Source organism: Gymnodraco acuticeps, unplaced genomic scaffold, assembly GCF_902827175.1.
Source record: "Gymnodraco acuticeps unplaced genomic scaffold, fGymAcu1.1, whole genome shotgun sequence".
Lineage (NCBI taxonomy): Eukaryota > Metazoa > Chordata > Actinopteri > Perciformes > Bathydraconidae > Gymnodraco > Gymnodraco acuticeps.
This window is the reverse complement of record NW_022991286.1, coordinates 856,749-928,837: the sequence shown is the minus strand read 5'-3', so window position 1 is coordinate 928,837 and position 72,089 is coordinate 856,749. Positions and strand designations below refer to the sequence as shown.

General features: G+C 42.0%; 2 protein-coding genes across 2 annotated transcripts; one reads left to right on the top strand and one right to left on the bottom strand.

Moving 5' to 3' along the window:
* Positions 1-2,439: 2,439 nt before the first annotated feature.
* Positions 2,440-7,792, bottom strand: LOC117562145 (zinc finger MYM-type protein 1-like). Its single transcript, XM_034239969.1, has 3 exons — positions 6,719-7,792; positions 6,206-6,524; positions 2,440-2,552 (listed from the first exon to the last, which is right to left on the bottom strand). Exons 1-3 carry the CDS (start codon positions 7,781-7,783, stop codon positions 2,440-2,442), a joined length of 1,497 nt encoding a protein of 498 aa, XP_034095860.1. The 5' UTR covers positions 7,784-7,792.
* Positions 7,793-35,813: 28,021 nt separating this feature from the next.
* LOC117562152 (alpha-2-macroglobulin-like) lies at positions 35,814-71,543 on the top strand. Its single transcript, XM_034239972.1, has 36 exons — positions 35,814-35,959; positions 36,246-36,426; positions 36,827-36,983; positions 37,798-37,850; positions 38,082-38,102; positions 38,700-38,865; positions 38,945-39,029; positions 39,127-39,277; positions 41,562-41,679; positions 41,783-41,892; positions 41,985-42,152; positions 42,263-42,490; positions 50,708-50,771; positions 50,875-51,020; positions 52,633-52,782; positions 54,134-54,280; positions 54,380-54,473; positions 54,586-54,742; positions 55,184-55,409; positions 61,745-61,871; positions 62,056-62,177; positions 62,268-62,319; positions 62,792-62,875; positions 62,958-63,134; positions 63,457-63,532; positions 67,467-67,623; positions 68,108-68,182; positions 68,601-68,763; positions 68,858-69,045; positions 69,459-69,671; positions 70,069-70,187; positions 70,325-70,415; positions 70,508-70,576; positions 70,664-70,769; positions 70,927-70,968; positions 71,130-71,543. Exons 1-36 carry the CDS (start codon positions 35,874-35,876, stop codon positions 71,132-71,134), a joined length of 4,374 nt encoding a protein of 1,457 aa, XP_034095863.1. The 5' UTR covers positions 35,814-35,873; the 3' UTR covers positions 71,135-71,543.
* Positions 71,544-72,089: the final 546 nt, after the last annotated feature.

The following is a 72,089-nucleotide window of genomic DNA, read 5'->3' as shown; positions in this document are numbered from 1 at the left end:
TAACCACTCCGCCAACGCCACAGTCACCCCCGTCGTGCGGGCCGGATGAGAATGTCTGGCGGGCCGGATGTGGCCCGCGGGCCGCCAGTTGGTGGTCACTGGTCTACAGTGTGTGCCTATTGAGCTGTTTAGAGCCATGTGGGACAAAACCCGATCCTGCCCCTCCCTCTCACTGTCTAAGTGAACGGTGACTGTAAAAACTACACTGCGCATGCTCAGAGTATTTTCCTATTTAATGTGTGTGGCAAAAAAGAATGACCATAGGGGCATAGAGCTGCCATCCCCACCATACGTCATCTCACATCATTCAGAGCTGATTGGCTGTAAGTACGTGTGCCGCGAAAAGTGTGGTGTGTGAAGAGGAGGAGAGAGACACGTCCTAAAACCAGGAAGTAAGCTGTGCATGGCTTCCCTCCACAAAAAAGCAATGAGATTTCTCCATAGGATTTTAGAAAATAGCTCCAAATAAGATCTGTGGGAAACGTACCTGTTAGATAAATGCACGTTTTGTTCAGCCGGATAATATCCTACTTTTATCATTTTCGAATCATAAATCTATTGATTAGATTTATGACAGACTTTTGAAACTACAAGAAGATAGGGAGGACTTTTACAAAAAAGTTATAGAGATTTTTGTCCAGAAGGATAGGCAAATTAACTTAATCTTCAAGTCAAGGTAAGACCACCATTTTATTGAAAATGGGATCTTACTAAGAGAGAACAATTCAATTTGTAAATGATAAAATTAAATGTTTTGGGTATCCTTCTGTTGAACTGTCTGTTAAAATTAATTGAAGCATCAGAAAAAAAAGGTTTTGAAAATAATATTATATTTTGATTTAGGTCAAACCTGAAGAGTCAGTGCCCGTGCCTCGCCGGCCATGAACCTCTCTGCAGAAGCTTATATATAGACATCTAAGTTTTTTGTGCCCCACCACTTTTGCACATAAATAAACGCCACTGTATATGTGTGCCTGTGATTATTTTACCGTCCTGTACAGATGAGACTTTGTAATCAGATGTAGCCTATGTATATGTGTGTCTGTGGTTTTATACTGAATGTAAAGTAACTGGAAATACCTGTGTGTGTGTGTGTGTGTGTGTGTGTGTGTGTGTGTGTGTGTGTGTGTGTGTGTGTGTGTGTGTGTGTGTGTGTGTGTGTGTGTGTGTGTGTGTCCAACCTCTCAAACTTTCTTTTTATGTGTGCATTGTTATTTGTGCTTGAGCAACATTTTACTTGAACTTTATTTCAATGAAATTAGTTGTAATTATTGTCCTACATTTTAATTTGTTTTACAGAGATGTTTCACAGCTGCCTGGGCCTAGTGGCCCACAGGCGGCGTTTATCCAGCAGCCAGAACATCCATCTGTGCCTGCCCCCAGGTCAAGATCTACCGTGGCTCAAGGGCCTTCACCAGAGCCATCACCACCAAGGACCAGCAGACCAGCATCACTACAGCTGCCTCCACCTCCATCTGCGGCTGCCACCAGGTCAAGATACACCTCAGCACAAAGGCTCCACCACAGCCATCACCTTCAACCCAGCCAGCAAGGAGGTCTCGTGGAGGTCTCGTATAGCACTTGTACCCCCCCACCTACACAGTAGCCCATGCACCATCACCCCCCATCTTCACAGCAGCCAGACCCACTGTCTTGGAAGACAGACAAAGACCTTGACACTGTCTTGACATTTATAATGAATAGTTGGTTGAAAGTTCTGATGTTCAATATTGTAAATAGTGAGATTTTCCAGTTTCTTATATTTATATAAATAGTTGGTTGAAAAAAACATATTTATAATAAATAGTTGGTTGAAAAAAAAAGTTTGAATGCTCAATTTGTATTTGTACACATCACATGAACCTTAGTATGTAATATGAAGTAATTATTCAGTCCTAATGTATCTCAGTCCCTGCTGTGGTGAAAGTAGAGTGATAAACACCTGTTTTACTCAAAATTCGAATTTAATTTTTTTAATTTTAGACATGAATAACATTTAAATACAGTGTAATTCAAATATTTCCCTGCTTTTGTGATCCTAAGACTTTGGTAACCAAATCTAAAACACCAAAACAATTTGATCACATGAGTAAATTTGTGTTTTCACAAGAGTTATCAAGATTTTCCGAAAATCGGATTTGTCAAATTTTAAGCTTTTGCTACTTATCTCATCAAACAGTGCTCTAAGGTGTGTAATTCGCATATATAGCAATACCAAAGATTGTCCTGAACATTTTGATATGTAACACATGGGGTGCCATGTTAGAAGAAATACATTTTAAAAGGTGATTTAAGAAAACATTTGAAAATCGAGAAAATACCCTTAGACTCCAGAGGGTTAAGGGAGATAGCGGCTGCTCAAGGTTGGTCATCTGCATCAGAGGGCAAAAGGTAAACATGTATACAGAATTATTCCCTGACAGCCCCTACTCATGTTGTCTAGCTGTCTGTACTGAGGACCCTCCATAAAGACAGAACCACCACAGGCCAAAGTAAGGTTGGAGATCGATGCATCAGTAAGCCTGTGGTGTCAGGACAGTCCTTGATGAATGCTGAAGGGAAACAGAGAGAAAGACATTTAACTCAGAAGCAATCCTTTTGCTGTTATGTGTTACGTTGACTTTATTCGAACATTTAACGTAACAAGGTTTGTGCACTGAAACATCGTATTTGGTGTTATCGACTGGGCTGTCATAAACCTAATTTGAAGAAATATGTCTGATTTATTTCAAGATTATAACATTTGTAATTTCAGACCACTCAAGGAATTTTGAAAACAGTTTTTTTTTTATGGCTTTTGGCTGAAATGAAGATTTCCTAATTATCTTCATAGTAAACTTTAAAGCAGGGGTGTCCACATGTTTCCTCACTGAGGTCCTCATACAGAAACAAATACGAAGGGCTGGGTATATTGCCTCATACTTTAAGTTATAAGTTAGCTAAATCAATTAAATGTAGGTAAATTATGCTTGATACATGAATATATTTTAATAAAATCTAAAATCTGGTTTCACTTATTTATTATTTTAACTACAATATAAGACAAGCACAAGTTTAAGGTGAGGTCCATATATTCCATTATACTTTTAGAATTTGTTGTGGGCCAACAAAAAATGGACAACGGGCTGCAATTTGCCCCCAGGCCGTAGTTTGGACACCCATGCTCTAAAGCCTGCATTGTGTGAGAGTTTTACGGTAGTTTCAGACACGCCCACCGGCAAGCTTCAACGCACGCCGCCGTGTGGACGCTGTGTTACGGCCCGTCCACACAGCGGCGTGCGTTTTCGCTTGCCGGCGGGCATGTCTGAAGCTAGACCAACAACCAATCACCTGAATCTCCCGCCCCGGACACACAAGCAGCGGTTTGATTGGCTAGAGCTTGCACTGGCATATGATTCGCTTGGCTGACGCTTCCGCCGAAGCTTCAAAAGTTGAACATTGCACAACTTTTGCAGCGAGCAAAGCTATGCTTCGCTCCCACAATGCAGTTCGGCGAAGCGTGACGTCACCCCATTCAAAGTGAATGGGCTGAAGCGTTGAAGCTTTAACGCACGCCGCTGTGTGGACGGGCCGTTACAGCTGTCAAAAGACGAGAGCAGTGCTACGTCCCTGCATGGCAAAATAAAGGCCCCACCCAATTTCCAGGGATAACAAATAATACCTCCATCGTAAATAAAGTTTCATCATGTCTGAAAGCTGCCGTGCAGAGTATTGCATGTTAAACAACAAACATTATCTTTAACTTAGAAAAAAGGACAGTAAAAGGAGAGATTTGTGTTTTCAGGCCATACAAAGAGAGGACTTACACTGTAAACCAGGGGTGGGGAACCTTTTTCCTCTCAAGGGCCATTTCAATGTTTTCAACATCCTCCGAGGGCTGTACAAATTATTGACCTCTGCTTAAAAATACTAAAATCACAGCCCATTCATTTAGCCTTTCTTTCATGCTGTGCAAAGAAAACGCAACCTCTTAATCCAGATATCTCACCATGACTCGCGCATGCATGTGCACGGTGTGGCATGACCACCAAAACAGAAAGATATGGACACAAGATGTGTGCAAATTAGTTTCCTATCCATGTGAACTTGATTTAAGTGTGGGGGGGGGGGACCTAACCTCCTCTGGGGGGGTCCGGGGGCATGCTCCCCCGGGAAGATTTGTTTTTAAATATTGAAGTTAAAAGCATCAATCTGGTGCACATTGAGAGCAACATTAGATCTATGGATACATCTCTCAACACCCATATGAAACACGACGCTGAAGTTGGCTTCCGATTCAGAGCATCCGATTCGGCAGTTAAGGGGAAAGTTAAGGGACATTTAATTTACAGCGCTGAGCGAACAATCCTCCGTCTTTGAACCTCTTAAATCGCTGCATAGCCGATTTATTTGGACTGGATTATCCCAGAGAGTCTAAAGATTCTTTATAACCCAGTTTGAGATTTGTGAAACCTTTATTCTATTTGTGAAAATACAAACAAGGGAGATTTCAGTGCTTTTTTCGCATCCTGACCACATTAGACCAGGTCCTGATCTGAAACCACTAGACCTAGACTCATCAAATCTGGACTGGATTATCCCAGAGGGTCTAAAGCAGGGGTTCTCAAAGTGCGGCCCGCGGGCCAATGGCGGCCCTCGGAAATGTTTCTGGCGGCCCGCGATAGTTAATGTGACACGCTGAAATGCATGCGTTATATTTGAATCCTCCATGGTTGTATCTAGTAAGAATTAGAATGAGTAGCTTTCCAGCGGTATCTCCTGTGAGACTGTAACCAGGGCACAGCAGCCAATATGGCCGCTCAAAGCAGCTTGACTTTACACTGTGTGGGATTGGTGGATTTGTGTGTCCGTCAAGGAAATCTCGGCCGGCAGCCATCATGGTCTGAAATGACCAATGGACATCGAGAAATCACTAAGGACCTACCCACCAAGTAAACAAAACATAAACCACGTGTCTCCCATCAGTTTACATCTGTGAGGAGAGAGAGAGACAGATAAAATGGCTAAAAAAAACTTTACAATTGCCGACTTCGCCAGAGATTTTTTTCGCTAGCAGCAGTGAAGATAGAGCCTCAGAACCTGAATTATTCGACTCTTCTGAAGAAGAAGAAGAAGAAGAAGAAGAAGAAGAAGAAGAAGAAGAAGAAGAAGAAGAAGAAGAAGAAGAAGAAGAAGAAGAAGAAGAATACAAAGACAACAACAAGGATCCATTTGGACATGGGTAAGTGTAAATATTACAGTAATAGTGTACTGGCAATGTGTGGGGAATACCGCGAAAATGAACAATAGGTTTATTGATATATATTTTTATCGATAGTCATGAACTTTTTATTGGAACAAAATAGACTCTCCATTACAGTGGCGAGCCGTGACTTTTCTACCTAGGCCCTCTGACCCCACCCCCCTCTTCCCTCGAAAAAAAAAAAAGAAAACGTTTTTACGTCACAGCCTATAGTATACTTCAGCGGAATATCAAAACAGCGGCCCGGGGTGCAAAACGCATCAATGACAGCGACCCTCTACCACACAAAACAACACCATTTATATAAACACCTATCATGACAGGACACCCACAGCCAAGTAACAATTACAAATGAATTAAGTCGGCACGGCGGCCCACATTGAAAATCACTTTGACTTACCTTTGATGATCAAATCACCTAAACACAATGTCCATCCTCCTGTCTTTTTGGATGAAGAACTTGATGGCGTCGTCATGCAGCTGATCCTTTGCTTTTAAAGCAATTCCTTCTCGATCGAAATTAAGACCAAGTCTGACAGTCGGACTTGCCCAGTCGTGGACCTCGAGTAGCTTTTTATGCGCTTCAGCGCAGAGAAGGACCTCTCCACAGAGGCAGTGGACACAGGTATTGTCAGGATGATGCATGAGAGGGTGTACACCTGTTTCATGCTTTCACTCAGTCCTTTTTTGAGGAGAAACTGATGAATGTCGGCTGGGCTTTTCCCCAAAATGTCAGACATGCCGTCAATCACGGCGAGTTCCGTGTGCAGTCGAGGCTGGTCGAAATATCCGCCATAGCTCTCCATCAAACTGTTCAAGGCAGCAGTTGGGAAATAGTTACAGTAATGCCCGAACTGTTGCGGGTCCAGAAGGGCCAGGAATTCCAGCTTTTTGTGGTCACTGAAGCGGTTGGAAATCTGGGTTAGCAGGCTGTCAATTACGCTGCAGTGGAGCTCCCTGTACCGTGCACGAACGTCTCCTTGAGCTCCACGGCCGCGCGGAGGACCAACCAAAGCCTGGGTTCATCGTAGACGCTGTCAAAGTTCCCCTTCTCCTGTTCAATTTGTCGCTGTAGCTGATCCACTCTGGCCAGGCAGAACTGCATATCAAAACCTTTGTTCTGAAGTATTTCAAAAACAACATCCGAGTAGGAGAAGATAGCGTGGAAGGTTTTCAACCAAAAGCTGAAATCGAAGCTGGTAAGGAGGGTGATGTATCCATCAGAGCAATGAACAGTTTCGTCATCAAACTCTGTGTGATGGTCTACGATGTGCTCGAACACCTACGAGAGTAATGCTTAGTTTAGAAAAAACAACTTATAGACCTCCAGTAAACACTAAGATTAGCTTTTCATTTAATGTAATACTAGCATAGTTCTTTACCTTCATGTTTTTATGAGTGGGTAGTTTCCAACACTAAATCATTTCTTTATTATTGTTAATATTTCCATTACGTTCATTGTTATTATTATCTTACCTCTCTCAATTCCCTGGTCTTCTCTGCCACTGTGCACACCAAGCGAGAATGAAAGCACCAGCGAGTAGGAGCTGCCCGTGGAAGCCTATGCTGGCAAATATCATCCAGTAGCTTGGTGCGCTTTGCTGAGCGGCTGAAAAAGGTGGCCAAGCCAGAGAGGTGGGAGAAGAAGACCTTACACTCTCTTATCTTGGAAGCTCCCTTTGACAAGACGAGATTTAAGATGTGAGCATAGCAGTGAATGAAAAGGGCCTGTGGAATTGTTTCCTTAACTTTCGCTTGCACCCCATTCAATCCAGAGGCCATAACAGCTGCTCCATCGTAGCACTGCGCGACCACTTTGTCAATACAGCCACTCTCCCTCAGGAACTCCAGCAGCCGTGTAGCTATGGCCTCTGCTCGTTTGTCCTCTGTCACATCTTCGTACTTGAAGAAACGCTCTTTTATCCCATCGTCAGTGACATATCGAAGCACATATGACATCTGCGCCACGTTGCTAATGTCTGTCGTTTCATCCAACATGACCGCAACAAAAGGTGCCTTCCTCAGCTCCTCTTTCATGCTATCCGTCATTACACTAGCGACAGCGCTGATCAGGTCATTCTGAATCCTTGAAGATGTGCCGGTAAATACTGTTGATGTGGCGAGGTGTGTGTGCAGGTCGCTGTCATATTCTGCCACTAAATCCAGCAACTCTATGTAATTCCCCTTGTTTGATGAAGTTACACTCTCATCGTGACCTCGGAACGGCAACTCCTGCTTGCCCAAGTACACCACACAATTTATCAGGCGTTTCAAAATTCCTCGGTTCCTCTTCACCTTTTCATTATGAAGGATGACACCCCGGCGTTGTTGCTCATCCAGCTGGAGCTCTATCCTGGTGTCCCCAAATGTTTTAAGCCGAATAGTAGCTCTGAGGTGACCTGAAGCATTCTGATGGCGATGTGCTGATTTGGATAAACTTCCTAAATCAGAATATCCATCTCTGGCCCATGACCCACTGTCCGCTCCAAAAAGCAAGCAATCCCAGCAGTACAGCTTTTGTTCCCTGGTTGATCCGGTCATCCAGTTGTATCTGGCGTAATTCCCGATATTAAAATGCCTCTCGAACCGTTTGGTTTTTTGAACCAAATTAAGCTGTGGTGTTGGTCGCCCTTTGGTAATTAACTCCAATTTATCCGTGTAACTCATTCTTGAAAAAGACTCGGTTAGTAGTTTCGCAACGATGTCATCACTATCACTAACGTGAGCCATCGTGAATGAACGTATGCTAATTCCGCCTAGCTTGACCCGTTGATATATCACATGCATAAACTTGGCAGCGCAGCGGGCGGAACTTGTCATAAAGTCCGCGATAATAAAGCCCTCCCATTTAGAGGGAAGATATGATTGGTCAATTGTACTGTCACTTGACATTACTCTCTCGTTGTTTTACTATAGCGGGCCCTCTGTGAATCGCATAGAGGGCCAGACGAGCTTTTTTCATGTAACCCTTCACATTCAAACAGAAACTGAACAGGCAGATTCGAAGGATTTATTTCTTTGGAAATTTATTTTAAATACAATTAAATCAAGTTTTTTTCGGTAAAAATATAACACAAATAATATTTAAAAAATATATATTTAAAAAAAATAATATTTTTTAAAAATGTTTTTAAATATTATTTTTTAGAATATCTTAGGCCCTCACAGAGGGCCTAGAGGGCCCTGACGGCTCGCCACTGCTCCATTAGCAAACGTTTACTCTGTGTTAACGTTATTTTGGTGTGTAAAAGTGAGATTACATGTGTAGAGGATTAAATTAATCATTTATTCGTCCCACAACGGAGACATTTACAGTGACATGTTTTTGCCATCGATTATTTTATCATACTGTTCTGTACAGATGAGACTTTGTCATAGATTTATTTATATGTGTGCCTGTTATTATGTTACCGTCCTGTAAAGATGAGACTTTGTAATCAGATGTGTGTGTGTGTGTGTGTGTGTGTGTGTGTGTGTGTGTGTTGTGTGTGTGTGTGTGTGGTGTGTGTGTGTGTGTGTGTGTGTGTGTGTGTGTGTGTGTGTGTGGTGTGTGTGTGTGTGTGTGTGTGTGTGTGTGTGTGTGTGTGTGTGTGTGTGTGTGTGTGTGTGTGTGTGTGTGTGTGTGTGTGTGTGTGTGGTGTGTTGTGTGTGTGTGTGTGTGTGTGTGTGTGTGTGTGTGTGTGTGTCAGAGATGTTCACAAGTCTTTTTTTTGCAGTCCAAGTCAAGTCTCAAGTCTTTGGTCACGAGTCCAAGTCAAGTCTCAAGTCTTTGTGGGGTGAGACTTGATCAAGTCTCAAGTCTTTGGTCACGAGTCCAAGTCAAGTCTCAAGTCTCTAAAAAATAAAGTCTCATGTCTCTTCTGGTTGTAATAAGCCTTCTATTGTCTGCTGCTATCCAGTCTGTTAAGAATACTGCACAGCTATATCTAAGAAATTCAAAGCATTTACTGTATTATTATCACTCCTATATCTATTAGCATACAGTATCAGTACTGATTAGTTGTTTGTTATATGATCACTTTAAACAGGCTATTGCAATGCAATATGAGGAAAAACATCACAGTTTAGCTAAATGCAAACAACTTATAAGCAAAACACTTCAGAATCAGAAATCAGTATCACAAATACTTTATTAATCCCCCGCAGGGAAACTGTGTTAAAAGTACTTAAAAGTAAACATTTGTTCTTTGCCATTTGCAACTAAAAAACTATTGCTGCAATATTATCTGAAATATACTGAACTGGTGATATTAAAACATGACTTGTTCCAAAAGAGATATCTACCATTAACACCATTTACCTGCCAAATGCTGGTAAATCATGCAAGTGGCTGGTACTGTATGTTGCACGCACCAGCCACAAATAACAATGGCAATCTATTGAGTGGCTGGTAACATTTCAACATTCACTAGGCTAGCCATTTGGCCAGTGGACAAAAATGTTAAAATTTGACCTCTGCAACCGTATTGTTTAATTACACTGGGTCTCTAATTACATCTTTTAAGTCTACTATAAATAAACATATTCCTCTATCCTCTCACTCAAACCCAGTGTAATGGTAACCTGATAAACCTGTAACATTAACGTTACGTGGTCAACAATAAACCTGTAACCTGCCTATAAACCGACAGATGTATTTATGCATGTAACTATGTATTTTTCTACGTTTAACGTTAGCCAGTAGATGGTGGCAGCGGAACGTAATGATTAACGTTACCGACCTTTTTAATGTCATGTCAAGAGTTGGATGTCAACGCCACTCAACGCAAACAAGTGTGACAAGCAAACATTCACTCATCTTTTCAAATATTCAGTTACAAAGCTAGTAGCAAGCTAAGTTAACATTACATAGCTGATGCTGAGCTAAACATGTTTGCTAACCGTCCATATGCGTTAATGTGACTGACCTCTCCGGGTGAGTTTTCAAGTGCCTGATGAAATTTGACGTTGTTGCACCAGCATCCTTGATTTTAATATTGCAGACTTTGCAGTGTGCGCTCCTTTTGTTGGTGCCGCCGGCGTTTTGTTCGAAGTTTTTATAGTTGAACCTAATTACAAGCGGTACAGCTGCAGGTGTGCCGCCGGTCGCCATGGTGTTACCATGATGTTAATGTTAATGTTAAAGGTGGGGTAGGTAAGTTTGAGAAACCGGCTCGAGATACACTTTTTGTTATATTCCATGGAATGCTCTTAACATCCCGATAGCCGGCCCGGCTAAAATAACTGGATGGCCTACCTGCCTGTCAGCCTTCCATCGGGGCACAAACTTATCTCGTGCCCTCATTGGTCATGTGCTCGTTCGTGTGTGTTGGAGTAGGGGCTCTGTGAGGAAGTGGCAGATTTTCTCCGGTTGTGTATTTTCAAATTCTAGCGATCTCGAGCCGGTTTCTCAAAATTACCTACCCCACCTTTTAATACGCCAAAAATAGAAAACACAATGATTGTTCACGAGTCCCAACACACGAGTCCAAGTCGAGTCCGAAGTCTTTTGAGCAGGAGTCCAAGTCAAGTCTGAAGTCTCTGTGTGTGCGACTTAAGTGCGACTCGAGTCCGAGTCACAAACTCGAGTCCCCATCTCTGGTGTGTGTGTGTGTGTGTGTGTGTGTGTGTGTGTGTGTGTGTGTGTGTGTGTGTGTGTGTGTGTGTGTGAGATCGAGAGAGACTCCTTCTGCAACCTCCCAAACTTTATTTGTATGTGTGCATTGTTATTTGTGCTTGAGCAACATTTTACTTGAACTTTATTTCAATGAAATTAGTTGTAATTATTGTCCTACACAGGCGGCGTTTAACCAGCAGCCACAACATCCATCTGTGCCGGCCCCCAGGTCAAGATCTACTGTGGCTCAAGGGCCTTCACCAGAGCCATCACCACCAAGGACCAGCAGACCAGCATCACTACAGCTGCCTCCACCTCCATCTGCGGCTGCCACCAGGTCAAGATACACCTCAGCACAAAGGCTCCACCACAGCCATCACCTTCAACCCAGCCAGCAAGGAGGTCTCGTATAGCACTTGTACACCCCACCTACACAGCAGCCCATGCACCATCACCCCCATCTTCACAGCAGCCAGACCCACTGTCTTGGAAGACAGACAAAGACCTTGACACTGTCTTGACATTTATAATGAATAGTTGGTTGAAAGTTCTGATGTTCAATATTGTAAATAGTGAGATTTTCCAGTTTCTTATATTTATATAAATAGTTGGTTGAAAAAAACATATTTATAGTAAATTGTTGGTTGAAAAAAAAAGGTTGAATGCTCAATTTGTATTTGTACACATCACATGAACCTTGGTATGTAATATGAAGTCATTATTCAGTCCTGATGTATCTCAGTCCCTGCTGTGGTGAAAGTAGAGTGAAAAACAACTATTTTACTCAAAATTTGAATTTAATATTTTTCATTTTAGACATGAATAACACATTTATATACAGTGTAATTCAAATATTTCACTGCTTTAGTGATCCTAGGACTTTGGTAACCAAATCTAAAACACCAAAACAATTCGATCACATGAATACATTTGTGTTTTCACAAGAGTTTTGAAGATTTTCCAAAAATCGGATTTCACATTTTAAGCTTTTGAGCTATCAAACAGTGCTCTAAGGTGAGCAATATGCATATATAGCAAGACCAGAGATTGTCTTGAACATTTTGATATTTAACACATGGGGTGCCATGTTAGAAGAAATACATTTAATTGGTTAGTACAATAAAGAAACGATTTGTTTTCGAATTATTTTGTGTTCCGTTTTTTCTTGGGCGGCCCTCAATCCAATATTGGGTACCTAAATTGGCCCTCACTCATCAAAACTTTGAGAACCCCTGGTCTAAAGATTCTTTATAATCCAGTTTCAGATTTGTGAAACCTTTATTCTATTTGTGAAAATACAAAAAGTGAGATTTCAGTGCTTTTTTCACATGTAGACCACATTAGACCAGGTCCTGATCTAAAACCACTAGACCTAGACTCATCAAATCTGGACTGGATTATCCCACGGAGGCTAAAGATTCTTTATAACACAGTTTGAGATTTGTGAAAACTTAATTATATTTGTGAAAATACAAAAAGTGAGATTTCAGTGCTTTTTTCACATGTAGACCACATTAGACCAGGTCCTGATCTAAAACCACTAGACCTAGGGTTAGACCACTAGACCTAACCCTAGACTAGACTAGGAGGAGCATACACTTATTTTTATTTATTTATTCATTTGTTTAACAGGGACAGTGCACATTAATTAACATTCCTGTAAATGTGCCAGAGTTAGCCAAGAGGCTATTTTTCATCTGTTGTCCCTGGACAGATTTTATAAGTGAACCTAAAACAAATGTCATTTAAACAAGTAAATACAATCAAATTAAAACATGCAACATACATTACTGGAATACTTAAATAAATAAAAAGACAGAACAATAAAACAAAACAAAAGAACATGTTGTGACGACCCCTCCCCCCTTCTGCCTGTCTGTGCTCCCTGCCTTGCTGTCCTCTGGCAGGTACTGGGAGTGTCGTCCTGTTTGTGCCCGCCCATCTAGAGGCGGAGCCTCAAGAAGGCATAAACGCTTGCCCAGCTGGGAGGTTCACTGTCTGATTCTGATTCTGGCCTGCTGCAGCAACCTCAGCCTTCCACCTGTGTTTGTATTTTCACAAATAGAAAAAAGATTTCACAAATCTGAAACTGTGTTATAAAGAATCTTTAGACTCTCTGGGATAATCCAGTCCAGATTTGATGAGTGTAGGTCTAGTGGTTTCAGATCAGGACCTGGTCTAATGTGGTCAGGATGCGAAAAAAGCACTGAAATCTCCCTTGTTTGTATTTTCACAAATATAATAAAGGTTTCACAAATCTCAAACTGTGTTATAAAGAATCTTTAGACCCTCTGGGATAATCCAGTCTAAATTTGATGAGTCTAGGTCTAGTGGTTTTAGATCAGGACCTGGTCTAATGTGGTCTACATGTAAAAAAAGCACTGAAATCTCCCTTGTTTGTATTTTCACAAATAGAATTAAGGTTTCACAAATCTAAAACTGGGTTATAAAAAATCTTTAGACCCTCTGGGATAATCCAGTCCAGATTTGATGAGTGTAGGTCTAGTGTTTTCAGATCAGGACCTGGTCTAATGTGGTCAGGATGCGAAAAAAGCACTGAAATCTCCCTTGTTTGTATTTTCACAAATAGAATAAAGGTTTCACAAATCTCAAACTGTGTTATAAAGAATCTTTAGACCCTCTGGGATAATCCAGTCTAAATTTGATGAGTCTAGGTCTAGTGGTTTTAGATCAGGACCTGGTCTAATGTGGTCTACATGTAAAAAAAGCACTGAAATCTCCCTTGTTTGTATTTTCACAAATAGAATTAAGGTTTCACAAATCTAAAACTGTGTTATAAATAATCTTTAGACCCTCTGGGATAATCCAGTCCAGATTTGATGAGTCTAGGTCTAGTGGTTTTAGATCAGGACCTGGTCTAATGTGGTCAGGATGCGAAAAAAGCACTGAAATCTCCCTTGTTTGTATTTTCACAAATAGAATTAAGGTTTCACAAATCTAAAACTGGATTATAAAGAATCTTTAGACCCTCTGGGATAATCCAGTCCAGATTTGATGAGTGTAGGTCTAGTGGTTTCAGATCAGGACCTGGTCTAATGTGGTCAGGATGCGAAAAAAGCACTGAAATCTCTCTTGTTTGTATTTTCACAAATAGAATAAAGGTTTCACAAATCTCAAACTGTGTTATAAAGAATCTTTAGACCCTCTGGGATAATCCAGTCTAAATTTGATGAGTCTAGGTCTAGTGGTTTTAGATCAGGACGTGGTCTAATGTGGTCTACATGTAAAAAAAGCACTGAAATCTCCCTTGTTTGTATTTTCACAAATAGAATTAAGGTTTCACAAATCTAAAACTGTGTTATAAAGAATCTTTAGACCCTCTGGGATAATCCAGTCCAGATTTGATGAGTCTAGGTCTAGTGGTTTTAGATCAGGACCTGGTCTAATGTGGTCAGGATGCGAAAAAAGCACTGAAATCTCCCTTGTTTGTATTTTCACAAATAGAATTAAGGTTTCACAAATCTCAAACTGGGTTATAAAGAATCTTTAGACCCTCTGGGATAATCCAGTCCAGATTTGATGAGTCTAGGTCTCGTGGTTTTAGATCAGGACCTGGTATAATGTGGTTTACATGTAAAATAAAGCACTGAAATCTCCCTTGTTTGTATTTTCACAAATATAATAAAGGTTTCACAAATCTCAAACTGGGTTATAAAGAATCTTTAGACGCTCTGGGATAATCCAGTCCAAATAAATCGGCTATGCAGCGATTTAAGAGGTTCAAAGACGGAGGATTGTTCGCTCAGCGCTGTAAATTAAATGTCCCTTAACTTTCCCCTTAACTGCCGAATTGGATGCTCTGAATCGGAAGCCAACTTCAGCGTCGTATATGAAACAGAACTGTAAGCAGATTTTCTTTTTCTTTATGGATATTTTACAAATCACTCCCCTTTTAAACTGTATTCTTGTTTATTAATAAAAACCTTTTTTTACTGTCATATAGTATTTTTTTATACCCGTTTACTTTATTCTCTTATTTTTTTATAACTATAATGATTATATAAAGATGTGCCTTTAGCTCACTGGTTGTAGAAAAAGCTTCTTATATTCGTTAGCATAGCTAGCTAACCAGATGCTAATAACAACAAAGTTATTGGCTGTATGATCAGTATGACAGATGAATAGATCGCCACTGGGCTTTCAACTAAAGACACAGCCATGCAGAAACTGCAGCATGTGTACGGCTCCTTATGGGTACTGCAATTTGTGAAGTCCCGGAGCGGCGTTCTGATGCTCTCCGTCAGCTCTAAACCCCTGTCGGACAAGACATATACCATGTGATGACACGTTAGGCTCGTGTTGTGTTCAAGGACCCTGACCTTGGCCAGGAAAAACAGGTACTCACTTGTTTCATTATTTTGCGGTCTAGATTTATTTTATTTTTTGCGTGTGTTACCGTTACCTCGAGGGCCGTATCAAATTGTCTCGCGGGCCGTATACGGCCCGGGGGCCGGAGGTTCTCCACCCCTGCTGTAAACAATGAGACCCGGTCATCAATACTGTACGTTTGTGGGAAACTCTTCATCACAGCTAAATGATGATGCTAATGCAGTTATATAGTGAATGCAGTTTTATATGTATCAGATATCCCAATTGTCTACCAATCATGTTCCGTCCATCACCTTGTGCGTAGATTTTGAATTAATTCAAAATGTAAACAGCAAGTATACAAGTGACATTGTTATTAGCCTGTTCACCTAGCAGAAATATTTCAACCAAGAGAAATTATTTAAATTGAAAGTGTTACTAACCTCTTCCTTTACCTATACTGTAGTCTATGGTAATATTCTTCACATACATTGTGCCTTTTCGCATCAGGTTGCAGCTGTAGCTTGTGGTTTTATTGATGTACAGCACACGATGATCTGGGAGAACAGGCTTGCAGTCGGTTGATGTGTTAGCCTTCAGGAACTCAACCGATGCCGTAAATGTACAGGTAAACTTTGGAGAGTGTTCACAATATGCATAAGAGCAGTCCAACCTTAAATAGATCAAAATGTTGTGGCATACTTTAATTGTTGTCAAAACATACAACAAATGCATAGAAAATAATGGCAATGAATGCAATAACTCTGTGTTATTAATGAGTAGACTGGAACCTGAGGCTTTTGTTGTTCTTGTAGCTGCAGGCGGTAATAGTGCCGAAATCTCCTTCCTTTTTGTTCAAAGTTGAACCTGCAATCATAGACAGAATGTTTGTATAACACGTACAATATAAATGATTTAAGATGCTCCTTAGACTTGTATACCCAATTTCAGTACTTCAGCACTACATTGTGAGAGTCTAAAGAAGGTTGAAGTGAAAGTTAATAGACATTTATGAGTTGAAGAACTAGTTGAACTAACTGTTCAGCAAATCCAATACACCAGCAGCTAACATGGTTATAAATGGTACATTTTGTTACATTATTATAGTGATTTTATTGTAATCCAAACTATGCAATGTTTTGCACAATTTTCTCTAAAATCTCACGTTTCTGTATTACTTGGATTTTGATTCTTGTTAAAGTCAGGAATTATTGTGGATTAGCAGCTTGGTCACTTAAGAAGTGCAGCATTTTAGGAGATCGTTTGCTTTCTTTCTAAGAATTGATAAAAAGGTTGATACCACTCTCGTGTCTGTGCCTTAAGTATTGAACTACAACCAGGTGGTAATTAGCCTAGCTTAGCATAAAGACTGAAAAGGGGCAAACAGCTAACCCAGTACTACTCAGTCGTAAATACACCGACAGATACCTACAAAAATTGCAAATAACAGTAATAGTTACAACATATAGATCATATTTTACCACACATTTGACTGTATCAATTTCACTCTCACATGTAGTAAACAATCAAAATGCTAATTATTAAGCTTTACATTTAATCAAATTGTAATTCTGAAGTTTTGACTGAGCCATGCGTCTAATCCTAATGCACTCCTACTATATGAACTTGTCAAACTCACAATGGGGTTTTTTTTATAAAGAAGGTATTTATTCCAACTATTCTTCATTTTTGGCGAACCTGGCACCTACTTTTTTTTTAAATGCAATTAGTCTGCCTACAGTTCGCCCAGAGATTTGGGTATGTAAAGCTCATCTCGGCCAATGTTAATGTTGCCTTGAACCGCTGGCCATTAGCACGTCAGGGAAGCAGGAGGCTGGCAAACTCACTAACTTTCTTAATCCCCACATTCAGATTTGTTTTTCTTTTTAAAACTTGTAATCTCAAGCCGAACCAACGCTGACTCAAGTGACATAAACTGAGGCGATTTATCGGACTTTACACAGTTGCCTCAAGAGCCAAAAAAGGCTTTACACAAACGTACAACATTTGTAATCGCACACCCCAATATCGGTGAACATACTTTCATATGTGAAATTGCTGGAGTTCCCCTTTAAGCTCCCAATGTTGCTCAGTACTTAATGCACAAACATGAAGGTGGTGTCATTATTTAGATCAGGGGTGGGGAACCTTTTTCCCCTCAAGGGCCATTTACATGTTTCCAACTTCCTCCGAGGGCCGTACAAATGATTGAACTCTGCTTAAAAATACTAAAATCACAGCCCATTAATTTGGCCTTTCTTTCATGCTGTGCAAAGAAAAAGCAACCTCTTAATCCAGATATCTTACCATGACTCACGCATGCATGCACGTGCACGGTTGTGGCATGACCACCCGAACAGAAAGATATTGGACACAACATGTGTGCAAATGTAGTTTCCTATCCATGTGAACATGATTTAAGTGTGGGGGGGTCTGAAAAGATTTTTTTTTAAAAGCATCAATCTGGTGCACTTTGAGAGCAACATTAGGAGATCTATGGATACATCTCTCAACATCCATATGAAACAGAACTGTAAGAAGATTTTATTTGTATTTATGGATATTTTACAAATCACTCCCCTTTCAAAACTGTATTCTTGTTTATTAATAACAACTTTTTTTTACTGTCATATAATATTTTATACCTGTTTACTTTATTCTCTTATTTTTTTATAACTATAATGATCATGTAAAGATGTGCCTTTACCTCACTGGTTGTAGAAAAAGCTTCTCATATGTGTTAGCATAGCTAGCTAACCAGATGCTAATAACAACAAAGTTATTGACTGTATGATCAGTATGACAGATCACCACTGGGCTTACAACTAAAGACACAGCAACGCAACAACTGCGGCATGTATTGTGTACGGCTCCTTATGGGTACTGCAATTTTTTGGAAGACCCGGAGCGACGTTCCGGTGCTCTACCGGGATAACTGCACCCCAGAGGAGACATATACCACGTGATGACACGTTACGCTCGTGTTGAGTTCAAGGACCCTGACCTTGGCCAGGAAAAACAGGCACTCGCTTGTTTAATTTGTTTGCGGTCTAGATTTCTTTAATTTTTTTCTTTTTTGCGTGCGTTTATAAATTACCTCGAGGGCCGTACCAAATGGTCTCGCGGGCCGAATACGGCCCGGGGGCCGGAGGTTCCCCACCCCTGATTTAGATTATAGCATTAATGATCTAAAATGTAGAATTAATACTGTAAATGATGTAACATCACACAGCAGAACCTTTATTATATCATAACTGGAATACATTATGTTATGGCAAATTACCATTTTGATCAAATGCTCTTTGATGGATGACAAACAAACAACATCAACAGGAAAAAACACAAGCACAACAGAAACAACTCAACAGCGTAACAGTGATGTAATCCAATATCTCGAATCCGATTAGGGCTGGTTCTGCTGATTGATAAACTTGTTACACATGCAGCAGTGACCATTAAAATGTTATTAGTGTCTTCCTGATTCTCAAAGCTAGGAAATCAACCGCTTACAGCTGCTCACATCCACCAGTATAATCTTACATCATGCATTAGGATACGTCTAAATAGATCCTTTAAATACTTAATTGTGATATTAGTTTAAAATAAAATAATTTTTTTAAGTGAGCTTACCTATAAAGAGGAAGAGCAGAAACACATAGGTGTGCATTTTTCCTGATCCAACTATGACACTTGACACAAACAAAACATTGTACAGTCATTGAGGAGAGAAGAGAGAAATCCATAAATTAATAGACTACACGTTACACTTTAAAATTGTAATTGAAGTGATAATTCGATTACAATAATGCATGTATTTTCATTCCGACAAGAGTAACACATAGCCTTGCCTATGTGCTATATATCCACTTAAATACTTCCTTGAATATAAATAAAGTGTAAATTACACAATTACACACAAGCAATGTTTATTTGTATCATCCCTTTTGACCTTGCCTACCCCAAGTAGTACAAAATACCTTTTTACATCTTGTTAATACCATTAAATAAGATCAAGCATTAGACTTGAATTTCGCTTTTATTGGAGCAGTAACCCATTCCCAACCCTAATATCATGCTGTAATGTGTAAATAAACTTCAACTTAACACAATCATAAGACAACAGTTGCTGTTCCATAAAGTCTCAAATGATTCTACAATATTTAAAAAATCTCTTACCGTTGAGTTGTGTTTTGGTCTTTTCTCCTCTGTGACTTGCAACAGTGCACGGCAGAAATGATAGAATCAACATGATGAACTGGGCAGGGCATGATTGGGAAGCTGCTGGGGTGGAGTCGAGAGGGAAGGTTGGATGGAAGACAGTCTTAACCCTTAGATGCACGAGTGACTGGACCCTACACTCTTCCATAAGTGGGTCGAAAAGGATCCGTATTAGAATAATATGTTTTTTTATGCCATTTTGGTTAAGAAAAATCACTTGTATAATAGTTAGTATTGTATTTTGGTTCACACTAGAAATATTTTATATTTAATTTTTCACTATTTATAATTGTAGACATTTTTTTTACATTTTGAAAAAAAAACATAATTCCATAGAACATGCATACGGGTAATTTTTGACCCACTTATGGAAGCTTGGGGTAGTAATACAAAAACTAACATTTCTTAAAATTTTAAATTTGAATGGCATGATATCCAAAACATGTTTGAGGAATAGCTGGAACATGAAATGATAAAAAAATGTAATTACAAAGATACTCTAAGAAAACCACCTCACCGGGTCCAAAAAGACCCACTTATGCATCTAAGGGTTAAAGTGGTGCCGTACTGTGCAGTACATATTGTTGCTGGCTGAGTTCTATGGGTGATTGCTGATTACAAATGTATATGTTACTTATTTTTGCACTTTGTTACTTCGCACACTTTGAGCACTTCAGTTACATCTAAATGTCGGCAGAGTATGGTCCAATGAAACCTTCTGATAATTTGTATTAACATACAATATTTTTGTGATAAATAAACTTATACTGGGAAACATTTAGACATTGTCATCAACTTATTATCAAAACTATATTTTTGAAGGCAGAAGCAAGTTATTAAACGAAGAACTACTGTAGCATGGGCCTCTTTTTTTTTTTAAACAATCAGTCAGTTTGTATCTCCCATGTGACTATCTTTTCTGCTACTGCTTTAACAACTGGTTTATTTATTTTTCTACTGATTCAACAGTGACATGTGCAAGTTGTATGTATTTGCTCTTCAGAATGACATGTTTAGGATCTGCTTTTTTAAACAATAGCAATATACTCCTAAGCTGTACTTGTCTCACCACATTATTTGAAAACTCTATGAATTCACAATATCCGGATAACAACCTTCGCTCTGTCCGTTGCTCATGCAACTGTTTTTTCAACATTGTAAGTGGAAATGAGTGTGTTCCAGTCATTAGTGCATTAGGACTAATGGATATGAGTTATATTATGGTTTCATTTCCAGGATCTCCGTCCCCAAAGAGAAATAATAAAACAGCCTCGCCTTGAAAAGTGGATAGAGATTCTAGACTGTGAGAAAAAGCTTATCTGTAATGCTGTAGTGCTGCCCTTGTGTTCCCTTATACAAAAAGACCCTCAAAACTTCAGGTTATATATTCAAGGGATAGTGTCATGCCCTGGCTCAAGGACGGACAACAAAAGGAGACCACACATGATTCATTTCCAATTAAAGTAAATTGTGAAGTCAGTTAATCAGTAATGTGTGAAGTTAGTAGGTGTGTGAACATTCATCAGTATATAAAACAAAGACAAACAAACCAAGATCCAGTAGAGCCAAGCAACCCAAGAGGAGAGAGAGAGACTGACTGCTCATCCACCCATACTTGTAGCTGAGCAGTTACTGTAACCAAAATCAGTTGTCAGCCATCGTTCCTGATTGGGGGGAGTGGCTAACCAGGGACTTGAGTCTGAGGCCTAGAGGGCTGTCACACCTCCTTAAGAATGAGGTATCACCTCAGACCCTGAAAAAAAAACAACATTAGACACAACATTTTTCTTCAAATACATAAATCCAAATAGCACTTTTAAGAGCACATAAAGACTGCATTATAAGCCTATCAAAAGTGATACTAGGCAAAGAAGGACTCTATGAAAAAGGTACATGAGGTAACAACCGAAATATGCACTAAACCCACAATCGTTACAGCCTAACCCTATCCCCCGGAAATGCAACTACTGCTGCTTAGTGGACAGAAAAGGAAATGCCTGTATGGCCAAAACTTTAATAAGAATGGGACAAAGCTCCCCTTGCCTGCCCCACATTACCCAAGGATGTTACTGTAGCTGTCTTCCCACCATAATACCGCCCACATTTAATTTCCCAACCAAATTCATAATTTGTCCACTTTCTCCCTTTTGTTGAAACATCCACCATAACCTGTTCTCTCTTTGGTATACTTCAGTGTGTTACAAATGTTGCACTCTGACATCCTAGGCCAATTAACATTGCCACATCTTTTGCATTTCCAATAATTTACACTGAAGAGACTTACGAGAAACACGTATAAGGACAATTTCAGTCCCCGCCTCTAACTGGAAAACTCTTCCCTGCAACGTTTATGTTACTGTTGACTGGCATTGCATAATCTGGCCAAACACGACCACCTGCCAGGTCATTTCCTAAAAATGATGCCATCGCAAAAGTATTCAAAGCTCCTGAGTCCCTCAAAATCCTGACTTGAACTTTCTTCTGACTCCCAACTAGTTACAAAACCATCAAACATAAACGGAGCAGAAGCCGACTCCACCTCTGAAATGTCAACTGTCTTAACCTGCATTTGCAATGGAGCCAAGACTTCTGTTTCACCAACTTATATAGTAAGTAGCCTAGTAATAGAATAGGTGTAGCCAAACCAACTGACTTCACATGAAAGTTGTTGCTTTTTCCCTTTAGCAAAGGACATTCTTTTTTTCCAATGACCCTGTTGATTGCAATAATGACACACATTTGCTTAGGATGCTGTGCAAACCTTTGGGACAAAGAACCTGCTTTCTGGGATTCATTCCTATCATAACGCTCACCAAAGATGCGCTTGTGCGTCAACACCAACGTAGGGATCCTACAATTTCAGAGGCGTTTTTGTAGAAATACTACGTCCCAAGTTGTGGACCAACGTAGTTATTACACGTTTAGATGTGAGACTGGGTTGTCAACACATATTTGCCAGCCAGTGTGACTTTGTGTTCATTAATATATGTTGCAATGTTATTGGGGAAAGACTGTTTCAACTGCTCCAGAATGACTGAATCACATAACTGATCCAATGTTTTTACCCCAGAAGAAGAGTACCAGCGCTTGAAAACTCGATAGCATGTATGTATGTAAGGGAGGAAACTTATACAAAATGTACACCACCCCAAATTGATAATGTTGTTGATAGTGCTACAGATGCGCTGCGAATAAAATTAGACTCTGTTGCTCCTTTGAAAAAGAAAATAAAACAACATAGACTAGCTCCATGGCATAATGCCGAAACCAGCAAAATAAAGCAAAAGTCGAGACAACTTGAAAGGATATGGCGTTCCACTAAACTTGAAGAATCTCGTTTAATTTGGCATATTACTCTCAATGAATATAAGAAAGCGCTGCGTAAAGCAAGAGCAGCCTACTACTCTTCATTAATAGATGAGAATAAGAATAATGCAGGATCTATTTTCAGCACTTATAGCCAGGCTGACATAGAGCCACAGCTCGATTGAGCCTTCTATTCCCATAGCACTCAGTAGTAATGCTTTGATGTGATTTTTTAACGATAAAATTGTTACTCTTAGAAACAAAATTAATGACCTCTTGCTCTTGCCTTTGACCAGTATAGAGTTATCAACAGCTCCCGGAAACGTAAGTTTTAATATTATACTAGATAGTAAATTAGAATGCTTTTCAGCCATAAACCTTGAACAATTAAATTCAATGATTCCCTCTTCTAAACCATCAACGTGTATGTTAGACCCAATTCCAACTAAGCTGTTGAAGGAAGTTTTTCCATTAATTAGCACTTCTTTATTAAATATTATGAATATGTCTTTATTATCAGGCTATGTTCCACAATCATTTAAAGTAGCAGTGATAAAACCTCTTCTTAAAAAGCACAACCTCGATCCAGAGGTTCTAGCCAACTATAGACCTATTTCTAATCTTCCGTTCCTCTCAAATATTCTCGAGAAAGCGGTCGCAAAACAGTTGTGTGATTACTTAAAAAACAATGATTTATTTGAAGATTTTCAGTCTGGCTTTAGAACACATCATAGCACAGAGACAGCTCTGGTTAAAGTCACAAATGACCTTCTAATAGCCTCGGACAAAGGACTTGTCTCTATTCTTGTTTTGCTCGATCTCAGTGCTGCATTTGATACTATTGATCATGATATCCTATTGCAAAGACTAGAGCACTTAGTTGGCATAAAGGGAACTGCTTTAGGCTGGTTTAGGTCCTATCTGATACGGTAGAGTGAAGCAAGCAGGACCCAAATGCAGATAATACTGATAATACCTTTATTTCAAGGATAAGAATTAAACTCGGACAAACGGAACACTCCCCGGTGAACTCAGTCACAAACAAAAGACGAACCAACACTGAACACAGGAAGAGACAAGACTAAATACAGGGAGGGGTAATCACAAGACGAGAAACAGCCGGCCAGGGGAGGAGAAACACAAGGGCCACAGGTGAACACAATCAGACAACTAGACACACCAGGGAAACTAACGACAGGAGGAAAAACACAGGAGAGGCTTCTCAATACTCAAATTTCCCCTCCTCGAGACTTACGGCCCGTCTACACTACAGGCGTCGAAAAAGCTTGAAGCTGGGCGTGTCTGAGGCTTGGCGATCACATGAATCTCCCGCCCCCGACATACAAAGCAATAGCAATGTTAAAACGAAGTAAACTGGATATAAAATCCCCAAACAGGCGAAAACCTACCAGTTTCACCTACTGTCTCTGCCACCTCCCTCCATGCCTCGCTCCTCCGGTTTGTATCCCGGTAGATGAACAGAGACTGATCATACAGCACCGGGTGATTCACTACCGCTATAATGAATTTTCCCTCCATTTTTTTGAATATGAGGAAATGACCTGCGTAGTCTCTCCCAGCATACACGCGGTTTGATTGGCTAGCTTGTACTGGCAGATTTGCATAAACGGGATTTCATTGGCTGACGCCAGCTTCGAGCAAGCATCGAGCTTCAAAAGTTGAACATTGTTCAACTTTTGACGCCGATAGACGCTCGCGATGCTTGCAACGCCTTGCCATGCTACCCACAATGCAGTTCGGCGAAGTTTGAAAATATCCTACGTCACCCCATTCAAATGAATGGGCGAAGCGTTGAAAGCATTTTTTGACGCCTGTAGTGTAGACGGGCCGTTAGTCCTGCACACAGGAGATGCGAGCGGAGGACCGAGGAGGGGAACCGAGGAGAGAGGAGGGGAAGCAGCAGACGTTTAAATAAATGAGAACTCCTCTCCTCTGAGCGGTCATATTAAAGCGACGTCCGTTCATTATTACGTGGCAACAGCTGCATCAGCTGTCGAGTGTTTTGTCACAGCGCTGTATTTTATAATATCTGTTAGATCAGCTGAACATTGTTCCCCCACATATTTACTTTGAATTCATTGAGAGTGCGGTATAATGAGACAATAACAGGCTACAGATGCGGACACACACACACAAATATATTTATATAAATATATACAATTTAAAGTATGAGAGCACTCTCATGATAACACAATCAGAGAGTGGATATATCCCCCCCCCCTCTCTATGGTCGCTGAAATGGGGAATTGAAATTACGGGCCAAAAGTTGTATTTACAAGTATTAAAAGTAAGCAGAGGACACCAAACCAACTGAGACCCGTCTGTCCGCCGCATCTACGCACTGTACAACACACACCTACACACTGTACCACACACACACCTATAGCTCCTAAAGCATAATCAGGCTACAGCCGTTGTGTATTTTATTATGTGAAGCACTAAATGGTCTTAGAAAAATATCGACTCTTTGTTTGTAGATATCTACTAAACTACAGCAAATAAAGAGAGTAGGCCTGTTATACTGAGTTATATATATGATACACACTGCTCTGCTTTCTGCACGGACCTCACAGCTGTTCTCTCTGGAAACATCGCATCATGATGAGAGCAGTTAATAAAATAATATCCAGGGGATGCATGCAGAGCTGTCATTGGCTGAGATAAGTCTGGCTGTGCATCACGCCTCCACCGTTCCCGGAAATGCATCCGCGGAGGAGCCGTGGAGGAACCATCAGTGTATCCTCGGTTAGAGCTCCTCCAGAGAGCCTCCTCGATGCTCGATGCTCGGTCCTCGGTGTGCATTTAGAGAAATTAGATGTCCTTCAAAATGGCGCGCTGAAATTCATTTCCGGGTCACTACCGGAGGACCGAGGAGTCGAGGAGGGGACATTTGAGTATTGAGAAGCCTCTAGGGAAACGGACCAGACAATAAACCAGGAGAAAAACATGACAGGGAGAATAGCAAAACACCCAAACCTAGACATAAAAACGTGACATAACATGAATATCGTTACACTATCTATCTGAACGCACTCAGTTTGTATGTGTCAACGATGAATCTTCCATGCAAACCAAAGTGAGCCATGGAGTGCCACAGGGCTCAGTGCTTGGACCTATTTTGTTCACATTATATATGCTTCCCTTAGGCAATATTATAAGGAATCATTCTGTACATTTTCATTGTTATGCGGATGATACTCAACTATATTTATCAATCAAGCCTGATGAAATTAATCATCTAAATACAATTCAAGACTGCCTCAAGGACTTAAAAACGTGGATGACTTTACATTTTTTGATGTTAAACACGGCCAAAACTGAAGTTATTGTACTCGGCCCAAATAATCTACGAAACAAATTATCTAAAGATATACTAACTATGGATTGCATTCATTTGGCCTCCAGTGAGACTGTAAGGAATCTTGGGGTTATATTTGATCAGGATTGATCCTTTAACGCCCACATAAAATCAATTTCAAGGACCGCCTACTTCCATCTACGTAACATAGCAAAAATCAGGCATATCTTGCCTCAAAACGATGCAGAGAAACTAGTCCATGCATTTGTTACATCAAGGTTGGATTATTGTAACTCTTTATTATCAGGTTGTACCAAGAAGTCAGTTAAATCGCTTCAGCTGATTCAAAATGGTGCAGCACGTGTACTAACCAGAGTTAGGAAAAGGGACCACATTACTCGTGTTCTGGTTGCCTTACACTGGCTCCCTATAGAACACAGGATATCATTTAAAATTCGTCTTCTCGCCTACAAAGCCCTTAATGGGCAGGCGCCATCTTACCTTAAAGAACTCATTATACCCTACTGTCCAACTAGGGCATTGCGTTCCAAGAATGCAGGGTTGTTGGTTGTTCCTAGAGTCTCTAAAAGTACATTGGGTACCAGAGCCTTTTCTTATCAAGCTCCACATTTGTGGAATCAGCTTCCAGTTTGTGTTCGGGTGGCAGACACCCTATCCGTTTTTAACCTGTTAAGCCCCAAGGACCCCCTCGGCGGGTCCTTTTTTTTTTTCTGTGTCTCAGGCAGTGTTGTAGTCAAGTCACCAATTCACGAATCCAAGTCACTCTCGAGTCACCACTCTTCAAGTCCGAGTCACCAAGGGAGAGTCGTAGTCGAGTCCGAGTCCAAGTCCAAGTCACCCAAGGAGTGTCCGTGTCGAGTCCGAGTCGAGTCCGAGTCATCATTAACTGTGTTCGAGTCCAAGTCCGAGTCACCCAAGGAGTGTCCGAGTCGAGTCCGAGTCATCATTACCTATGTTCAAGTCCGAGTCCAAGTCTGAGTCACCTAAGAAGAGTCCGAGTCACAAGTCTTCATGTATTAATCTTCGTGGATGTGTTGAAATGTAGCTGCTCCTCTACATTGCTTTTATCCTGTCATGTTATACTAATCTGTCTATTGAACTGCTGTGAAGCGAGTTTGGCTACAATTCTTGTAATAGGTACGATACAAATATAAAGCGTATTACTAATATTAATATTATTATTATTATTATTATTATTATTATTATTATTGTAAATGACCTTTAATATGTCTAACTATATTTAAAATGAGTTACCTTTTAGAAAAGTGATTATATTTGTATGCCAATATTTTTCTATGGTAAAGTTTTCGTTTTGCACTTTTATTTTGATAGTAATAAGATCGGGACTCTTATTTGGAAGGAACATTTGCCGGTTAAATCGGTTTACCAATAAATAAAGCACATGGCTACTTAGCATGCAAAATTACGTCATTCTGCATGTTAAGTAGCCATGTGCTTTCCTGTTATGGCTGAATCTTTATTTATTTATTAGATCACTTACTCTGATGATAGTGTTCAAGACAGCCTATATGTCTGAACTCGATCCTTAGAGTAATGTGTTACGGGGCCTTCTCTTCAATATTGTTTCCACATAACGAGCATTTTGCTTTGCTCTTTTCCAATGTGGAAGCAGAATGTGTGAAAGCATACAGCACTATGTGGGGTGTGTCTCTAGACATCTCTAGACTGGAATAGCAGGACCCAGTACGTGAACTCGCCTCACAGGTGCACATGCCAGGATAGAGGACATCAGACTCCAGAGAAAACTTGCTCGAGTCCAAGTTCGGCGCTTAATGTACAAGTCGAGTCCGAGTCATCATGGGGGGAAAAATTCACGAGTCCGAGTCCAAGTCAGCGTACGCGAGAATTCACGAGTCCGAGTCTGAGTCCAAGTCATCGTGCACGAGAATTCACGAATCCAAGTCCGAGTCGTGTCAATCAGTGCGCGAGTCCGAGTCGAGTCACGAGTCCCGAAAATCGGCACTCGAGTCCGAGTCCAGGACTCCATCTCTGGTCTCAGGGCATCTTAATATTTAAGAACCTATTAATGTGTTATACCAGATTAACCGGAAGAATCTCAGCTAACTGACGATACAAACTATTTTTACCAAAACAAAACACAAGCATCTAAATGACCCCTGAGCGAAAAATGCTAATGCACTTTGGCACAGAACTCAGAATAAAGATACCCTTATTACTTATCGTAGCTGCACATACAAGATATCCGATTAAAGCTGAGGTTCCACAGAATATATAGGTATAGTATCATCACTGAGCGATCCGAACTCGCGACAGGGGAAGCAAACACAGACATCACAACACGTACCTTTACGGAGCTTTTACGGGAGATCGTCTCACCGTAGCTGTCAATCTGATCAAAAGACGTGTTCAATGGCATTAAAACGAGAAAAAACGCGGCTGAATCGGTTAATCCATAAGTTGATAATGTGACTGTAGCTTTGAAAAAATTATTTATAATCAATAATTACATTTGTAAGTAAAAATCAGAGTTAGCTGCTAATGGTAGCCACCAGAGTTATCGCAGCTTCCGGTTTTGGCTATGTGTCACTCTCATACACAGACATTACCAAATAAGGAGTATGTGGGAGTTCCCCTTGATTCCATTGGCTCTGACGGTTAGAAAGAGATGTCAATCATCAAAATCGACCAAGGGGAGCCAGAGATATGGACAATCCACCCAAATGACCCCAGAAGTGGTTTTGTTTTGCTAAATCTCTCTAAAAAGGTCAAATGTCACATGTTTTGCATCAATCTTGGTACAGGGTACTTATTATATGTTGTAGTTTGGATTCCTAAAGCTTTTAGTCTAGCATCCCATCATTCAAGGGTGGTTTTCACTATACTGTAAGTAATTTTTTTTTGGTCGGACACAATCATTTAATTTGTTTTACTGTGTTCAATCTGAGTTTACTTTAAAATAAAAACATCTATATTGATTCTGACACTTCTACATCCAACTCACAGATGTAACCTTGCTTTGAGAATACAGATTATAAATGTAACCCTTTTAGAAGGGAAGATATGGTCATTTGTTCTGGGAATGTCATTTGCGAGCCTGAGACCTGAAAAACAGGCTCGGGGCTTAACAGGTTGCGCTTAAGACCTTCCTTTTTAATAAAGCTTATAGTTAGGGCTGATTAGATTCAGCCCCTAGTTTTGCTGCTATAGGCTTAGTTTGTCGGGGGACACCTTCCTTCTTCCTTCTCTCTGTCTGTACCTGTGTACTCTCATGTTCCGAATAACCCAGCTTCCCCAAATGTTCTTTTTGGTGTCTATCTACGGCGGGATCCTGAGTCGTGGCTGATCCTGTTGCTGTGGTCCTGAGTCCTGGATCGCAAGCCCTGGATCTTGAGTCGTGGCTGTGCCTGTTGCTGTGGTCCTGGATCATAAGTTCTGGATGGATATCCTCGTGGATTAATCTTCTTATTATAGACACATGCATTTCCAAACATTTGGACTACCTATGTTGTAAATGTATTATCTTTTCAATTTACACACGGTATCTATTACACGTATGTCCGTCCTGGGAGAGGGATCCCTCCTCTGTTGCTCTCCCTGAGGTTTCTCCCATTTTTCCCTTTAAACTGTGGGTTTTCTCCGGAGGTTTTTCCTTGTATGATGTGAGGGTCTAAGGACAGAGGGTGTCGTATTGTCATACTGATATTCTGTACAAACTGTGAAGTCCACTGAGACAAATGTAACATTTGTGATATTGGGCTATATAAATAAACATTGATTGATTAATTGATTGAAATGTAAGATCAAATCCCTTGCAAACTCCACATGTGTTTTGTTTCCACTCTTTCGCCAGTCCTTAAATCGTTGACGGTACGCTTCAGGCACCAACTCATAAGCCCTCAAAACAGCCGATTTCACCGTATCGTAAGTATGTAGGCTTCTTGTGCTTTACATGTAAACACACACTGCAACATTAAAGTTCTGTCCTCATCAGGCCAGCCCCTTGAATCAGCAACACGCTCAAACAAACAAAAAAGGGTCTACATCATTTTCGTTACATTTTGGCAACAACCGTAAATTACTTGCAACATCAAAACGTGAACTTACGAGTTCCTCATTCAAAGCCGATGCAGACATTTTACCTGACCTAATCAAAGCCAATTTTTGCAGTTCCAAATCCAGTTGCATTTGTTCCTTTTGGTATTTGATTTGCTCTACCTCTTTTTCGCGGTCTAACCTCAAAATCAACAATTCTTTCTGTTGTTCAAATGTTAAGCCAGACACATAATTAGTTACAATGCTCTTACCTTCCCTGTCCATCAGTACCCCACAGTCTTGCAAATTAGCCTTTATAATACTTTTCAGGTTTTCCTTTGTTTGTAATACTTGAGTAATAATGAGCAATCTTCAACTCAACTCAACTGCTCCTTTGTACATTGCTCCAACAACTCATCTGAGGGACACTGAACAAAATCTTTCATAATATTAGCCATATCAAACCACAAAAATCTAGCAACCTAGATAACCAAATTGAGGTAACATACACAAAACCTTTACACTATGCAACTAGTGGCAACAACAATGGTGACTCCCCATGCTCAGCTAACTAATTAGAGTATGTCACTTATCTGACTAAACTCTTCGCTAGTCTTTGTACAGATACTTGTGACGGCCGGGTATTTATTCACTGAAACCCAGTGGTACTGGAAGGCAACTGTATACACAGCGACCCCACAAGAAACCATGGACGTGATTCCGAGACAATTTGCTCTAGTCACTTTCTCTGTCACACTAAACCAAACCCCTCACAACAGACTCTCTATTACCTCATTCACACCAACGCAACTCCGGTTCAAGCTCCGTGCTAGAGCTTTTCAGGTTCAGAACCGGTTCTTCGGTTTAGTTCCGGCTCTTTTCACACTGCCCAGAGTCCGACTGGTGCTGCGTCATTGCGTCATCGTTTGCGTCATGACGTAACCATTTGCGTGCCTGCTTCATAAAGCCAAACCGCGCAGAAACCCCTCACAGCTGACACCGACAACAACAACAATGGCCGATTGTGCTCCAGCTTCCTCTGTACCTCTTCGGAAGAGCATATTCCCAGTGGATAGCTGGTCTCTTCAGTGGACCACTGCTGCTTGTTAAGTTTCTCCATCGTTGTGTACAAACTGGATAAAACGCCGGCTTTTTGTAGTTGTTCAGGAGTTGATCCCGCCCCTGCCCCTTCCCCCGCCTCGACGTAAGCGTGACGTATGTGGTGCTTTTGCTCTGGCCGGACAATTTTTTGGTGCTCGAAATGAACCGGATTCCGGAGCTAAGAGGCTGATCCGCTGCGGTGTGAACAGGAAAACCCGGTGCTTTTCGAGCTCCAGCTACAAACCGGCCCTGAAAGACCGTTGGTGTGAATGAGGTATATTAGAACCTGCTGCTAGGCCTCACAGAGGAGAACACCAATCACATGCCACACCAAACATTTTAGCATATTTATCTCAAAGAATACTGGCCCAAACTAGATTATTTTAAAGCTCTCCCAAACCACTACATCCATGTGTGGTACTTCAACCTAAACAAAATGTGATTTTGATGAGCCCCCATGTCACGCCCTGGCTCAAGGATGGACAAAAGAAGGAGACCACACATGATTCCTTTCCAATTAAAGTACATTTATTTGGGGCAGCAAGCAAGAGCTGAGGCAGGAGATCGAGCAGGTGCAGGAGCAGGAGCAAGAGTTGGGGATTAGGCAGGTTGTAGGCTAGTGGTTCTGGAAGTTAGCAGACTGGCAATCAGAAGTATTAATACAATTCCTCTGTATCACACTCCTTAGGCCGTTACCTACTCTGAAGGGAATGATGACGTGTATTTACGCTCAGATTTATTCTCTTCGTTTGGTTACCCTGAACTCCATTAAATCTCTTTGGGAAACAGAACTTGGGGAGGAGATTTCAGAAGAACTTTGGGAAAAAGCCCTTGCTAATGTACACAAATATTCTATTTGTGCTAGACATGGACTGATTCAGTGCAAAGTAGTACATCGCACACACTTCACTAAGCTCAGGCTCTCTAAAATATATAAGGAAGTGGACCCAACTTGTGACAGATGTAGCCAAGCACCGGCGAGTCACACACACATGTTCTGGTCTTGTCCGGTCTTACACTCTTATTGGACTGACATCTTTAGATCACTGTCAGAAATTACTGGAAAACCGGTCGCTCCTAATGCTATGACCGCACTGTTTGGTGTAACCCCACCCACATGGCCACTCTCTTCGCTGGAGACAGCCTTCATAGCCTTTGTTACCTTACTAGCCAGACGCCTGATATTGCTCATGTGGAAGTCTCCAACATCCCCTTCACACACCTCGTGGTTAAAATAAGTCCTAAATTCAGCCAAACTCGAGAAAATAAGGTGCATACTGAGGGACTCCTTGGGGAAATTCCACAAGATGTGGAACCCCTTCTACAAGTATATATGGGAGCTGGACATGCCGGATGTCTCTGTACAATAGGGTGGTGGACCTGCGGTGTTAAACTGTGATTAGCGGGCTGACCAACAAGTGCTGTGTTTTTATTTTATTTGATATATTTGGTCTTTTTGTTCCATTTATACACATTATTTTATCTCTAAATTGCATTATGGTATTAATAATGGACAGACTCAGAGCCTTTAGATTCTGACTTTGTTTTTTTGTTTTTGTCCTGTCGCAGTCCATTTTTTGTTTTGTTTTATTCATTTATTTTTTGTTTTGTCTTTGTTTTTTTATCCTGTCGGACTCAAATCACACTGTTGTCATCCTAACTTGTTTGCCAACTACTTTTTTGTTGTCTGTCTGGCTGTTTGTTGATAAAAAACTAAAATAAAAAGTTTTTTTTTTTAAAAAAACATCCTGGTAAGGAAATGATTGGCCATACCCTTGTGGAAGCACCCTGCCCTGCCAACTTCAGAGCTGCCCCTCTGCACTTTGTACTGGGAGCTCTTTACCACCCCCGTACACACAAACAAGAGGGTAGCACAAATCATAAAGTTCTTTCTCAATATTACCATCTGCTAAGACCATGGTTTAAATAAATGTTTTTCCTATTGGTCAGCGGTCGGCAACCTGCTTCTCTTTAGCCCATCTGAAATGGCTCCCTATAGCTTTGATAACTTATAACAATATAGAAGAAATACTTTTTGGACTAATGTAACTCCTCTTGTAGTTCGAGGTGCACTGCAACACTGAAAAAATAAAAAAAGTCTTAATGTTTTGTCGACTCAAATAGGCTGTCCGTCACATCCTACTACGTCTTCCTGCTGTGTATTTTTCTGCAGGTGGCGTATCCTGAGTTACAGCCCCTGGCCTCGCTAAACTAATCTTGCATGAATCCAAAAAAGAGCGAAAGATATTGAATTCGGAGCTGTGAAAGCTCAGCGGAGCAAATATTTTTTCAGGAAGTCGATCAAGTCTTTAAACTCAACAACTGCTGATTGTTTTGTGGCTGCTTGCGAGATAATAAGGTTTGGAAATATGTTCAAAGCCGGAGAAACGTGAAATTGTTCATAAATAAGACTTTAAAGACCGTAAAGAACAGGGTCATTAAAATGGCAATATTTCAGCTCCAGCATACTCTGTGATGAGTTTAATGTAAACTATATTAAACACACAGCACTGTTATACGGAAAACACATATTGCTGTGCGTGAGGGAATGTAGGCAAACTGAAATGGTTTAAAGTATTAATTAAAAACATACTGGCCTACTTTTTATATGTACTCTTTATACCCTATTAGGCTGCACGTATATGTCAGTCAGTTTTTATTGTATGTATTCAACATATGGGGAGGAATCAAAATATGTATTATTTTGTTTAATCTCCAAGCAGGACTGCCTCCAAATGCCAATGTATTTTTATCTCATATTCATAAGAGTTGAGATTTTTCTTTTGTCATAACAAAAATAGCAAAAAACAACATATTTCTTTAATGACATTCTTTAATAAATGCATCAAACTGTATATTTTGTATATATAGAACTATATCTAAAACTTTATAATCTGTGTTATCGAATATGCTCTAGACACTTTTGTTTTTGTGGTAAAGGGGGCCAAATGGCTCTTGTGATAGTAAAGGTTGCAAAGCCCTGGTGTAGGTTTGGTTTACTGTAAACATGTGTTACTGATCAAAGAATCAAAGTTCCGAATACCTCACCACCTGAGTGTCGCAATTATGGTCTCTGACCTCATCAGGTCTCAGGCCTTTTCCGCACTACGGCCTGAGGTTTTCTTGAGCATATAAACATATGCATTTGTCTTGTGTTTAAATGTACTGTTACATTATTACAATTTCGAAAGGGGTGCAGAAGTGTAGGTAATTTCACTCTGATGACTCCAATACCTTTGTTATTATATTTATACCTTACATGGTTTCAGCTGAGTTTCAAGTAAGAAATAATTGCTGTTGGTCATGACTGTTACCGTCGATAATTCACTCCCATTTTATTTACTGTTTACAGGTCAAATATATAACTGAAGTGTGACAATCAAAGACATTTATTTTTCTATCCTTACAGTGACACCGTAAATCATCTTAAATACCCTTATATGCGGGTCCAGTTCCTAAGATACAAAAAAGTTTAGTTTTATTGTTGACACTAAGCAAATTGTGTGTGCTGTAACTCATGACCAGTATTGACAGTTCACAAATGTTTGCTTCCTGTAAATGGTCTACTTTGGCCCTAGACAAAATCAAACAGCCTGGCTGGTTAAAGGGCAGTATTGCAGAACTCAACTACAGTTACACTGATCACCCAATTGATTTTTGAAAAAAGTACAGCCCAAGCATCCTGATATCAACCTAGAAGACAATGCTTAAAATCTGCGTAATATCCTCAAATGACATATAAAGTGAAGCAATATAAACACCCGTGAAATCTAATGAAATAGCTCTACAATACTTAGATGTAAAGCTCACAAGGTTCTGTTTAACTGAATAAAGCAGTGCATAGTCCATGTTATTACTAGCTTATTATAATTCAGATTTTGTCAAACAATTTGTCAGTTTCTACTTCACAGTTTAATTTGTATAGTTGTAAAATAACAAACGTTTTTAACTCTGAACCTACACGTTTATGCTAATAGCTAGTTATATACCGTTAGCCAAAAAGGGTGTGTGTGTGTGTGTGTGTGTGTGTGTGGGCATGTGTGGTTGTGTGTGTGTGTGTGTGTGTGTGTGTGTGTGTGTGTGTGTGTGTGTGTGTGTGTGTGTGTGTGTGTGTGTGTGTGTGTGTGTGTGTGTGTGTGTGTGTGTGTGTGTGTGTGTGTGTGTGTGTGTGGTGTGTGTGGCCTAGCATTACTATACTTGTGGGGACCTAAATCTGTTTACACAGTCACGTGTGGGGACTCGCCTCCCTTATGGGGACAAATTGGAGGTCCCCATGAGGGGAATCATTAATTTTAGGGTGAAGACGTGGTTAAGTTTAGGATTAGGGTTAGGGTAAGGTTAAGGGTAAGGGTTAGGGTTAGGCATGTGTTGGTTATGGTTAAGGTTAGGATAAGTCTCCAGGAAATGCATGTAAGTCAATGTAATGTTCCCTGAAGTGATGTATACATGGGATGTGTGTGTGTGTGTGTGTGTGTGTGTGTGTGTGGTGTGTGTGTGTGTGTGTGGTGTGTGTGTGTGTGTGTGTGTGTGTGTGTGTGTGTGTGTGTGTGTGTGTGTGTGTGTGTGTGTGTGTGTGTGTGTGTGTGTGTGTGTGTGTGTGTGTGTGTGTGGGGGGGTGGTTGAGTGGGTGGTTGAGTGGGTGGTTTTGTTGTGTGTAGGAAGAAGGGGTGGGTTTCTCTATCAGGGGCTATTTAACGGAGGCTGACTCAGGATCATTGCAGTCAGTCATGGGTCATCCAGGGATTCAGATGTGGGGGCGGACACTGTGTGTCTTCTTGAGCTGGATGTGTGTGGGTCCAACAGTAGCAGGACCGTAAGTACTGTCTGATTCGAAAATGAGTGTTGATTAAAGACTTCCTTCATAAGTATCAGTATCAGAATCAGTGAGATATCTACTGTGTGTGTGTGTGTGTGTGTGTGTGTGTGTGTGTGTGTGTGTGTGTGTGTGTGTGTGTGTGTGTGTGTGTGTGTGTGTGTGTGTGTGTGTGTGTGTGTGTGTGTGTGTGTGTGTGTGTGTGTGGTGTGTGTGTGTGTGTGTGTGTGTGTGTGTGTGTGTGTGTGTGGTGTGTGTGTGTGTGTGTGTATTTCTGTGGTTGTAGGCAGTACATGGTAGCCATTCCTGCAGTTCTTGAAGCTGGAGCTGAGACCAAATTCTGTGCGAGTCTCCTGCAGCCCAACGAGACTCTGGTGATGACCGTCACTCTGATGTCGGAAGAGACGAATACAACCCTCATCCAGCAGACGTCCAGTGAAGACTTTCATATCTGCACTCAGTTCACGGTCAGCTTTCCAGATTTGATTCATTTGTACAATGTAAAAAGGTTGTCTTTAAAATGCTAAATGTTTTGTTGTGGAGTCTAAATTAGCTTTCATCCTTCATACAGTTATACATATACACTGACACACACACTCACAGATTTGTAACACAAAGCAAACTATATAAAAAACTAAAATGGGCTTAAATGACTAACGCTTTTGTAACACAGAATACATTTTTGCTATTAGCTTTTTTCAAAGATCAAGTGAGATCAAGTAAGTTAAGTTCTCATACGTTTTTTCTCAGTAAGAGGTAGAATAGTACAACATAGAATATAATATAATTCCTTTATTATCATTGCAACAGGTACAATTCAATCATTTGAAGGCTCCCTTTGTGTCTACATTATATTTTCTGTCACAGACTCCTTCAGTGGAAGATGATGTGGTGCAGGAGTTCCAGGTGGAAGTACGAGGCGACACATTTTACTCAAAAGAAGTCAGGAAAGTCATGATCAAAAGCTATCAACCAATGATGTTTATCCAAACAGATAAACCAATCTACCTTCCTGGACAAACAGGTAACGTTGAGCGAATGATCTATGATGTTGTTAACTGTTGGTACCCGGGTTCCCCTTTACAATCAATAGCATGCAGCAAGGAGTAAACAATTAATTTGTATAAGAAATGTCCCGCCCCTTAGCCTGTCACGTACAATGTGTTGGAGTGCTAGCCAATAGAAGAGTGAGTGTTACATTTACCCAATACCATACTACCATATTTGAGAAGAAAATGTGTGTGCCCCAGTATAAGAACACACAGTATGGGTAAAAGTGACTGAAGCCCAGAGACAACATGTGAGTCTGGTAAAGTGTCATTGGCACATTTCCCTAATTTAGCTTAATATGAAAAACATGTTGGTTGCATTCATGGAAAAATAAGAGGATAAGGGCCACATGTGATTTTTTTTTTTAGATCTGTCCAAAAGCTTGCACAAAACAAAAAATATGTCCCTACTCCTCTCCCGTAAAAAAGATAACTTAACATAAATATGAAAAAAAGAATGTTAACAGGGAAACATTAGCTTATATAAAACATGAGTTTAGCACTAAAAATGTTATGTTGGCATTTATAATAAAGTATGCGTCCCCACATTCTGGATATCAAAGTAATATAACACGTTAATTCAAATAGCTAGTTATATACCGTTAGCCAAAAAGGGAGGTTTACTTTTTGGGAAATTGTTGTTTCACTGATTATAATTATTAATGTCAAAATAAAATGATGTAATGTTTTGAGTTGACAGAAGATCAGTTTCACAACCCTTTTAGGATGTGAAACACTGTTGTAGGAGAGCTGTAAAAGCTTTATGTAATCTTTCTGCTTTTTTATCAGTGAAATTCAGAGTCATCTCACTGGACACCAAGATGAGACCTGCCCAACAGATGGTGAGTGTTTGAGAAATCGTTCCTAATATCTCTTTCATGAAACACATTTTTAGTGATTACGTTAAATGTGCGGGTTTTTATTTGTGCCACATTTGGAACATTTTGTTACGCATAATCCTATTTGAATTGGTAATGACAGTGAAACTATTGACTGTGACTGTCTTTGAACACTGAATGATGAAAACAGTACAAACCAGCTGATCCTTTAACAGTTATGTTTCCTTTTTGCAGTATAATACCATCGAAATTGAGGTAAGAATACAAATATACATGAATACAAATATAAAAATAATACATGAACTGGTAATATAGTCTGAAGGTGACAAGTTTGATTATTTAGGAACACTTTAAAGCAAGATGGTCGAGTTTACTGATTTGTCTTTTAGACAATCAATCTGTAAGCTCAAAGATATAACTGAAGTGCATATATCCTCCATATATCAATCAAATGTAGTGTGAACAAAGCTCCACTTACAATTTCAAACTACCTTTATTGTAATTGAAAGACAACATGAGGCTAATTTCCTGTATTTTCAGTTTGAATACCTGCGCATACAGTATCGTATATATCTAACAAACATCTTTACTTTACCTGCTTTTCACTCTGAGAATCAACAAGTACAATTCCTCTGCCATCTTGTTTGAATGAAAAAAATAAACAATCAACATTCTAATTTTGTCATTTCTATTCAGTTTTTTATGTCTTATATACATACTTATGTTGCATTGTTGGAGGAGCCAGGGAATTAAGATTTTCATTGTCATACACTGTAGCTGACCCTGTAGATGACATAAAACCTTTGAATCTTAAATCGTGAATGTTGTTCCAATTTACCCTTTTTTGTATAGGATGCTAACAGGAACAAGATTGGACAGTGGCTTAATGAAACATCTGATAGTAAAATATTGCAGCTTTCTTACGCCTTGAACCCCGAGGCTCGTGAAGGATCCTACCAAGTTACTGTGTCAACTGGGTCTAATAAAATATATCACAGCTTCAAAGTGGAGAAATATGGTAAGGTATTGTTTTAAGCCATCCATTACAATCCATTAGTAATGAAGCAAGAATGCTAATGATCCTATTTTGTCATCAGTTTTGCCTAAATTTGATGTTAAATTAACTGCATCTGACGAAGTAAGTATCGATCAGGAAGAAATCAAAGCGGAAGTTTGTGCAACGTAAGTAAAAGCTCTTCGCTCATTTGCTCTTGAGTAGTTCCAGCTTGGTGAGTGAATGGGTCTTTTCTAAACACAGTTTTCTTATCAACCTAATTAGGTATACATATGGACAGCCTGTGCCAGGCAGTGTTAACCTAGAGATGTGCAGACATTTTAATAGCTACATTGAAAGAAGCTTTGTATACACCCCGGAAAATCCAGAGGGAGTCCCTGAAATATCCGCCCCATGCTACAAGGAAACAAAGAAGGTACAGTTGCTGAGGCGACAGTCTCATGTCCGTCTAAAATGTGCACCTTACATATCTACCTCCTACAGAATGTTTATATATTGTATTAAGTTGTATTATTCAAACACGACATACCGTGCACACTTACTGTAACACTACATTGGACTAGATATATTGTCATCTACGTTGTCAGTGTAGTGTACAAATTGATGAGCATATCAACTGATTAATCACAATGGATATCGTAGTTTCATTGTAAAAAAAAGTGAACTCAAGCTAACTGATTATCTTGGGAGCTGCATTTCACAAACGTCACCAGCAAATAGAGTTTCCTTCTTAATGCATGGATATAAAGAGAACTGGATACAGCGTCTGAAGCTAGCCCGTTCATTCCTACAAGATTTGCTCTGTGGCGCTCAGTGGCCCAAAATGGAACTACTGTAGATTAAAAAACAAAAATAAATAAATCTGTTCTTGGTCCCATAGATAGAGCATGCACATTTGATATTTCTTAAGCCCCGCCTCTGATATCCAGCTTTCGACTCAGTCAAATTAATGCAGAAGGAAAATAACTCTAGATTCGTCTTTTAGCACATTTACAACTTTAAGACCCTTATGATTTATATAGGGGCTATACAATTACTGGGTAATTGATTGTAAGACAATTTGAAAATGTCTCTTTCCCAATGTAAGTCAATAGATGAGAGCAACACATCTGGGTACTTTCCCTCTACGCAAGGCCATGCCCCTTTTTGGATGAAAACACTGGCTATCATTTGACTGGTGCTAAATACAGATTCTGAAGTTTTCGCCGATCACATAAAAAAAACTATAATACCGCGCCTTTTTTTATCGACAAGGAGCGCAGATATTATGTTCAGACAAGCAAATAATGAAACAATGTTATCGGAGATTGATGAACGGCGTTGATTTGTTGGGCGTTGATATAAATCAATAGGGGAACGATGTCTTGTTTTTACTTAAGCCCCAAGCCTGTTTTTCAGGTTTCAGGCTCGAAAATGACATTCCCAGAACAAATGACCATATCTTCCCTTCTAAAAGGGTTAAATTAATAATCTTTTTTCTCAAAGTAATGATAAACCTGTGAGTTGGATGTAGAAAAGTCAGAATAAATATAGATGTTTTTTATTTTAAAGAAAATTCAGATTGAATATGGTAAAAAACTGTAAATTATAGTGTCTGTCCAAAACATATTTTGTACTTATAGTGAAAACTAACCTTGGATGATGGGTTAGTAGACTAAAAGCTTTAGGAATCCAAAGTACAACATATAATAAGTACCCTGTATCAAGATTGATGCAAAACAAGTGATATTTGACCTTTTTAGACAGATTTAGCAAAAAAAACCTATTCTGGGGCCATTTGGGTGGATTTTCCATATCTCTGGCCCCCCTTTTTCGATTTTAACATGCGACATCTCTTTCTGACCGTTAGAGCCAATATAATCGAAGGGAAATCGTCCCGCACACACTCATGTTAAATAAACGTGATGTCTTCGCGTATTCAATGAAGCTACAGAGCGTAGGAATGGCCTGCTCTACTATTTTAAAACGGAATTGAAGTTTTATTGCTTATAGATGATCAGAACATTTCAAAGGGGACACAGCCACATTGGATATTAACCTATGCATTAACTATATCATCGTTGTTATCGTTTTAATGCAGTTTAGACCAGACAAAGACGAAGGTAAGCCATGTTAGCGTTGTGGGCAACCTAGCGCCAATTTTTTTGCTATACGTTTTTTTTTGATAACGTCGCGAGTTTGTATCTTTCAGTGTTGAGGTGGGCACCGTTAGATTCTGTCTCTCCTTGCGATCATAAAATGTGTGTTGTAGGTGCACCTAGGATAAGTATTAAGGGAGCTAGGAGTGATTTGCGGTGCAGTAATAGATTAGCATTTTTCGCTCGGGGCTAATTCAGAGGCTCACTGTTAGCATTGTGTGTTTTAGTTTGTTTTTTTTAAATGAAAAAGATCAGTTAAATTACTTTTTTCCCGTTATATGGATATAAAATATTCATAGTTTATTAAATATTAAGGTTCGTTAGACGTTGTTTCCTGCAAATGACGCGATTTCGGCCCCGGAACCGGGTCCGTGGGGCTTAAGAGGTTTTAAGTGGGCGGAGGACTTCATTATGTCGTGGACAAGAACATAATTGTAGCACCACCATTTGGCCACTACTAAAATGTGCTTCAACGGCCAGCACACTTCCTGGGGAGTTGAAGTAGAAACACAATCCAGAATGTATTTGATTGTATTTCATCTATATTTTTGTGCTTTTTAGACGAACAAGAAAGGCTGTGCCAATTTTATCTTCTCAATGTCAACTTTCACAAAAGTTGCACAAAAAGTGCTGCGAGATCAGTTAAAACTCAGTGCCAAAGTGGAAGAGGAGGGCACAGGCAAGTTGATCTATTTCTTCATAATTTGATCCTACTCTTGATGAATATATCTAATTTAAACACTATAGAATTCATGTATTTGATATGGAGCATCCTTCTACAGGTATTTCACACCAACAAGAGAAGGCTATGGATATTTCATATGTTGTTGGAAAGCTGTCCTTCACTGACACACCCAAGATTTATGACCAAGGATCCGTTGTGGAGGGAAAAGTGAGTGCATCTTGTCTTCACTTCTTCAGGGTCATGCAACCAAATTGTTCTGAAATGCCTTCTCAGTAATATCACTTTTTTCTTTACAACAGGTTAAAGCAGTTTATTACAACAATACACCCATTGCTGACATGCCGGTGTATCTTTTTGAGGGTGAAAGGTGGTCAGCACGTTGGTTGCAGAATCTTACCACTGACAGCAATGGTGTTGCCCCTTTCAATTTCAGCACCGCTAACCTACATGGGGACATCCATATCCAGGTAAATAGGAAAATAACCATCTTGTATAAAATAACCATCTTGTATCCAACATATCACAGCATAAAACAACCGAAAATCAATTCTTCAACATAGTTTTTTCTGTTGTCTAGCTAAGCAACACACCAACATTGGGTTACGCTCCTTATAGAGTGGCACATTACGAGACTGGAGATCAAATAGTTTCGTTGGCCCAAGTCTCTTCTCCTGATACTAAAACTGTCAGCTTCCTGGAGATGAAGAAGAAGGATAAACCGCTTCCATGTGACAAAGAAGAAGACATCTTTATCCAATACACTGTGGTTGGAGAGGCCAAGGGCTCAGTGGATATGATGTATCTCGTGAGTAAAACAAATAATTTTTTTTTTTTGAATTATATATAGTGTAATACTGCCCTGAGTGACAGACTTTTTTCCCACTCGTAAAAAAAAAGGCGTATTCGCCGTGTGACTGCATGTGCCGAACCGTGACGTCCGAACCGTGACGAATACGGATACCGTTACACCCCTAATATGCTCCCAATTTTGATAATGCTGCATTCTCTAACAGCTTGCTGAGCAAAATCCCATGTCTTAACACCCACCTTGTAATACTGGGAGGGGACTTAAACTGTGCTATTGACCCATCCTTAGACCGCTCTTCTCCCACCACGTTCTCTCCGTCCACTATGGCAAGGTCATTTTCTGACTTTATGTCTCTGAATGGCCTTGCCGACCCCTGGAGATATAATAATCCTCAGTCTCGTGATTACTTATTTTTCTCTCATGTACATCATTCTTTTTCTCGCATTGACTATTTTTTCATTGACCATAAATTGCTGCCCAAGGTTACCTCTTCAGAATATTTACCAATCATCATCTCTGACCATGGTCCTTTAACTCTGGACATATCTCTGTCTACTCAACCTCGTACACCTTCACGGTGGAGATTCAATTCACTCCTGCTCTCTGATGCCAAGTTTTGTAGTACAATCTCCACTGCCATTGATGACTTTCTGTTTTCTAACAAGACAAGCTCCACCTCCCATTCTCTCTTATGGGAGTCGCTCAAGGCCTACCTCAGAGGGCAAATAATCTCTTATGCCTCACATTTTAACAGGACCCGTAGAGCTAGGCTGGACGAGCTCTCTAAGGCGATACTTGAGATAGACCGCCAATATGCTTCGACCCCGTCCCCAGATCTTTCTAAACAGCGCCTGAATCTCCATTCGGAATTCAATCTTCTATCTACTCAAGACGCAGAGCGTTTGCTACTGCACTCAAGGGGAACATACTATGAACATGGCGATAAGGCTAGTCGATTGCTCGCGCACAAATTAAAACGCAAAGCAGCCTCCCGATTAATTCCTAAAATTCTAGACTCCTCTAACAACTTGACCTCTGACCCAGCACAGAATAATGATGCCTTTAAAAGTTTTTACTCTACCTTGTATAAGTCGGAGATGCCATCAGACACCACCAATATGACTCAGTTTTTGGAAGAATTGACGATTCCCTCAGTTCCACTTGAGGTTGCGGATGACCTTGATTCCCCTCTCACTCTTGATGAGGTTATGCAATCCACCAGGTCAATGCAGAGCGGTAAGGCCCCAGGACCTGACGAGTTCCCTCCTGAATTCTTGAAAAAATGTGATGCTAAGTTGGCCCCTCTGCTTTTAGCCATGTACAATGAATCGCTTGGTAATGGCTCACTTCCACCCACCTTGACGCAGGCTTCAATAGCTCTCCTCTTAAAAAAGGATAAGGACGCGACTCTGTGTAGCTCTTATAGGCCGCTCAGTCTCCTTAATGCTGATGTCAAGATACTGGCTAAGGTCTGGCTTAGTCATACCAGAAAATCATTTCTGAGGAACAAACAGGCTTTATACAGGGGAGATGCTCATTTTCGAATATACGTACACTTTTCAACATAATTTACTCTAAGCAACCCTCCACCCTTCCTGAGGTGGTTGTCTCTGTTGATGCCGAGAAGGCATTTGATCGGGTAGAATGGGGATACTTATTCTCTGTCCTTAAGAAATTTGGATTTGGGAACACATTATGCTCTTGGATTCGCCTTTTGTACTCTTCTCCCCAAGCTAGTGTATGCACCAATGATACTCATTCAAGCTATTTTGCCCTTAGACGTGGTACACGACAGGGTTGCCTATCCCTATCCCCTATACTGTTCGAACTGGCTATTGAACCACTTTCTGCGGCTCTACATGTCTCTACCTCTTTCCGGGGGGTGACAAGGGAAGGCAGGGAACATAGGCTATCTCTTTATGCAGATGATTTACTGCTTTACATTGAGAATCCGGTCGCCTCTATGCCCTCTGTTGTCACAACTCTGGACAACTTTGGCTCTTTTTCCGGCTACAAGCTCAATCTTCATTACATTATTACATTACATTACATTGCATTTAGCTGACGCTTTTATCCAAAGCGACTTACAATAAGTGCGTTCGACCAACAAAATACAAACTTGAAGAAAACAGAATCATATAAGTACATCAGGTTTCATAGAGCAAAAACATTTCAAGTGCTACTCAACTGGCTTTAGATAAGCCAGTCCTTTATTAGTATATAAGTGCTTTGTTAGTAATTCTATCGCTCGAAGTGGAGTCGAAAGAGATGAGTTTTCAGTCTGCGCCGGAAGGTGTGTAAGCTATCTGCTGTCCTGACTTCAATGGGGAGCTCATTCCACCATTTTGGAGCCAGGATAGCAAACCCACGTGTTTTTGCTGAGGGGAACTTGGGTCCCCCTCGCAGTGCGGGTGCAGCGAGCCGTTTGACTGATGCAGAGCGGAGTGCACGTGCTGGGGTGTACAGTTTAACCATGTCCTGGATGTAGGAAGGACCAGATTCATTCACAGCATGGTACGCAAGTACCATTGTCTTGAAGTGGATTCTAGCAGTTACCGGAAGCAAGTGAAGGGAGTGGAGGAGCGGCGTGGTGTGGGAGAATTTAGGAAGGTTGAAGACCAGACGAGCAGCTGCATTCTGGATGAGCTGCAGAGGTTGGATGGCACATCCAGGTAGACCAGCCAGGAGGGAGTTGCAGTAGTCTAGGCGTGAGATGACGAGAGCCTGGACCAGAACCTGCGTGGCTTTCTGGGTCAGCTGGGGTCGTATCCTCCTGATGTTGTAAAGCGTGTATCTGCAGCAGCGGGTTGTAGCAGCGATGTTTGCAGTGAAGGACAGTTTGTTATCTAGGATCACACCCAGATTTCTTGCAGTCTGAGTCGGGGAAACAACAGAGGTGCCGATGTTGATTGTTAGGTCAAGAGTGGGACAATCTTTACCCGGAAGGAAAAGCAGTTCAGTCTTGTCAAGGTTGAGCTTGAGGTGGTGAGCAGACATCCACTGAGAGATGTCAGCTAGACAAGCAGAGATGCGTGGGACGACCTGGGTCTCTGAGCGGGGAAAGGACAGAATTAATTGGGTGTCGTCAGCGTAGCAGTGGTATGAAAAACCATGCGGGCTAATGACAGATCCGAGCAAGTTTGTGTACAAGGAGAAGAGGAGGGGACCAAGAACAGAGCCCTGAGGGACCCCTGTAGTTAATTGACAAGGGTCGGACTCCGACCCTCTCCATGTAACCCCGTAGGTGCGGTCTTTGAGGTATGAGGTGATGAGGGAAAGTGCAGAGCCTGAAACTCCAAGTTCTTGGAGAGTGCGAAGGAGGATCTGATGATTCACCGTGTCGAATGCAGCAGACAGGTCCAGAAGGATGATGACAGAGGAGAGGGATGCTGCTTTAGCCGTGTGCAGTTCCTCAGAGAGAGCAAGGAGGGCAGTTTATGTGGAGTGACCTGCCTTGAAACCAGACTGGAGCGGATCCAGAAGGTTGTTCTGATGGAGATAACAGGAGAGTTGTTTAAAGACAGCACGTTCAAGTGTTTTAGACAGGAACGGGAGGAGAGAGACAGGCCTGTAGTTTATAACATCAGACGGGTTGAGAGTGGGTTTCTTTAGGAGAGGGTTTACTCTTGCCTCCTTGAGACTGTTTGGAAAGTGACCAGAAGTTAGAGAAGTGTTGATGAAATGGGTGAGAAACGGTAGAATATCAGGAGCGATAGTCTGAAGGAGGTTTGAAGGGATAGGGTCCAGAGGACATGTGGTAGGGTGGGCAGAGGTAATGAGGGTAAGAACCTCACTTGGAGAGAGAGGGGGAAAGGAGGTTAGTGTGTGGGTGAAAGGAGGGTCTGGTGACCCAGCAGTGAGTAAAGGTGAGTCAGAAAAAGAAGAGCGAATATCATCAACCTTTTTTTCAAAGTGGTTAACAAAGTCGCTGGACAGAAGGGAGGAGGGGGAATGGGCTTTGGGGGGATCCAAGAGGGTGGAGAAGATTGAAAATAGTTTTTTGGAATAGGAAGATTGGATCTTATCTTGAAAGAAAGTGCTTTTTGCCTGAGAGATCGAAGAGAAAGAGGAGAGGAGAGCTTGATAGGTTAGGAGGTCGTCATGGTGTTTGGATTTCCACCGTTTCCGCTCTGCTGCCCGAAGGATGGTTCTATTAGCACGCAGTGCGTCATTTAGCCAGGGAGCAGGAGGGGACTGACGAGCCTGCCGAGATGTGAGAGGACAGAGATAGTCCAGAGAGGATGAAAGAGTAGAGAGGAGAGTTTCTGCAGCAGAGTTTGGAGGCAAGTTTCTGTCACATCTTATATATATATATTATATATATTATAGGGACGGGTGGCGCAGTGGTCTGTGCATCCGATCATTAGATCAAGGGGGAGTGCTGGGGAACTCCAGTTCGAAACCCGCTCCTGCCGCCACTGTGTCAAGCCGTTGTGTCCTTGGGCAAGACACTTCACCCGGATTTGCTCCTGTGGGTATTGTCCACAGTACATGTATAATACCAATGTGTACCTGTAAAAGCGCCTCGATGTCTTCGAGGCGTGAAGATGGACGGTGTGGCGCAGTGCGCTGTGCAATGATCATCAGATCAAGGGGTGAAACCCGCCGCTGCTGCGTCTGTAAAGCCGGTGTCCTTGGGCAAGACACTTCACCTGAACTTGCTCCTGTGGGTATTGTCCACAGTATCTGACCATTGCATGTATCATATATGTAAAGCGCTTTGAGTCATTGATAAAGCGCTATAATAAATGTAAGGAATTATTAATGACATCTTCAAAAGAGTGAATGCTTCCCAATAAACACAACTGCACTACAGCTCCTACAATCCGATCTGCCCTTTAAAATATGCCACTCTGGTTTCACCTATCTTGGAGTAAAAGTAACTCGCTCATAGGGGTTTCACAACTACCAATATTTACTAGTCGACACGTTTTTCAAAATAGCAGTCGACTAGTCGTTACGTCATAATAAAGACACACAAAGAGAGGTGTACAACTGTATTTTATATTGGAACTCATACAGTTACATTAAACACTGCATTTTAATTTGTGTTACATGGCTGAGTAAATAACAAACAGTAACTGGACTCACCAAAATCGACAGCAAAAAACTCTGTTTACTGAAATGCCACGTAAATACAGTGCGCAACAGCGCATTGCGCAACACTCGCTGTCCTCCACGATAACGTCCACCTTTCCAGATTTTTGGTTTGCGTTGAGGAACACCAACGCATCGACATGTGAAGGAAGGAGGCTTGACCGCTTTCGGGTGACAGTGTTGCCTGCCAGGGAAAAAACCCTCTCACTCGGGGTCCCTGTGGCTGAAATAGCCAGGTAGCTCCTCGAAAGCTTGGCTAAACGGGGACGCGGTGCGCGTTTTCTGCCCACCACTCCAGTGGGTTATCCATTGTGGGGATATGCAGTGTCCGCTGGCAGTAAACCCTAGCTCATCATCCGCATCACTGTAGACCCGTTTTTTCTTGCTGCTCGTCTGCCTCTGTCCAGTGCTGACGCCGGTCCGTTGCTCACTGGTGCTAGCATTACTGCTAGTGCTAGCTGTCGGCAGCGGGTGTCTCATCTTCAGATGGTTGCGCATAGCAGATGTATTTTTGTTGTACTTCAGTACAGCTGTACACAACTGACACTTCACTGTGGAGTTGGTTACATCTTTGTTGAAGTACTGCCATACATAAGAATGTCGGACGTGTTTTGAAGCATTTTGCAGCACCTCGTTTACCTCAATTTTTTTCACGACTAGTTGACTAGGGCCTACAGCGCCGACTAGTGGTAAAGGTAGTTGACTAGTCGACTAGTCGATTAGTTGGTGAAACCCCTACTCGCTCATTGTCCGCCTTGTTCTCTGCAAAATTCGCTCCCCTCCTCGTTCAAATGAAATCAGATTTCCAGAGATGGGCTAACCTACCTCTATCGCTGCAGGATAAATGCTGTCAAAATGAATAGCTTACCAAAATGTCTGTATTTGTTTCAGACAATCCCACTTTATTTACCTAAATCCTTTTTTAAATCTGTTAATCAAGCTGTCACTACATTCATCTGGGCAGGTAAGGTGCCCAGGCAGGGTCAGTAGATCCCTACTTCAACAATGCAAACTAAGTGGAGGTCTTGCGCTACCTAACTTCTTGTACTACTACTGGGCAGCTAGTTCAAAAACTACCATTCTGGCTGTGTGCTCCAGATGTGCCATGGTGCCACCTGGAGGCTCACTCCCTCACCTCGACTTCGCTACCTGCTCTTATCTGCTCTTCTCCCCAGTCAAGCCTCTCTCGCTTTACTAGTAATCCCATAGTCCTTTCTACACTGAAGATTTGGTACCAATTTCGCAAGCACTTTAAGTTTTCCTCTGCATCCCTTCAGGGTCCAGTCGATATGAACCATCTCTTCCCCCCATCTTTAATGGACGGTGTTTTCTCTCTCTGGAAAAGGAAAGGCATAAGGTCATTCCAAGACCTTTTTGTAAATGACACTTTCCCTAGCTTCCAGACCCTGGCTTCTAGATTCTCTTTACCAGCATCCCATCTTTTTCTATATTTTCAGGTCAGGCATTTTGTCTCCTCCCATTTTCCTAACTTCCCCACTCTCCCTCCCAAACAATCCTGGGACGACCTCTTGAAATTAATGCCAGGAGAGAGGGGGTCTATCTCTAAAATCTACTCGCATATTATGTCACTAGATAGAGCAAAACTAAAATGGCTTGGCGGCAGGAATTTAACTTGGAACTACCCGAAGACTGGTGGGATAGGGCAATTGACAGAGTGCGAACTTCCACCTCATGTGCTTGCCTTGGGCTCGTACAGTTTAAAGTTTTACATAGATCACACTTTTCCAAATCCCGGCTATCCAAAATATACCCCAATGTAAATGACAAATGTGACAGATGCCATCTATCCCCCTGTGACCTTAGTCATATGTTTGCCCACTGTCCCAAATTGAAAACTTACTGGCAATCAATCTGCAAAACCCTCTCAGATGTTCTCAAGACCACCCTGAAGCCATGCCCCTTAATAGCCATCGTTGATTTGTCCTCATTAACCTCCAAAGAAGCAGATATTGTCTCTTTCACAACCCTCTTGGCCCGTCGCAGGATTCTTCTCAACTGGAAGTCCAAACATCCTCCCTCTATTTCAACCTGGCTTACAGATGTGATGTTCTTTCTTAAGCTTGAAAAAATTAAGTATTCCTTAAGGGGCTCCAAAGAAAAATGTGTCTCAAAGTGGCAACCGTTCATATCTTTTTTTAATGCCCTACAAAAGCTCCCCTCAGATGAGGAACTATAACTTAATACTGGCATAAACAATACATTGCCCTGTATAGGAGGTCATGATGTGGTCCAGGCAATTTGCACATTTTTGCAATTCTATCTCATTATTTTTATTTTATCTTGTTCATTTACTGTATTGATTTGATTCATTCATTTTTGTCCTCTTATATCTCTATCCCTAGACCCTGATCTGATTTAACCTGAACAAATCTCTATGCCTTTTGCGTCGACAGATTTCTCGAATGTATACATAAGTATAACAGTTGTTACTGATGTTATTACCATGCACTAGCGACCATTTTATTGTGTTTTTTTATTTATTTTTTGCTATTGTTTGTATCACCCTCTCTGTTGTGGGTGGGGGTGGGGTGGGGGAAGTGTACTGTGTCTGTTGTTTGTACTGTGATGTAATAAAATGAAAAAAAGAAAGAAAAAAACAAACAAAACAGAAGCATCCAAGGAGAACTGAAATATGTCTCAGTGGGGGCTGAGAAGAGGGCACAACGATATTGGTAAAATACATACGTGAGAGGAATTGTGATGAGCAAGGGGGATTATTTTAGGAAAGCAGGAATAAGGGAGGGTGTCAGGAGGCAGTAAAAACAAAAATTAAAGAGGACACAGGTGAGGAAGGGGTTAATATAGGGGGAAGGGTGTTCAACCTTGGCCCTGGGATGTTATGAACCCCCGGTGTGAATGTGTCCTCTGTTCAGGATCCAAAAGGGAAGAGTGTTCAAGCCTCCTTCAGCTTCATGTATCAGCCGCATTGTGGCCATTGAACCCGATACTGTGAAGAGTCCCTACATTCCTCATCATTGCTTTTCTGTCAGTTTAATTAAAGCTGTCTGGACCAAAAAAAAAGTCAGAGCTAACACTACCAGCCATGCTTTGTGGTACAAATCTAGTTCTTTGTGACAATTTTCTGAAATTCCCCAGGTCTTATCGAGAGGTGCCATTGTCATGCAAGGACATAACCGCATTGATGTGGAAGATCAATCAGGTGAGTAAAGAATGACATCTTAAAAATCTCCCTTTTAATAAGCATTGCCAAAAAAATCATATGATGAATGATTGTGGTTCATAACAGTTTGGTTGTGTTTCAGTGAATGAGGGCCAGATGTCCTTTAAGCTGGCAGTGTCTCCAGACATGGCTCCAGATATCCAGGTTATAATTTACGCCATCCTCCCCAGTGAAACTGTGATCGCCAACAGCGCCGACTTCTCCATTGAGAAATGCTTCAGTAACAAGGTCAGTTTCAGAAGTTTCTGTTATTTTCAGATGCAAGTGTACAATCAAAGTCAATTTTTGGAGAAATAAAAAATATCACACTAGCTATCAAGTTAACAATCTCAAAACCATTGGTTATAACTCTTTAGGCCCATTTTGCAACACCTCTTTTGTTATCCATGTGGACTCTTCCACCTGCCAAAGTCTGTTCGACTAACAAATTGCTCAAACCTGATTTGTCAATACTACTAGGTTACAAACGGTCTTCAAATGGACTGTGAACTGGACTAAAAGCATAATCCTTCTGCGCTCATATGCAAATATCTCTTTACAGCGATTACCTTAAACCTTATTAAGCACTATTAAGGATTTATAATCCAGGTGCAGTCCTTGCTATACTTACACACAAGACAAAAGATAGTTCATTTTGTGGGTAAAGAAATGATGTTTCTCTAAAGCCATGGCGTGAAAATCAGTGTTAAGTTCAGCCAATTTACAAGGAATGGATTGTTATGTATAATAAGTGCAGCATTGATTTCTGGCTTCCAGCCCACCACCTTGTCACTTCCCAAAAGAAAGCCAATAACCTTAGCAGAGCAGTGATTGGGGAGTGACAATATCAACAAAACCTGAAAACCCACCCATGCCCAAGTTCAGGCTCGGATTGGCCATCAGGGGAGTTGGGACTTTTCCTGCCTTTGGTGGGCCGTTGCCTTCGGTGGGCCGTTGCCTTCGGTGGGTCATTGCCGGGCCATTGCCGGCCGGCTCCGTTTGCTCCACCCCCCCCGTTGACAGTTCATGAGCGTCGAGCTCGCCCCCCCCCACCCCCCGCTGTTGAGAATTCACGAGCGTCAAGCTCTACCTCATAATTTCCCGGTAAAATGAAGTGTCCCAATCCGACCCTGCCCATGTTGCTGTTATTTTTACGAAGCCAGATTGAATTGAAGAATAATTTCTCAAGCTCATCTCCAGAATTATGTTTTAAATTGTTTGCTACTATAATTTAGCAGCAATTTTCCGAACGCTGGAATGGTACACCGCTTGCACTCCACAGGCATTTTGCCCTCGTTTGCTTGGGGCAGCTGCCACTGGAAAGTAGTAATTTGCTGTCTGTCACACAAGCAAGGTCCCCTGATGCATATATCCCCATGAATTATTATTTTTGTTCAGTTTTAATGTACAATGTTTGGCAACATAGCACCACAAACACTTGTATCTGATATTACACAGATGATGTAAGCGTGGCATAGCCACATGGATGTGGTTCTCGGTTCCAGCATAGCAGATTGTTGGTCAGATATGTGAACCAGTTTCAAAGGCCGAGAGCTGGCGTAGTTGCAGTGGAAAAACTGATTTGCAATCAGGCACATGCTCTGAACTGGCCATGGAACCACTTCAAAGAAAATATATGTAATTTATTAAGCGTTGGTAGGACCAACAGCAAGGCCATGTCAGTCCACTAAAGAGAAAATGCTAGCAATGTTGCTATGTGCGGCTCTGGCATGGGGCCATTCCCCTCAGAACCAGAGCATGGAGAAAAGTAAAGGTAAACTACACATTTTTGTCAAGTTCAAAACATTTGAGGTTCTCTGCCGCCACTGAAGTCTCAGGTGAGATGTTTTTTATATGTAAGGTGTCGCTGGAGTTCTCTCCATCCTTGGCCGTCCCCGGAGAGCAGACCATCCTGCAGGTGAAGGCCCTACCAGACTCTCTGTGTGGTATCAGCGCTGTCGACCAGAGCGTCCTCATCAAGGAGCCATGGAAAACTCTGGATGCAGACAAGGTACCTGCTAGAATCAACCACAAATAGATACAAAGTTAATGTTACCTCAGCATTTTATTTTCCTTAATTTGCATTCGTTATGCAGAGGTTCAAGATTTTTCTGATATTTCCTTGTATCGTGGTCAATCATTCTTTATTCTATTATTCTACCAGTTACATATTGTTACCAACTTTCTGTTAACCCTTGTGTTGTGTTCAAAAACTATTACCGTTCATGGTGTTCGCGGGTCAATTTCGACCCATGATTTATCTCAGTCCAAAACACTCAAAAATAATGACTATCATCCAATATTGTTTTAACTACATCGTAACTAACTTATTATGCATTCATAACCGTACAATCCTGTTGTAATTGCATTTTATGGCCCCAAAAAACATTGCACCACATATTTAAGTAAAACATGTGATTCAATGCACTCATTATATTCACTATAGTGAAGACAGTGGATCTTTACGTTATCTGACTATAATAGACTAATATTAGAATACAATCTCCCCAAAAAAAGTTTTAAATTATTGTTACAGTGGATGAAGGGGGTGGGGGTGGGGTGTCCAAAGTCAAAGATGATTCTTGATTGGGCCAAATTTGACCCCGAGTCACCCCCAACAATGCTGCTGGGCAGTGTGCGAACTATACCACGGTCTCCGGGGGAGCCGGGATTTATTTATTTTTAAAGAAATTGCCCAAGGTAAGTTGTTTTTTTCTTTTCGACATGGCAGCAGCAGCAACAATGCCTGGTAAACATGCAGTGCTAACTAAACGAGCTTGTGAGTGAGTGGGTAGTGGGTGGAGCTGCGGGCAGCGTGCAAGCAGGCGACACTTTTTTCATGAATCATAAACTCTAAATATAATTTTATTTCACTTATTTTACACCTTTGAAAAAAAAAAACATGCCCAAAATGGAATTTATTTGGTCATCATATCAGTATTTTAGAGAGCTCCCCCCAAATTTCACAAACCATGTTCCCAGGGGAGCTCATGTCACCACTAGGGGAGCTATAGCTCCCCCTGCTCCCCTCCAGTTCGCACCCTGCTGCTGGGTCTTCCTAGACCCGAACACCAAAATATACACTTTTTTTAGAGACCTTCAAACTTGGCTAAAATTGTCAAAATCAGTTTTGTAGTGTTTATATAGCTATTGTGGAGGGTATCTTGAAGCCTTGTTCCGATTTAAAAAAACTAGAGCGTAGGTATTATATAATGTTAACTTGAAACGGGTCACGGGAGACCCCAACACAACATAAGGGTTAAATGCATCTCAGTAATCCGCAGTTTCTCAATTGTCAGATGGTCATAAAAACAATAAAAATCTTGTGAGAATATAGTGGTGAACCATACCTTTCTTCTCAGATATTCAACTTGTTGCCTGTCAGAAAAGCAACATATGTTCCATATAATGTTGAAGATCGTGTAGAATGCTTGCTCGTGAGACCCAGAAGATACGCTATGCCATTTCCCGATGGAAACCAGAGAGATGATGCTCATACAGTTTTCCAGGTACTAACTCCACAAACAATGATGTTTAATATAGCAATATATGTTGCTGTAGCCCATTTTTTATAAACTTTTCAGTGATTCCTGTATTCATGTATTTAGAATGTAGGTATGAAGATGGCAACAAACCTGGTTATTAGAGTGCCGACATGTCTCAAGTACAGAGGAAGAGAATACCACCAGGGCCATGGCTATGGTAATTGCTTTTCTTGTTCTATTGAGTGACACATACTTAACATTTACCAGCAATCAAACAGGTTACCATGTTTTCTCCTGCTTTTGTTGGATTCCTTTTTTGATTTTTTTAGGTATGCGTCAAGGTTATGACGATAGTCCTGTAGTAGCCAGTATGGAAAGGCAATTAGATTCAGCGCCTGTTGCAAACAATTCTCCTGATGATTCACCAATTGAGACCGTTCGAACTTTCTTCCCTGAGACCTGGATATGGGACCTGTTGGAAGTTGGGTAAGAATATGCAATAAAGAATTGAGTAAATATAATAATTTAAACCAGATATGTATGTAGACCAGACTCCTAGCACACATGAATAGCAAGAAAATTCCTTAATGACGCTGCTCATCTAGTCATGTTTAACATGTTGGCTTGAAGGGAAATTAAAGGGTATTTGTGATTCTATGAAACGTATATTCATCATTTTAGAGACCTTTCTTTTATAATGACGATATGTGCGGAAATATTTTGGGCTAGTGTGCATCATTTTTAGGGTTATGGTTCTTTATTTAGAATATTGCCAGAATTGATTTAGCAAGACTGAACCAAGTAATCGTTTCTAAGTTTTTGAGATCTCAAAAATCAAGGAAATAAAACAATTTCACATATGTAAGTTAGTATTTAAGTATATTTCTCAAGGTCACGGAATCTGTTTGTGTGCTTCTGCTGATCCAGAAAGTCTGGAGCGAAGGATGTGTCCGTCACAGTCCCAGACACCATCACCACCTGGGAGACGGAGGCATTCTGTTTGTCCTCTCAAGGTTTTGGCTTGGCTCCTCGTAAAGAGATCACTGTCTTCCAGCCCTTCTTCCTCGAGCTCAGCCTGCCCTACTCCATCATCCGAGGGGAGCACTTTGAACTGAAGGCAACCGTCTTCAATTACCTGACCAGCTGCATCATGGTAACTCGTGTTTTACTTGCACCAAAGTCGTTACCACAGTGCAATAAAAGTAAGTAAATAGCTAGGTAGCTGCTTTCTATAAGGAAGCATGAGAAAAGGTCCAACATTTCACCCTCCAAACATTGAACTTGTGAAGTCCGAGCACAGAAAATATTCTGTCTCTTGATAAACTGTCTTGTTCCGGTAGGTTCCTTCCAGCTTTGCCTGTACAGATCCTCCCCTCAAAATGTCAACGGACAATTTATTTGTGCATCATACCCAGAGATGGGGTCGTTACTAAAAAAAAGTAATATATTACATATTACTTTAAAAAAAAAGTAATATATTACACTACTTCGTTATTCTCTACAAGTAACTCGTTACTTTACTCGCACGGCCGGCCCGCCCCTCCCCTCCCTATAGGCAGATCACGCAGACTGCTAAAGTTTCAAATGTTCTCTTTAGTTCAGTTTCCATTGTTGCATAATACTGATCCAGATAGCTCCTGAATGTTTTCCTATCTGACCATGGCTGTCCTCTGTCTCCTGCTATCTGTATTTTGTGCAGTATATCTCTGAACGATGGTGATTCCATCGTGCAAATGGGCAACATTTCCTCTACTATGAAGGATGCTACAAGCCTGTCCATCTCTGCTTTGGTTACCGGTCCTCCAAATTCTAAATTTTGCTGCTTCGGAGTCGGCGGCGGTGCACTCACAACATCCTCACTCTGGGTTCGGAGGTCCTTAGCTATTAGCTTCACCTTAGCATGTGTTCTTTGCAGGTGTTTGTTGCGGTTTGACGTGGTGTTTACAGCAGTGGATAACAGCTTCTGGCCTGGACACAGTTTGCACCTCACCGTCACATTCCTGTCTATTCTTCGGACGAACTCAAAATAATGGGCATACCTCCACCCCTCGAAAGTTATCGCTGACTCAGCCATGTTTATGCAGCACTGCACGTGGAGATGTGGATGCAGATTACGTACATATAAACCTGCGGGCTGCGGCGGAAACCCCTCTTGTCTGTCAGTGTGATTATGACTGATTTTATAAAAGTAACGAAGTAACGTGTGGCGGGGCAATGTTAGTAACTGTAGTGTGATTACTAAATTATAAAAGTAACGCGTTACACTACTCCGTTACCGACAAAAGTAATATTATTACAGTAACGCGTTACACCCAACTCTGATCATACCGTTGATAGCCAGTAGCGGAATGTCCATATCGAGAGAAAGATAAATAATCTGAATTCAGTGTGCAGTTTACTTTGACGCGGGGGTGAGCAGCAGAGGTGGGGAGAGGCGGGGCTATTGCGCAATCATTATCAGAAAATGATCGTAAAGGGCGCACACACGGTGCTGTTTGACCCCCAGAGCGTTGCGTATGCCGTTCTATCCACCTTGGGACCCGTTATCGTTTCCTCAGTCGTTTAGTGCCGTATGCGGTCGTCCTCGTGTGGCCGAATGGTCTATATGACACTAAACAGTAACGCAAACGGCCGTTTTTGTCCTCGTGTGGCTGCAGCCTTAGAGTATTCTAATGAAGAAGTCTTGTCTGGTAATGATGAGGGCAGGGGCGGATCTACCGGGGTGGCATGGGTGGCAACTGCCACCCTAAACAATAGCCTTGCCACCCCAGCTGCCACCCCAGTTGGCATCTTTGTTTTGAAAGAAAAGTTGTGGCTCATCGGACATTTATGAGAGAAAGTCTCTAATGTCCGAGTGCAAGTGAATGCAGCACAAGATGTAACCCCTCCCCCGGTGCTGGCGCGATAGTGGAAATATGACTGGTGGCGAATTTACTTGAATGGGGGGACGGCGCAAAACGAGAAGCTTTTCGGACCCAAGCACTGAAGGAATGAGGTAGTTGCGGTCTCCAATGACAGAGAAGAGAATGTCAAGTTTGGCTGTACTCAGCATTGAATCAAAACACACTACAGCTGTTGATCTTAATAAGTTTGTGAGGCGTTTTGCTGAACAAAATAGTAATTGCCGCATTCAGCTGTAATAGATATGCCAACTTGATGCTCTGCTCACGGATGAGTCGATGAGAATAACAAACTGTTAAGATGATGACCTTGTATGCGTGTATATATTTTTTTCTTTGTGGGGGTCTGCCCCCAAAAAACAGTTTTAAGTCCTGAGAAAGTAAAATAAGACGGTGTGTAAAACTACACTGCCCAGCCTACAGAAAGTAACCACTTTGATTTAACTAGGCCAGTAAGTAAGTAAGAAGGACCTTCCACTGGATAATAACTGCAGCGATGTTTTAGCTGAATACACGTTTTTTAACCCTAACTGATGCAGTTAGTCACTTCTTTAATGTTTGTTCTTTCTGATGTAAAGTCAAGGTTGTAACTGTATATTGTAGTGCCGAGAGATATGGAGTCAGAGGCGGTGCAAGGAAGGTGCAAGAATAGAGATGTAATCACAAGCTGCAAAGGACATGTTGTCGGGTCGCAGCCCGGGTCGACAAGAGAGTGAAGTCAGGAGGGCACACAACATAGTAAACACATAACATGTCCGTGTGGGAACAATAGCCCCAACTGTAGTTCCATGTATGAATTATGTCCCAGTGTATTAATAGGTGGTCACCACACAAGCCCCCCCAGAATTCAAACATGGCAAAAAAAAATCCTCGCGTCCGTGGAGGAAGCACCACAGGGGCCGAGGAGGGTGGGGCCGCAGGTGAGGACCGGGCCATGGAACGGGCCACGAAAGGGGGCCGCAGGAGAGGGCAGGGGCCCTAACGAGGGCGAGGGCACCCACACCGGGGGCGGGCCGTCGTAAAGGGGCCGCAGTAGGTGTCGCGGAGAACCCAGCAGGAAAGAGCGCAACCCGGCCGCAGGCAGACGCACAACGGCGGCGGGCACGAAGTCCTCGGCAGGCGTCGAGGTATCCCCGGAAGAGAGGAGCAGTCCCCCCGGGAGGAAGTAGCGCAACCCGGCCGCAGGCAGACGTGCAACGGCGGCGGGCACGAAGTCCTCGGCAGGTGTCGAGGTATCCCCGGGAAGCAGGAGAGCAACCCGGCCGCAGGCAGACGTGCCGCGGCGGCGGGCATGAAGTCCTCAGCAGGCGCTGAGGCATCCCCGGGAAGCAGGAGAGGCCAGACAGAGTCCCGGAGCGCGCCACCCATGGGCCGATGGAGCATGGGCGACGTCCGGAACTGTCGAGGCGAGAGGGGGTCCAGGAGTGCGCCACCCAGGCGCCGATGAACGTGAGTGGCGTCTAGATATCCCCGGAAGGCAGGAGAGGCCAGACAGGCTCCGGAGCGCGCCACCCACGGGCCGATGGCAGCATGGGCGACGTCCAAAACCGTCGAGGCGAGACGGGGTCCAGGAGTGCACCACCCAGGCGTCGATGAAAACGTGAGTGGCGTCTGGAACCGCCGTGGAGGTGGTGAAAAATGTGAGAGTGTCCACATGAGGTCAACCGGCTGGTCGAACCTCCTCTCCGGCACCAGAAAAAAAAATCAAAAGGGCTGATAGCCGTTAGCACTAGCCGTCGTTAGCCCCACGTGGTTAGCCGCTATGCTGCCGTCAACCAGCGCAGCTGGGACGTGCAGCCGCACGCCCCGAAGTAACAAGCCCACGAGGCAGCAATCGGGTTGCTGGTCGACCCAGCAGGTCGTGCATGGTCTCCCTGTAGCCGGAAGGCCGATGCGGGAATGGCGAGCAACGTCCCCAGCCATTCCGCGGGGCGCGCACCGAGCCTCAGTCCGCGCGCCGGTGGCAGCCATGGACGTCTCCAATCAATCCCCGGCATTTCGAGAAAGAAACCTGAGTTTCCTTTGCCGTGTTCGGGTCCGTCTCGGAAACTTCTCAAGACGCTGTCGGGGTCACCAGTGTAGTGCCGAGAGATATGGAGTCAGAGGCGGTGCAAGGAAGGTGCAAGAATAGAGATTTATTCACAAGCTGCAAAGGACATGTTGTCGGGTCGCAGCCCGGGTCGACAAGAGAGTGAAGTCAGGAGGGCACACAACATAGTAAACACTTAACATGTCCGTGTGGGAACAATAGCCCCAACTGTAGTTCCATGTATGAATTATGTCCCAGTGTATTAATAGGTGGTCACCACAATATCAATAATGATATAATTACTTGTTTTTCAAATTTGAAGGAGGGTGAGCAAGCATCTTGATGAACATTCATCATTAACTCCTCCAAAAAATATAGTTTATTCAATAATAAATGAATATGTGAATCATAACAGTTCTTCACTATATCTGTAAAGCGTCTTTGAGCACCTGTAAAAACACTAACAAATTAAATCTATTATTGTTATTATTTATTAACAGTGATTGACAGCTGATAGGAATAATATGATTGTTAATAGTATCATATTCATTCAGACAAACATCAATGAGACAGTTAATTAATGTACTTATTGCAGCAGTCTGCATAGATTTGGTATCCCTGCTGGTCTAAGAGTGAGACAAACTCATTCAGTTATTGTTCAGTTAAAATTCATTAAATTACGTCTGCCACCTTATATGTAAGGCTTTACTGATGTGCCACAATAATATCACCTATGTGATTGAGTTACAATATTAATATTGTGGCTTTCTAAGTTAACATTGTTTGTAGGGGTGTAACGGTTCACAAACATTTCGGTTCGGTACGTACCTCGTTTTTAGGTCACGGTTTGGTTCGTTACGTTTTCGGTACAGCAGAAAAAATTATCACAAAAACATTACATATTTTTTTTAAATTATTATTAAACTGTGAATAATGTATTCAAATAAATACAAAATATAGTAAAATAAACATTAAGGTGCAGCATTTCGATGAACTGAAATAATCTGTATTTGAACTGTACTAGTACCTAAGCAGCCAGCTTGACATTAGGACTTGCTTGTCATTGTATTTTGTTATTTAAAGAAAGATGAACTTGTCCATATTGCTTGCTGAAAGGGCAGATCTGCTGGCACTAACAATGTCTCCTGCTGTGGAGAACACCCTCTCTAGGGACAGTGGCAGCAGATACAGCCAGGTAGCGCTTTGCTAACATGGCAACATAAGGATATTTGGCGTTTGTAATAGCTTTGGCTCGGTCTGAACTTTCTGCGAGTGGTGGAGGCTTAAATGCTAGTGGGAGTTGGGTTTGCACTTCAGTCTTTTTTATTTTGGTACCGGTGATATTCACATTCGGGTGATGCCTTTTCAAATGAGTGTGATGTATTGCCAGCCGCGTAACCAATGTTAGTTGAACAATGCCGACAAACAGCTTTGGTTCGGTCCACCTGTCTTTGTCCGTCATCCTTGTACGTAACTGCGAAACCAAAATGTTCCCAAACCGGAGACTTCAATGATGCTGGAGGATTTTCAGCTCAACTTTATCTGCGTTCGCCATTTCGCCAGTTCCTCAAATTACTGACTACATTTGAACGCATCCCTGTGACCAGCTCTCATAGTATGCCTCTCGTCCAATGAAATGACTTTGTCGCTCTATGATATATACCTGAGATTACTTCCAGAAAGTTGTTCATGTTCTCAATTTTTTACGTTTAACGCTATATTCGTTCGGTACACACGTGTACCGAACCGAAGGGCCCGTACCGAATAATTTCAGTACGGGTACGTGTACCGTTACACCCCTAATTGATTGATATGATTGCGATTTAAATCAGCATATACTTCTGTCAGGGGATGCCACCCCTCAAAATCTCCTGCCACCCTCTTGCCACCCCATGAATATCTGTCTAGATCCGCCCCTGGATGAGGGCAAGGATAGGGAGTGTAAGAAGAACAGCAATGTTCTTCAGATGGAAAAAAAGCAGTTTTGCTGATATGGTAGGAATGAGAAGGTGGGGTCGAAGATGATGCAATAGTTGTGCAGAGGGCGATGAGAATGAGATGTTCAGTGAAAATGACTGGGCATAGTGGGTGAGGGAATTTGGGAAGTTTTTTGATATAGATGCCATGTTGACGGAGGATGCTTCCTAGGGGAAGGATATACAGGACAAAAATGAGGGGAGCGAGGACTGAACCCTGGGGGACACCATGAGGGAGTTGGGCAGTGGGGGAATGGCAGTTATTTACGGATTTTGGTGTAGCGAAATTATGTAAAACAGGAGAAGGCAGTTATGTCGATGGTGTGAGAGGAGGATGGAATTGTACATATTGTTGAATTGAGTCAAAGGCTGCACTTATGTCATCAAGGATGAAGATGGTAAGGAGGCTGAAGTCTACTCAGAAGAGTTTATTAGTTTAGTTGAGAGCTAATAAAAGGCGAAGTTCAGAAATGGTCGTGGACCAAGTGAAGACATCTTTCAAACCCATTTCTGGGTGTTAAGAATAATTTATTTTGCTATAAATCTACATTTTCTAAAATATATTGCTGTCTCTCTTGAACAGGTTACTGTGGCTCCAACCCCCTCCTTAGATTACACCCTTACCCCCCTCTCTGGTGACCAGTACACATCCTGTTTGTGTGGTGGTGAGCGCAAGACCCTCAGCTGGACCATGGCCCCCTCAGCTTTAGGTGAGAGAAGATTTTTCTACTGATGTGAAATGTTAAAGTGTGCCAAGGTAGATTAAACCTTTTTTTTTACCTTTGTGACATCATTAAGATCCAACTTAGTGACAGAATGTTTTATACACTATTATTAATAAAATAACACAATTGATTGATCAAGTGTCACATCTTGTTTGTTGTTCTCTTGTAGGGGTTATGAATGTGTCAGTGACTGCTGAGGCTGTGGCATCCCAAGCTTCATGTGACAATGAGATTGTGAGCGTGCCAGAAAGGGGTCGTATCGACGTGGTCAAACGTTCTCTCATAGTCAAGGTCAGGACGTTTAAACAAAATGATAAAGTATAAGTTCATCCATTAACTAGAAAGAAACTCTGGAACTCGCATTATATATTTTTCTTTCAGGCTGAAGGAACTGAGATGTCCAAGACCTACAACTGGCTTCTCTGCCCAAAAGGTCAGTTTGTTCAGAAAAATAACAACCAATTATGATAAGTTAGGAGATTTCCCATCAAGGATATGTGACCCTCTTATCTAAATCAGTCTGGCGAATACCAAGTTAATCGTGGATTTATGTCCAAAACCTCGTGCAGAGGTATTACAGTACAACAGGCGCTGTGTGTTGCCTCAGAAAATACACACAACACACAGATGAATCTCAGAACAATAAGCCGCTGATGTTGATGTGACTGATTTTGATGGAGCAGGTCAGTCACATAGAATAGATACATTCACTACCTGTGGGTAGCACTTAACTTATTTGTCAATGAGTCACAGATTCATAAAAGGTCATTATTTAAATGTTATCAACCTGATGGAAGAACACCTAATTCTTATTCTCAGTCCTGTTTCAATCGATGATCCATTAACCATCCGTGAAATCTATCTTTGTTTGAGTGCTGAGCTGACTGTATCTTGTCTTCACACAGGAGAGGCTTTGAAAGAGGAAATAGAAATACAGCTGCCTGAGAACGTCATTCTTGGATCTGCCCGAGCTTCGCTATCAGTCTTGGGTAACACATTAATTTCTGTTGAGTTGTTTTTGTTGTATTTTGAGTTACATTTTCGAGTATTAGCTTCATTGTTTTTGTGCAGGTGACATTCTGGGCAGGGCTCTAAACAACCTGGATGGGCTGCTGCAGATGCCGTATGGATGTGGTGAGCAGAACATGGCGCTCTTGGCCCCCAACATCTACATCCTCCAGTACCTGAAAAACACTCAGCAGCTGACCCCAGCCATCAAGGACAAGGCTACCAACTTCCTGACCAGTGGTGAGTCTCTGGTGAAATATGTCAAATGTAGCATGAGTAACATTCTGGCACACAAAAATGCAACCAGTATCAGAAAGAGTGTTGCATGATTATGTAGCCCGTGCCGATTCATCCCTTTTTTCTGCCTTTTCCCTGCTATGCAAATAATGGTAAACATCCTGAATATATGAGAGGAAGTTTCGGTCAAACTTGGTAATGTGATTAATTTGCGTTCTTTATTTGAATCCCTTTAAGGTTTCCAGGTTGATCACAAGCTTTAAAGTGTTACTTCATTCATTAATTTAGCAAAACCCTTTTGTAATTTGACACTTTTGTGATACAGGCTACCAGAGACAGCTGAACTACAAACATGATGATGGTGCATACAGCACATTTGGAACAGGAACTGGGAACACTTGGTGAGAAAACTGAGGTTACCTACTGTAACCCAGCTTCTATGAGTATATGGCGCAGCCCTCTAAGGCTATCGTTATTGGGTTATCCATCTGCGCCCCCGCGCAGCACTGAAACACTTGTAGTCCACGCCCACCCGCTAGGTGGGCCCCACCCTCAGGCTTCCTTCCGGTATAAATAGGAAGGAGGCCCGGCAATCTGCTCCCATACAAAATAACTTTTCTTCAGCTATTCGTAGAGCCAGTGGGGCCCAGCGCTTAGAGGGCTGCGCCATTTACTCATAGAAGCTGGGGTTACAGTAGGTAACCTCAGTTCTATTTCGTATATGGCTTCGCCCTCTAAGGCTATCGCTATTGGGTTAAGGGCGAAGCATGATGTAGTCTGCGCCCCACTGGGTCCGCCCGGCACTAGAAGCACAGACACACCTGCTCAATAACACCCCCCTGCCTGTTGTGCCATGCGTAATGGCGCATCACCGTCCCTGGAACATAGCAAAACATGCCTATTTTCCCGTCTCTACTTTCTCACCGCTGTGAGAAAGTAGAGACGAAGGTCCCACCTTGTCCTGCGATCATAGAGGGGGAACAGCCGCTCTCTCCGTGTTAGACAGGTAGGAGAGCGCACAGCTGGATCCCTGACGTCACTCACTCTGACCAGGCACTCCGTACGAAGTGTGTCAGAGTAAAGGGAACATCCCTCTCATACGAGGGGAAAAGGGCCGCTCTCCGCGTGCCGAGAGGCAGGAGAGAGGCGCACCGCTGGATCCCTGACGTCACTCACTCCGACAGGACACCCAGTACAGGGTGCGTCAGAGAGGAATGGGAGACCTCCCTCAAATAAAATTGAATAAATGAACAGGGGGAAGACCAAGATGCAGCCGTGCAAATATCTTCCACTGACATTCCTCCGTGCAACGCCGTGGAGGAGGAAAGTCCTCTGGTGGAGTGCGCCTTGATACTCTCCGGGGGCTCCACCCCAGAGGAGACATATGCCTGTGACACAGCCTTACACAGCCAGTGTGACAGCCGTTGTGCAGACAGAGGTTGCCCGATCGAGCGCTCTCTATAGTGCACAAACAGGCGCTGAGAACGGCGCCAGGCCGCCGTGCGCGCCACATAGCAGGACAGCGCGCGCACAGGACAGAGGAGATGAGACGTGGCTTCTTCCTCCGACCTGTAAGGAGGGGGGAATAAGCCAGCCAGGGTGATCACTCTTGACCTAAAAGAGTTGTGATGACCTTAGGCAAGAAGACGGTGTTTCTTGTATCCCATGGAACTGCTGGGGGGAGAGGCTTCTCTGTGATGTGCCGTAATGGTCGTCATGGTGACGTGCCACGCCATCGCCGCCGCTGCCTGTGAGGCAAAAGGGCTGCGAGGGAGATTCCACACGCTGCATTTCACTCCGTCTCTCATCATGAGGCACGTACACGCCCAGAGGATGAGAGGTGTGTGTATGCTGTCCACACGAGGCGTTATAACGGTGCTCGTGGATTTATTATGACCGTGTGTAGGAGGCATATCTGGGACAGAGGAATGCCGCGAACTCTGCAGTTTATAAACCAATAGGTTAAAAACAGCAGGCTTCTGCAGCGAATGAACCACCTCTGGAGTGTCCCCCTGTTGGAAGAGACCCAAGGGGATCACCACGTGACCAGCTGACGCCAACGCCGAGCAGCTACGTCACGGAGAGGTGCTGGATCTGTGTCACCCACGCGGAAATCGTCACCTGGGAGACAGCGACGGACGCACCGTGCTGGCCGCCTTGCTGATTTCCTCTGCCTCGGTGGTGGACCGCTCTACCAGTGTCCCCACCGAGTTGGAGAGCCGCGCAATGTTATTCGCCGCCGCGCTGTGGTGACGGAGAGGGGGAAAGCATGTTCGGCCACCAAGCTGGCACCCTGCTCCGACTCTGTCTCCCCCGTCCGGGGGAGAGGAGGGAGGGGATAACCGAACTGTGGAGGGAGACGGGGCAGGAGTTGCCTTTTTCCTGGGACTCCTGCCCGGCACTCGGCCCCAGGGACACTCGGCCCCAGGGACACTCGGCCCTGTCCGCGGGCTCGTAAGCCTGAACGGACCAATCGTCCTCCTCGGCCACAGCAGCAAGAGCGTCCGCTCTCCGCTTCCTGTCGCCCGAGGGGAGACGAGCGCAGTGTGTGCATGCTACCTGCTGTTTTAGAGCCGCGTATGCGTGCTCTGACCCCAGGTAGGCTGTGCTTCAGTAACTATGCTGGTTTGCTGAAGAAAAGAGGGAGCAGATTGCCGGGCCTCCTTCCTATTTATACCGGAAGGAAGCCCGAGGGTGGGGCCCACCTAGCGGGTGGGCGTGGACTACAAGTGTTTCAGTGCTGCGCGGGGGCGCAGAGGAATAACCCAATAGCGATAGCCTTAGAGGGCGAAGCCAGGGCCGGACTGGGACAATAAGTCAGGCCGGGAATTATACACCCAGCCAGGCCACTACCAGTTTTCTTTTGTGCCATTTTCCTGGATTTATTTGTCAATATTTACAGCATTGCTGCCCATAGTGATAGCCCTAAACTTTAAATCTACTACCCAGAATAAACATATGGACATGGGTTACTATTTTTTTTAAAAGTGCAAATCTATTTAGGAACCTATCCATGTGAACATATTTTAAGTGAAGGTGGACCTCGAATCCTCTAGGGGGGTCCGGGGACATGCTCCCCCGGTAAGATTTTTTTTTAAGTGTTGCACTTAAATGCATCAATCTGGTGCACTTTGAGGGGGAAATAAAGAGACTACATCCATATGAAACATTTCTGTATACATTTAAATAATCATAAAATCATAAGAACATGGCCATAACCAATAACATAGCATATCCAATATGAAAAAACATTGAAACTTGTTTATTTATTTGTTTTTGGTTCATTTATAGTTGTGAGCGTGTCTGGGCTCCTGAACCAGCCTCACCCGTCTCCCCCCTCTCCCCCCTGCTCCTCTTTGAGGCAGCAGCAAAGACTAGTTTTAGCTCTCAACAAGTTTTTAAAGTTTATCTTACCTTTTTTCACCTAGTTAACATTTTTTTATTTATTATTCATGCATAATTTACTAATCACTCCCCCTTCAAATGGAAATATGTGTTTACATAAATGGTGACCAAACCGTTTGAGACCCACTGAGAACTTAGACAAAGTTAACTATCTAAACACTCAGTCATTTACCTCACCTGAGCTGTAGTTATCAGTCTCTCAGTCTGACAGCAGAGGACTCTCCCCCCACCTTGTTGACAGCTCATTATATCCGCTAGCGCAGCTAGCTATCACCAGATGCTAACAACAACAATACACGTAACCGGTGGGCGCGCTTTCTCTCTCTCTCGCGCCACACATACACACCCTCCCGAGCTTGAATGACACACAGAGACCAATCGAGGGCATTAGTGTATGATCTGTATGAAAGTGGCCATGTCGGCAGGCCACATCATGTAGACAGCCAGTCACCCTCTGTGAGGCAGAGTCAGACCCACATTTGCGCAGCGTTGCGTTCACAATACATAAAAAAAAAGATTCCTCAGGCCAGCAGGCCAGGCCATCGGGAAACCTCCCGGTCCTCCCGATGGCCAGTCCGGGCCTGGGCGAAGCCATATACGAAATAGAACTACTGATCGATCATCAACCCAAATAATGATATGTACATGCTGTGCAATATTACCATGTCACACCAAGACATACAGTTTACCACTATTGCTAACAGAGTAGATGATGTAGAAGTACTTAGACATTTTATTTTATTACTCATAAGTTCTTCACAATAAAACCACTAATGTGCTATGTGAACACACGCAAGTTCAAGTCTTTCTAATTAATGCATAAAATAGAATCGCATGATTTGTATATTGTTGTGATTATCTTGAGACATTACACAGATCATGATTGTTTAATTATGTCAGTCACATATAACTTTGTTTTAATATCCTCAGGCTGACTGCTTTTGTGGTGAGATCATTTGCCAAAGCACAGTCTTTTGTCTATATTGACCCAGCAAAGATGGAAGAGTCTAAGATTTGGCTCCAATGGAAACAACGAGAAAATGGCTGTTTTGAACAGTCAGGAAAGCTGTTTAACAACAGAATGAAGGTAATCAAAGTCGTTCTTCTCATGAAAATACCTGTTAATAACTGAAACTTAAGAATGTTATACATTTTTGTTTTCACTAAACCACATGCTGCTCTATTTAAATGCAAATACACCATCAGGACTTTCAAAGATGGCTCAGTAGTAACTAATGCTAGCCTAGGGACCGGTTTCACAAAATGTGTATTGACATTTGTACACTGCTCGTAAGCAGTTCTTAAGTTAACTTCCGTGAGTCCGACCCTGGGTGTTAGATGTGCTGTGTTGATCTGTGTGTGTGTGTGTGTGGGTGTGTGTGTGTGTGGTGTGTGTGTGTGTGTGTGTGTGTGTGTGTGTGTGTTGTGTGTGTGTGTGTGTGTGTGTGTGTGTGTGGTGTGTGTGTGTGTGTGTGTGTGTGTGTGTGTGTGTGTGTGTGTTGTGTGTGTGTGTGTGTGTGTGTGTTGTGTGTTGTGTGTGTGTGTGTGTGTGTGATGGTTGTCCTCTACAGGGTGGTGTGTCTGATGAAGTGACTCTCAGTGCCTACATCACTGCTGCCTTCTTGGAGATGAAAACATCTGTGGAAGTGAGTACAACAAAGCGTTTTCCGCCCAAGTATTTGTTGCCGAAAGATATAAATGAAAGACTTGCTAAAAATTGTTTTGGGACATAAGACCACTGGACTGTCTTTATTGATATATTTAGGAACTTGGGTACATTTTATGATTGTAGGCGTCTTTAAACAATGATATTTGTTGGTTCATTCTGGTCGATGCAAGTTGTATTTTCTCCCTTCCATTATTCAGGTTTGTCGTATTGGTAAAGACTTGCTGAGCCCATACTTTCTGATGTTTGTTAATATTATCACCTACATTTACATTTGTTTTCCTTTATATAGAAATGTGTTAATGCATCATGAACTAGAATAAACTTGGTGCTTTGATAGATTAAATCAGGTTTGACATGCTGACTGTTAAAAATTGTGTTATTTGAATCTGATCTAGGATCCTGTGGTGAACAAGAGCCTGTCTTGCCTCAAAGAGTCCATCAGTGACCTCAGTAACACCTACACCACAGCTTTGCTGGCGTACGTCTTCACCCTGGCAGGCGACATGGAGACCCGTGCTCACCTTCTCAATCACCTAGACACTGTTGGAATACAAAATGGTGAGTCATTTTTCTTAAAAATATCTTTCTGGATTCACTAATGTGGTGTAGCTTACCTTGTATCTGTTTGTGTGTTTGTGGATGGCTGATTCAGGAGGTTTCCTTCACTGGTCTCAGACAGCATCAGAAAAATCAGCCTCTCTGTCTGTGGAGATCAGCTCCTACGTGCTGCTGGCCAAACTCAGTGCCTCTCCCACTACTGAAGACTTGGGCTATGCTGCTGGCATCGTTAGATGGCTGGCGGGCCAGCAGAACTATTACGGAGGTTTCTCCTCCACACAGGTACAGCACACACTGCTTACAGCTGGACTTACAGTTAAACATATAAGCTACCCTGATCAAAATGATGAACAAACAAAGTTAATTTAAATTCAAATGTACATATGTGACTTTGATCTGACCTAACAAGCTTAACCATTCTTAACCATCACCTTCTTGTGAAAACCATATATTTCCAAAATACCTGTAGGCTAAAAGAAATGTGCTCAACAGGAATACTAAATCCTTCAGTTCAAGTGAAGCATTCAAAATCATATAATAAAGATAGAAATAGTTTTCACCAAAAAGCGACATGAACCAATATTTGAACTCCTACATATGAAATATACTGTATGTATAAACCAAAATAATACAACTTTACATTAGCACTAATGTAGGTGCACACAGCATTTCATATTTGTGTATATGTGTTGTAGGACACAGTGGTGGCTCTTCAGGCTCTGGCTCTCTACTCCACTCTGGTGTTCAGTCCAGGAGGTTCAAGCACGGTGACAGTCCAGTCTCCCAGTGACACTCTGACATTTGATGTGAACCAGAACAACAAACTGCTCTACCAGGAGAAGCTGCTGCAGGACGTGACAGGAAAGTTCAGCCTGGAGGTGAAGGGCACTGCATGTGCTGCAATGCAGGTCAGTGGTCATGCAGATGTACCTGTTTCTCTTTGAAATACATACACCACAACAAAAACTGCTGATTAAACTGTATCGTAATGTTAGCAGCCTCATCGCTCAACACAGTTAAATACAGGAGTTAAATACAAGTGGCTGAAATTCATTTATACCGTAGAAATTAATTTCAGCCACCTTTATTTAACTCCTGTTACTTTGGGAGTCCACACAAAGGTCCCTTCAAAGTTTCCGTGCACATAGCAGCCAACAGAGTGTTTTCGACGTGGCGTTGCAGGTATACAAACTTACCTTCCACCTAGGTCCCAAAAAAAGAAAGCAACATCATATATTTAAAGCAAAGGCAATCTCGAGATTCAGGTTCACTGAATAGTGTTCTCCTTGTGTCTCTCTTTTCCAGATGTCTCAACACTATAACATCCCAACTCCTTCTGACGCAACAACCCTCAGTGTCAATGTAAGACCAGAGTTCGACTGCGCCATCAAAAACACCAAACTCACTCTGAATCTTCAGTCCCGGTAAGTTATCAACAAGCAGATTCACGCGAAAGAAGAACCATGACATTTCTTAGATACAATCCTCTGCATCTACCATCTTGAACTATGTAACTGCTGGAGGATGGACATGGGACAAATGAATAGCACTTGCCTTACAGATTTAGTGGAAAGGAGACCAGCACAAACATGGTGATACTGGATATCAAAATGCTCTCTGGATTTGTCCCAGACCAAGAATCTTTGAAGAGGGTGAGTTATTTCAGTAACTTTCACCTTTAGCTCGAAGTTTAAAAATCTTCATCTGTTGTTGAGCCACCCGGCTGATTACCATCTCCTCACAGCTCAAAGGAGCCCTGCTGGTGGATCGCGTTGAACAAAAGGAGGATCATGTTCTGGTGTACATACGGGAGGTGAGAGAAATCCTATCCTCAGCGAGCAGCAACTGATGATGCCCTTCACATTTGTTATTCATGGTTTGTTTCTTTTTATCCCAACAGTTACCAAAAGACATACCTATCAACCACAGCTTGGATCTCAGACTGGAGATCCCAGTGCAGAACATGAAGCCAGCCGTGGTCAAGATCTATGACTACTATCAGCCAAGTAAATCCTTACGAACCCCTAACAGAGACTACAGGCCACACTGATACACTCTGCTCCAACCTGAACATTATCAGAATAGTATTTTATTTAATTATTTAGTACTTGGATAGATTATTGTCTCCTTATCTTCTGCTTCTTTTTCCTTCATTCCTCTCAGGTGACCATGCTGAGACAGAATACACACACCCTTGTGTTTCAGGTAACAATCTGTACTTACATAAAGCGGAAATACAGTCTATTTTACAGATATCTTTTATACATGCGGTAATTGTGTAACCTTAAACCAAATCCAGCAAAACAACTATTGTAGACTGTAAGATTTCACAGTGACTGACTTTCTTTTAAAATTGTATTTTGCAGCTTAAAGTGTGAAGTCTGATCCTCGGGCCTTCAAGGATTCCAGTACGATATACAAATACTTTTTGTTATCAAAGATACATTTTATGTACTTTCACACCAGTTCACTTTGTTAATTAGCTTAGTTTACTGCTGCAATGTCTAACAGCTGTTAAACTACAGCACATATCTGAAATGTGTGCTTTTTGGAAAAACTATTAATTAAAACATTAAAACTGGTCTTCCACTGTTTCCTCCTTCTGCTTTACATGTATCATATCACAGTGTAGAATTTGTGCAGGTCAGCTTGGTGTGGACATTTGTATACAACCCTAGGAGGAAGCTTTGGATAACATAACTCAGACTATGCTGAGTTATGTGACTGGTGACTAATGATTGTTGAATATAAATAAAAACAAACTGAATGCTAAAAGTGTACCTCAATGTGTTGTAGTCCAACTTTTCTCTACATTCATGAAGTAATTAATGATGGAAGCTATGTATTAATGTTATTGTCTTTTATCCTTTAATATGAAGTATATACTTATTTTAATCATCTGTTGGACAACAGGACTGCGTCCAGAACAGATATCTTTAAGTGGAGTAATGAGGTTAAAATGTTAACATAGGTTCAGGAGCATGGCCACGCCTAAAACTCCACCTCGAACCACGGCCACCCCTATTTATATGTCTCCATCCTTTCAAGGACTGACAGCCAGACCGTGACTCACGCCACGCGTCGTCACGGCTCAAACAAGCTAAACGCTACCACGAGAACATTCAACTTACCATGGATCCCGGACTGCTGATCAACTCACCGGAGTCAGACGAAGATCTCTTCGACATCGGCTACCCGCCATCCACGTTTCAGCAGTTGGATCTAAGCCAAGCATCCGAACAGAGCCGCGTGTGTAGCCCTCATTGGACAGCTGCGTTTACTTTCCTAAACATGGCTAGTCGCATAGCATCATCCATGTGGACTGT

What these genes read in the sequence shown, in the direction of transcription:
- LOC117562145 (XM_034239969.1), bottom strand. Translation starts at nt 7,783, where the DNA reads ATGACCGGATCAACCAGGGAACAAAAGCTGTACTGCTGGGATTGCTTG. An exon ending in AGACCAGGGAATTGAGAGAG is followed by an intron (nt 6,525 to 6,718) that starts GTAAGATAATAA and finishes TTACTCTCGTAG; the next exon opens with GTGTTCGAGCACATCGTAGA. An exon ending in CAAGGAGACGTTCGTGCACG is followed by an intron (nt 2,553 to 6,205) that starts GTACAGGGAGCT and finishes GTTTCCCTTCAG; the next exon opens with CATTCATCAAGGACTGTCCT.
- LOC117562152 (XM_034239972.1), top strand. Translation starts at nt 35,874, where the DNA reads ATGGGTCATCCAGGGATTCAGATGTGGGGGCGGACACTGTGTGTCTTC. An exon ending in TGAGACCTGCCCAACAGATG is followed by an intron (nt 37,851 to 38,081) that starts GTGAGTGTTTGA and finishes TCCTTTTTGCAG; the next exon opens with TATAATACCATCGAAATTGA. An exon ending in CCACCAGGGCCATGGCTATG is followed by an intron (nt 54,474 to 54,585) that starts GTAATTGCTTTT and finishes TGATTTTTTTAG; the next exon opens with GTATGCGTCAAGGTTATGAC.